This window comes from Colius striatus, chromosome 21, assembly GCF_028858725.1.
Source record: "Colius striatus isolate bColStr4 chromosome 21, bColStr4.1.hap1, whole genome shotgun sequence".
NCBI classification, from domain to species: Eukaryota; Metazoa; Chordata; class Aves; order Coliiformes; family Coliidae; genus Colius; species Colius striatus.
In genome coordinates this window covers 9,644,869-9,715,308 of record NC_084779.1, presented here as the reverse complement: position 1 = coordinate 9,715,308, position 70,440 = coordinate 9,644,869, and the positions used below count along the sequence as shown (strand labels likewise).

The 70,440-nt window shown below is 54.9% G+C and overlaps 1 protein-coding gene across 1 annotated transcript; it reads right to left on the bottom strand.

Annotated features, from left to right (window-relative positions):
* Window positions 1-24,037: 24,037 nt before the first annotated feature.
* AJAP1 (adherens junctions associated protein 1) lies at window positions 24,038-56,919 on the bottom strand. The gene is made up of 6 exons (XM_062013080.1): window positions 56,805-56,919; window positions 42,050-42,723; window positions 32,549-32,636; window positions 29,962-30,204; window positions 29,565-29,695; window positions 24,038-24,613 (listed from the first exon to the last, which is right to left on the bottom strand). The coding sequence occupies exons 1-5, from the start codon at window positions 56,831-56,833 to the stop codon at window positions 29,623-29,625; spliced, it is 1,107 nt and encodes a 368-aa protein (XP_061869064.1). The 5' UTR covers window positions 56,834-56,919; the 3' UTR covers window positions 24,038-24,613; window positions 29,565-29,622.
* Between the last annotated feature and the right edge of the window lie 13,521 nt (window positions 56,920-70,440).

The following is a 70,440-nucleotide window of genomic DNA, read 5'->3' as shown; positions in this document are numbered from 1 at the left end:
GGCTGCGAGTGCCTCCGGGAGCGTCTCCCGCACGGCTACGCAGAGCAAACACACATTAACGCTGCTTCTTCAGGCCTTTCATTCCACACGTCATTTTTTCTATATAAGTATAGGTTTACATGAGAGGTAATTATCATCCTTTCAAAGCTCTTAGCGCAGAGTAAAATGAGACGGGAGTATTACATTTGTAATATAATCATAAATAAAAAGGGTCGTAATAACCCCCAATTAGCACATTAAAATATGTTGAGGACTTGTCTTATCACTCCGGTGTAAGCAAGACCTCCAGGAGCACCGAACGCCGCCGAGGCTGCGCCGGCAGTCTCCCTGCCAGAGCCAAGTTATGCAATGCCCTCACAGCCAGCTATTAGCCAGTCAGACATGGTTTTTTCATGAGGATAAATTAATCATGGGCGATTCTGTTCCCTCTGCCAAAACATCTGGTGCCAGGCAGGGAGCAGAGGGGCCAGAGGTGCAGCCCAACATCTTCCTGCCCTGGCTGGCTCCTTGACGGGCTGCAGGGACAAGGCAAAGGAGCAGTGTGACACAGAGGGAGAAACAACCAGAAGCCCACCTTTGCTCATACAGTTGGGCTCTGAAACAAGCGGTAGATGAACAGGGTGTTCTCCCCGTGCTCTGTAGCAACAGGGGAGGCAGGGGCTGCCCTGCACCCCAGGGCAGTGCCCCACAGAACCGTGTCAGCCTCCACACAGGAGGCTGCAGCCTGTGGATTCCTGTCAGTACACAGGAGGCAAACAGAGGCCTTTCCCAAAGCCGTGATTGCAATGCCCCAGGGAGACTCATTTTCAAATGATCTTGTTAGACATTGTTAGGAATTGATATATTTGCATAGCATGAATGTTAAAACCGAGAAAGAACTCAAATGGCAATTAGAACCACGGCATTTTTTTCCCCCCTAATTAATCAGTCATAAAAGAGCAGCTCCAGGTGTTTTTCCCTGACTAAACATCAGCAGCAGTCTATCATTATTAATCTTGATGACCCAAGTGTCATCACCATATGTAGATTGCTTTTTGAGGTGATGGAAGGCTGGAAGCAATTCCGGACCCAAGGCAGAGGTGCAGCCGCCCGCTCGCCCAGGCTCTGTCCTGGGGCTGGCTCTGGGATGGCACAGGCTCAGGATGCAGCTGCCTTCTCCATTGCAAACCACTCAGATACTTCTTTCCCCTCCCATTTGTTCATTCTAGTTTTTTCCATCTCCTGTTCTAGTTCTGCAGAACAAGCCAGGGGAAGAGAGGGTGATTATTTACTCTTTTGACAGAGGTGCACTCTCTTCAGCAAATAGTTCCATCAATTTTCCCCCAGTTGCCCTTTGGGTTGTTGATGCTGCCAGGCTCTGGGGCTGGGGTGAGCACAGCTGCAGCCTGCAGATGGGACTGGCAATGGCAGGGACTTAAACACCATCATTTAGAGGCCGAGGCAGATGCTATGGCCCATTTGCGTGCACCAGCTACTCCTGGGACGTTGCACTCTGCACAACATCAGCAACAAAACCTGGAATTACTTTTCAGGAGACAGTGAGAAAGTGATGAGTCAAGCAAGTCCAGGCCCAGCACTGAGCCAGAGCAAGGCATTTGCTGAGAAACGTTTGCACCGATGTTCAGAGACAAGAAATACTGCACTCGAGTGACAGAGCAAAGGGAACAGCACAGCGACATAAACCGTGGGCAAGTGGGTTGGGCTGTGCTCACAGAGGAAACACTGGCTCATCTCAGCCTCGTGGCCACCCCAACCCCCTGCACCCAGGGCAGCTGCTCAGCAGCCCTTAACCCTTCTAGGGAACAATCAATCAGCTCCCCTGTGATTAATTACGCTGCAGTGGCCACATTTCTGTGCTCCCCTGGGATGGGGCAGAGGCTCAGCCCTCATCCCACCTGGGAATCATGCACACACAGGGGCAGCTCTAATGAGCAGCACCCAATTTATACACCCAGCTATAAAAGAGGATTAAAAAGCAAAAGCCCCCCCCCAAACTGAAGACACCTTCCCCAGGGAGAAGTGTGGACAGTGTTTAAAGCTGATAAGACAGAGAGCGAGAAGGGAGATGAAGAGAACTGTCCTTCGATTTAAAAGGTAGTGTTTCAGATATGCAGATTTTTAGCACACTTCTGAAATCCTCCGATAAAAATGCTGTTAAATATTAATTGTGTTGCTATTTATAAATGTATACATAATTAATAGGAATAATTAATGTAGCAGGGACTGGTTAAGAACTTTCCTCTAAATATTTGAATAGTGGAACATAATTATGTTTTGATGTGAAAATGTCAGAAACACACTGAAGTGTTTTCACATTATTGAAATCAGGGAAACTTGGGGGAAACACCATCTCTGGGAAATGGACCATTTCACCTTATTCCACTTAACTTCCAGAGTTTGTGTGCACTCTGCTGCTCCAGCGCAGCAGACGCCACAGTAAGCAATAGCTGTTGACACAACACATTGAATTGCATCATTATTTCAGACTACAATCATCATTATAACCCAGCTTGAGATTCCCTGAGCATCGCTGAGCTGTGACCACAGCCCCCCAGGCGTTTGCTGTGCAGGTGCCTGGAGAGCACGAGGCCTCAGCCCCAGCGAGGAGCAGCCTCCAGCCCCGAGGTGCTTTCAGCCTGGAGCCTGGGGAACGCTGCTGGGGAAGCACTGGTTAACAGCTCCAGCAGCTGCACAACTGTGGTGGTTGTACATCAAGTTTATTGTGCCTTCTCCCTTTGCTTTAGTTGCTGTTTCAAGGGCAGCAGCTGAAGATGGGGGAGTGCTGTTGGGGGAGGCAGTGGTCGGCATGGAGACCCTCAAACCCACCTCCCCACCACCCTCAGCCCTTCCTTCCCCTCTCACACCTTAGAGCTGAGGATGGGTGGACAGAGAAGGGCAGCACTGGGCACCGAGATCCATCACCCCAAGGACATCCTCTTATCCAAAGCCACAACCCAGGCAGCTCCCTCCATCACCCAGAGGCCACTGCTTAAACCAAACCACCTTTTCCTTTTCACCCCCTGCTCTTAAAAGACAGGGATAGCTGAGGCCATCCCTGGAGCACAAACAGCACCCTCCTGACAGGACATGGGCAGAGCTCAGCCACAGGCAGGGCAGTGGCCAGGGAGACCACACACATCCTGAGAAGCTCTTGCAGATATCTGAAATACTTTGCTGCTTTGCCTCCTTTTTGGTGAGATTTCATGGGAAACAGCTGCCAGGCTGTTTGCTTCTGGAATCTGTGACCTCTGGTGCATTCAAAGTGAAAACACCGTGGCAGGAATGCAGACACACACTCTAATTAATAATTAGACTGAGGAGAAACAAGAGAGATGAAGAGATGTGCTTTGTTTCATCTCTGGTCTCTGTTGAGACGCTGAGCATGGTTGCTTGGTGTCCCTCAGCAGCATTGTTGGGAACCCTGGGGCACACGCTGCAGCCTTTAGCACATCCCTGGGTGAGACAAGGGGCAGAGCTGGGCAAGGTGCCTGCACAGGCAGAGCAACTGCTGCAGCCCTGCGTGGTCAGGGTGGGAGGTTTTGGCACTCAAAGCAATGCAAATCACACCTTTTTCTTTCCATGAGAACACTGACTAAGTGCAGAAGCATGTTCTAAGGGCTTTGCTACCTTAAAAGTGAGATTTGCTCTAAGGGAACAACCTATCCCCGGTAAGTTAAATTTCCAAAGGGTGTTTTATAGCCACATGCTTTGTCCCAGAACGCTCCTGGTTGGTGCCACTGCTTATGTTTGCTGATGAATGTGATCATCTAGTGGCAGCTGTGCTGGAGGGTGAGCCCCATGGCAGGGCTGGTCCCAGCTCCAGGCCCTGGCACAGCGGGAAGGAAAGCTCACCCAGGAGCTGGATGCTGAGCTGCCTCTGCTTGCACAAAAAACATTGTCATCTCCTGCTGGGGAAACGGCACCTGTGAAAACTGGCTCCAGCTGCAGCTCAGAGAGTGGAAAACTGCCTCCACCGCAGCACCAGTTCCACACTGGTGGTCACAGCCTCAACTATGCACCTGTGCCCAGTCCCTGCCCACAACTGGAACCAGTGCACAGTGGGTTTGGGCAACCACCCAGCTCGGGCACAGTGATGCTGCTCAGAGCGCTCCACAGCAGCCAGCACCGCTCCTAAGGCTGAGCGCAAATCCAACAGCTCTCTGTACCTGACACTTCACATCAAAACAAAGCTGTGAGGATTAAACTGAGGAACCAGCTCCCTTTCAAAGAGGGGTCACTCCTGACGAGCCCCCCGGCACAGGACCCTCGCCATGCACCAGCCGCGTGTGCCGCGCTCATCCCGGCAGCCTTGCGGTTACACAACCTTATCAGCCCGGCACCGAGAGCAAGGTGCTGTAAAACACAAGAAATGTAGTGGAGCATGTGAAAGACATGCTTCAAAATCATCAATTTCACCCTAATGCGATCCCTATGCAGATGGCAGCGAGAGGCTGGGCCCACTCAGCCATCAGTCACCGTGACAAATGCAACTCCTCACAACTCCTGCACATTAAGGAGAGGTTTGCAGCGAGCTTGCCCCGGCTTGCTTGCTTTCTAAATGCATAACATGACTGATTATGTCTAAAACCAAATGCTTCAAAGGTCTTCTAACTTTCCCGACGACTCAGGGCACAGCTTCCCCGTGTTTTGAAGAGGAGAGTGTGTTTATTTACTGCACTTCAAGTGAAAGATGGTATCTCACAGCCAGTTCCCTAAAACAGCTCTTCTGTCCTAAGGCACTTGCTGAGGATTGCTTCTGCTCAGCTACTGCATTACCATATAAAAGGCAAAAAAAATGACCTTAAAATTCAGAAAGCTGTCTCTGGGGGGCTTTTCTTTGGTTCTCAGAAAGAAGTAACAGAGACAGACCACCCCCCCCAGGCCTGGGCAAAAAGAACCAGCTCCTCTGGCTGTCCTGCCACTACTGCCAAGAACCTTTGGCTCCATCGCTGCCGGAGCATCTCTGTGTCAGCAAGTCAAGACTCACCACTGGCAGCTCCACACCCACTCACAAAGCCCAAAGGCAGATTTTTTTTCCTCCCCATTTCATGGACTCTGAACTTCCCCCATCCCTGGACTCTGCACTGGATGTGGCTCTGGGATGCACTCACAGCACCAGCCAGGAGATGCAGCAATGTCTCACATGCTCCAGGCACTGGAGGATGTGCTGGTGCTCATACCCACCCACCCAAAGCCCATGGCAAGCACTGCTGGGCCCTTGCTGATGTGTCTCTCGGGGGGGGTCACAGCGTGAGCAGGAGGCACACGAGTGGCTGTCAGCAGCAATAACTCTGATCTCCCTCCTCTCTTCCTCCAAATGTTGCAGGTGATCAAAACCAAGTAATGAACAAGCAGTCAGCATTTGTGCTTGAGATGTGTTTAAAAAGGTTAAAGCAAAACAGATCAAAACATCCTTTATTCTACAGCCATTTCCCCAAAGTAACACGTTAGCCCTAAGGTAAAAATCAATGTTCAAAGCCTGTACCAATTTTCAGAAAGATAAATGCTGTGTTTAATACTCTGCAGCAATGATTGTTCAAGAAGCTGTCCTTGCTGTGTGAGACAGAACCAGCACTTCCCAATTAATGCCTCTGCATTGGTAATGCAGCCCATGACTGGTGCATGGTTTGAGGAAAGATACTTCAGCAGCACCTGTGAAGCCTCCAACAGCTCACTCACACCGATGGGTTGTGAGGACGCTGGCACCTCACCCCACAGCTCACACTCCAGGCTCGGAAACCCACATTTCCCAGGTCAGATACAGGAGGAGCAGGCTTGGGCTCCCCCAGCCCACACCAGCTGGTCCCTGAGGTTGCACCCAGCACTGCCCACCCCTCCCCAGCCCCTGCATCCCATTACGGAGCCCAGTCTGGGACCAGCACCGCGCCGGCTCTACCTGGGGGCACTGCTGAAGCCCAGTGTGTGCCAGTGCTGGTGACCTTCTCAAGTCTTGAAACCCAGGGGCAGCATGTAGCTTTGGCTTGTAAAGTAAAGAGCACGTTTGTTAGGAGCAGCCTTTCAGTGTTTGTGTGAGGTGACCCCAAGCCATGGAGCCTCGCAGCAGAGCTGCTGCCTGCTCCCGTCCAGGTACACAAACACTTAATTTGGGTGTAAACAGAAACATGCAGCTCATCCAAATCCAGGCAAGGAACAATTCTCTCAGCCTGCAAACACCCTGCCTAGTTAGCCAAGCGTTTCTGAGTTAAAAGGACTTCTTTCTCTCCTGATGGATCCCGGGTATGATAATTGTATTTGCTGTGATAAAAAGTTAAATTGCATTAAATTAATATTGATTCAAATTAAACCATTTATCTCCTTTCGCTTTTCAGCTCCAGAAACACAATTATTGCTTCAGCTATTACATACCACATAAATTTACAACAAACTGAAACTGCAGATTGTTTTCTGGCTTTGGTGTTCCCACCCCCCCAGCTCCCTCTCGCTTGCAGGGGAAAAGCAGAGCCTGAGCCAGCACCCCGAGGCTCAGCTGGGCTCAGCACAAGGTCCAGCCTCAGACATTTGCAGGTGGGATTCTGGTGGGTAAGGCAGGGAAAAAACACCTAACAGAGCCAGCTTCCATGCCTGGACTTGAGCCTGTTCCCTCTTGCTTTCCTCTTCCTTCCCGCTGCCTTCTCACAGCGATAATTGGAAAGCAGGGAAGGAGCTATAAATACCTACTTGAAATTAAAAGGAGCGTGTATAGTCTTGGCAGAGAGGGAGAATATCCTGAGGGTCCTGGTTCCTCTCCCCTACACCTATTCCCAAGTGTTTACTTTGAAATTGTTCATTCTTCTCCTCTGAGAGTGCAGGCAAAACAATATTTGACAGCCCGGGAAAAGCTCAGTTTCTATGGAGTTCTGTTTGCTTATGCCAGAGATGAAAATCAGGCTTGAGGGGAAGAAGACTCAAAGGGCTTGAAAGCCAGATGCTTCAAAATGAGCAAGTCTCTGGAGCTGGCCATGGGCAGAGATCTCTCCCCTCTGCCTCTCCTCTTAAAGCAGAGGGTGACAACTAAACTGCTTCTGGATCCTGTGAAGGGAGCTGAGTCGTGACGCCCACCCGAGTCTGCCCCCACACACCACACAGCACCACCAGGGCACTGCCTGGAGAACCTCCACACTCCTTGCTGCCCCTGTCTCCAGGACCAGATCAAAGCAGCAACCATCCAGTCAAAACCTTTTCTCCAGAGGGCTGCTACTGAGCAGCACTGGGGCATTGACTGCTGGCACTGGAGCTCTGAGGCATGTCCTGAAGCAGAGAGAGAACAATGCTTGTCTGGGTAGGAAACCCCACTTTTCCCAAATATGAGCTTGTTCCACGGTGATTCTCTCACTGCAGCTCGTCAGGCCCTGACCGACTGCCCAGCACTCAACAGGTTCATTTCTGTATCTCTGGTGGGTCTGGAGGCAGTGCAGAGTGATTGAAATCACCTGCAGCAGGCAGATTTGGGTCTAAACTGTTGTGTGAACTCATCACTTCAGACAAGTAGCTGGGGGCTGAGCTCTGCCCTGACTGCCTCAAACCCAGCCCCATGGGGAACATCACAGCAGAACGGGGGGCGACTGCCGACTTGGCCCCACAGCTCACTGCTGAAATCTCAGCCATCATCAAATATTCACAACCAGCAGAACTACAACTCCCACGGGACGAGGGCTTCGGTGGAAAAGCAAAGTTGGGCTTTGCTGCGACCTATGAATAATTGATGTGCAGTGCTGACTGAATGGTGAGGCTGGTGCCTCAGCACCTTTGGGGAAGCCAAGGGCCTCTCCTCATGCTCAGCACCAGAACACACCTCTGCTGCCACAGCTTAGACCCCCTGTATGAGGGGTGCACACAGCCCCTGCTCCCCACTTTGCTTGGCCACAAAGGGGCTGCAGACAAAGCACTGCCTGCACCAGCACCTGCTTCCAACTCTTGCTCCTGCCCTTCCCTACATCTGCTGCTCTGCCAGGAAAACGAACAGCAAGACCTCAGGAAAACCTCTGTGAAAGCCTTTCTGAGCCCAGGAGTGCTGTTAGCCAAATTTTCCTTTTTCATTTGAATCCATCACAAGCAGCTCCCTGTGCATCCCTCCCCCCGGGCCTCTCTGCTACTCTTCAGCCGAGCTCTGCTCCTGTCTATTCTCCGATGCCTTGTTGTCCTGAAAAGGGAACATGAATCGCTGCCAGCTCAAATTAGTGTCTTTCCACACACAGCCAGAGAAAATGTTGAAAGAGGAGAAGGAGTCAGGATCTTCAAATCTTTGGATTTTAACTTGAGCTAAATAGCATGCTACTGCCAAATTGTTGAGAAGGTGTCTGGCAATTCGGTCAGCTTCATCTCCTCTTACATGGGGACTGGGCTCTTCACAGAACAGCCATGGAGAAAGCCTGCTAGCAGCAGAAACACAGCACAAGCAAGCCTCTGAACAGAGAATAAACTTTAGATGCAAGGTAGAGAAGAAATAGTAGCTGCTGCAGCCCAGACAAAGGTCCTGAGCGTGGCTCTGTGGCAGAACCCGGTGCTGGCACAGGCAAAACCCCTCCTTGCCAGCAGGGCAGCTATAAAGCTGGAAACTGAACAAGCAGCAACAAAACAGCCCCAGAAGCACCTGAGGATCAATGAACTGCTACAACAGCCGTCCCAGCTCACTGGGAGTGCTGGGACACCTCATCTCAGTTTCCTTGGAAGCACAAAAGCTTTGGAGTGGGCTGAGCTGGATGAGCAAAACCTTCTATCAGGGGCATTGATTGTTTTTATCTGTTGTGCATTTGATTGCCCAGGCTGGGCAGCTAATTAGCACACAGGATATTCCTTTGCACTGGCACGAGGCTGCACACTGAGCCCAGGGAAGCCAGAGACAAACACAGCTTAATCCAGAGAGTTCTGACCAGTTCCTTTCGATTGCCTTCCTGCTCTGCCCTCAGACCCCAGGGAGGGGCAGGTGCCTTTTATTGACCAGATAGATGTGGCTGTAATCTCTCTGGAAGCACACATTAAAGGAATTTTAGAATCAGGATTATCTCTGTAAGTAGTCCTTAATGACTCCTTTGCAGCTGTTATAATGCTTATGTAAATATTGCCAGCAAATACTTAAGGCTCTATTAAAGAGAAACTTACTGTGCTGTCCATAAGGCACCAAATATCTCCACAAATCCAGCTGTGCAGGCTGGATCTGAAACACAGTCCCTGCCTCCCTGTTCTGCTGCATTTCAGAGATCCTCACATGGCTGCAAATCAAATGCATCCTCAGGAGAGGGGGCAAGTGCTTGAAGCAGACCGGGGCCCTTGTCTCCATCAACTTGGGAATCAAAATGTCCAAGTAGGAAGAGAAAAAAGGTAAATTAGAAAGACAAGAAAAAGTGATAGAATTAGATTCAAATAAATATTACAGGCTAGGAAGGAAATGTGTATGTGCAACCACTATCAGCTCTTTTGTTACAAAGCTGAGGGAGCATCAAAACAGTAACCCATCTTCCAGCGAGACCTGGAACCTGCCAGCAGCAGCTGTACACATGAGAAGAGGCTTTGGCATTTTTTCTGGACTCATGAAGAGAAAGTCAAATTAATTCAGATTAATCTTCACTTGAAAAGCCACCTCTCTGCAGGGCCTGAGCAGCAGATGATGGAGAACAGGAGCACTGTGAACTTCCAGAGTGCTCCCAGAGCATCTCCTACTGCCTGTGCATCACACTGCCAGGCAAACCCTGTGCCCTGCTGCCAGCCATGGGCTGGCCAGTGCCCCGTGGCAGCCAGATGCCAGCCAGCTCCTTGGTCTGCTCCCCAGCTCACATCCAGGGAGTTCCATCTAAACTGTGTCTGAAGGCACAGATATTTACACACAGTCCAGAGGCAGGAAGCTCACCATGCTGCCCTCCCCCCATACTGCTGACATCTGTCCTTGTGTATGATTATTGTGTCCAGTTCTGGGCTCCCCAGCTCAGGAGAGACAGGGAACTGATGGAGAGAGGCCAGTGCAGGGCTACCAAGAGGCTGGAGCATCTGTGTGAAGAGAAATGCTGCAGGACCTGGGGTTGGACGCGTTCCTGTGCCCCCTGTTTGAGGGGAACCTGCTTTAGCAGGGAGGTGGGCTGGATGAGGTCTGGAGGGCCCTTCCTACTCCAATTCTGTGATTATCAAAGATTGTTGATGAACTGGCCTCCTGATGCTCTGCAGCAGCTCTCTGCTCGCTGCAGCACGATGGTGCGATGCTGCACCCTGGCCTGTGGCGCCTCTGCCCCACAACCCCTGCTGCCCTCCACTGCTCCTCTCCTCATCTTACACAGAAGGTTAGAAGCTGCCTCCAAAGGGAAATTGTAAAGGACACACCGATCAGGCACATGCAGGCAATCAGCTCATCTTAAACAGCCAAGGGCTCTTATCTCAGCCCCTCATCCTAAACAGCTAACATCTCTTATCTGACCTCCTTCAATTTGCTTCTGTTTACAATTCAGTGTAAAATAAAACCTTTTATCTCCGTGAGGCAGCCCCTGTTAACAGTGATCCATTATGAACCAGGGGTGTGAGGGCTGGGAAAGAGCTCTGGACAGTGCAAGGGGCTCTGTGCCTGACCCTGATCCCTGCCCATAGGTGGAGGAGTGGCCACAGCCCCTGCAGAGACACAGTACCCCACCTCAGTGCTTGGCCACAGGAATCCCATCTTTTCCAGTCATCCTCTGAAAGAGCCTGACAATAACCCAAACAAGCAGCAGAACGAGATGAGCTTCTCTACAATTCTCCCTGACCACCTCAACTGTGAGGTCTGAGTCTGCCCTCACACATCTCCCCAACAGCAACGGGGTGTCCTCAACCCAGAGCCAAACTGGGTCCCTACAGAGAAGGGGCAACCAAAGAGCACAGCGAGCAGAGTGCTTTGCAAAATCACCACCACTGAAAGTTTACAAGCAAATACAGCATCAGGATCCTGGGAAGACTTAATGGAAAAGAATTAACTGTCCTAGATTAATGAAGTTCTTGAGCTCTAGGGCAACAACTGCTAATGGTGCTCCTATCTCAGCCGAAGAGGCAAAAAAGACTCTGTTTAACAGTCATTTCAAACAGATTTGAGGATCTTTCCCTTAAATCATGAAGTCAGATAAGGACTGCACATAATAACTTGTCAGATCACATAAATAAAACTGATTTCAAACACGTTAACTAGAAACACTTTTATTCCATTTGCAAGGCTGCAAGCTTGAGAGGAGACTTGAGCATCTGAACCACCAGCCATCCCAACCTTCAGCTGTGGTAACTGCTTCTGCAGATTAATGGCACCAAATCTGACAACCACACAGGCTTCAAAACACAACTGAGAACTGAATGGACACGAGTCTGTTTGGAGAGGGAGTTCCTGCAGGTCTGCTCAGAGAGAACAGCTTCCCAAGAGCTGTAAAGAGCTCGAGGGGAGACTGGAGGGGAAACCACATCAACAGCAGCCTGACCAGGCTGGAGGGGTTTTATTCCTTGCACACAGCCCTCAGACTCCCCACAGTGCCAGGATATTACTCCAAATGTGCTGTTACACTCCTTCACAATAGGTATTATCTTAAAGTTTCCCTCCTTGAATCCCTCTTCCCCCAAGGAAGAGCTCAGCAGCACCAGCACAGGGGCCTCAGCACCTCTGACTCACTGAGATGAGCTTCCCGGGGAGCAAATGCCTGTTTCTGAGACACTGACAAAGTCAAGGTGAGCATCAACACCCTCCCTGAACCTCTGCTCTCAGACTTCAACAGAGGGATGCCAGGGAGGAAGGGAGAACCTCATTAACATGACATGAATTAGCATCTCAGGGTCTGTAGATAAGAGCCAAGAGATCTGCACAACGACACCACCAAAGCCCTGTCTCCTGGCCTTGGACCCCTCTTAAATCACTGCTGCCAAGGCTACTGACCTGGCCCCACCTCTGGGGCCCATCAATCACGTTCAGTGTCACCACCAATGTCCCCAGATGACGCTCCATTTACCATCCCCAGGCAGGGATGCCTGAGCCCTGAACCCTGCTCCTGCTGGCGCTGGCTGAGGGGCCCCAAACCTGCAGCAGGAGGGAGTGTGGCTGCATCTGCCAGCAAAGCCATTGAGGGGGAACAGGGGGAGCTGGGGCTGTGCTGCAGACACGGCCCCTCCAGGAGCACACAGCAGTTCCCTTCTCTAGAACAAACAGAGGGAGAGACCACAGCCATCTCGAGTGTCCTGCCCTTTTCAGGGGTCTAGAAACTTTTTACCCAACTGTAAAGGCAGCTAACTAACATTGCCTAAACTCAAACTGAGAGCACAGCAAACACATCATCACAACTTTGTGCTGCACTGGTTCCTTCCACTGCTGAGGTACATTCCCACACCCAGGCCTGTGCTTTGATGGTGCCCATCCTGGGAAGTGCCAGGGCTGCGAGGAACGAGCTGTGCTCTGTCCTCCTCTCGCTGCTGGCACCCAGGGAAAGGAGCCCTAAGTGCTGTCAGCCACAGCCCAGGAGTGCCAGCTCTGCTGGCAGAGACCGAGCAGCAATTAGAATGAAGTGCATATTAAGCTTTTCCTTCCTCAGAATTAACCCTGGGAAATATTCTCCTGTGAGGAGCGAGCAGCTGCTAGAGTTCAACAGTCTGGAAAGCCACAAAGAAAAGAGACACAGCAGCAGGAAGAAGCTGCTGCTCCCAGCTTCCCCACAGGCAGCCTGTGCCCTTGCTGCTGGGACACTGGGCATTCACATCCCACCCATCACCCAGAAACAACTGCAGCTCAAACACTGCCAGAAAACACAACATTCCTCTTAATGACTCACCTGCTTCCATGCTGCATCAAGAACATCAAGTGGGTCTCATAGCAACTGCCAGATTAGCAACAGGCAAATCCCCCTGGGCCACCGTGTACCTGTTGGGATGAGCTGCCACCAGCACCCCCAGAGGCACTGAGCAGGGACTGAGCTCCAGGCAATGGTGACTCCTCACCTGTGTGTTAAATAACCTCCTCACAGCCTAATCAAGCCTGGGAGGGCCCTGCCCCACAGGCAGCTGCCTCCTGATGACCTCCCAGCCCAGCTGGGCAAAGGGCTGACTCACACCCAGCCCACACACACCTGGGGGGACTGAGGCTGCTGGGTCTCCCCAGCCCAGGGCAATGGGCTGCACCGGGAGAGGCTCCCAGGAAAAGCTTCTCATTCCAAAAGGAACATGTCATTGCTACTGGTGGTCCCTTTGTGGGGATGTTCTTGCTTCACTCGAGTCCTAGCAGCCACAGCAAAGCCCTTCTCGTCAGCACGTGTGACCCACAGCTGCCCGTCCCGCGTCACCAACGCTGCTTGGCAAAGGGCTGCAGAAACTGTCCCCCTTCAGGCCTCGCTGCTGCTGCTGCTTTGCCCGAGCATCTCCAGCCCCTTCTGCACCCCTGGCTCTCACCCTGCTGCCCGTAGCGCGGGTGGGTATGGCAGGAGCCGGTGAGCCCGGGCAGCCGCGTCCGTCACGCTGACGCTCCGGAGCTTTTGCTCACGGGGCAGCTGGACAGAGACAATCTCACACGGGAGCGTTTTACAGCTTTTCACAACAAATTACTTGAGAGTGCTTTACACCCTAGTGCTATTGTGCCATTATCTGTGCCTAATTTTCCATTCCAGTCCCTAACATTTCAATTTCCCCCTTCACTGATCTCCTGCTTTAATAGCTCTTCCAAACTTGGCTTAAGTCGAGCAGTGCCCATTTGGTACTGTTGCTGCCACGTCCTGCCCATGCCTCGTCTCCTTTCTTTCTCCTCCTGCTTTACCCTTTTCTCATCTTTTTGTCCTTGAAACCACAGGCCCTGCTTCCCTGCTCCCCTGGGAATCTCGGTGCTGGCTCTGTGGCTGCTGGGACGCTGCGTTTCCCACTCAGCCCCCTCGCAGGGAGCCTCAGCTGGACTCCGGGAAGGAATTTCATGGAGCTTGTGAACCTTCACTTTTCCTTTTCTTTCCTTTCTTTGCAGCCTTCAAACTGACACTGTAGCTCAAGCTGATGCTCTGCCTGTATAGCCCCAGCGTGACTTGAGGGCTGTTCTTGTCCAGAAAGCCGTTCCGAATCGATTCAGTGGGTTCACGCCGGGTGGGCTCCTGCATCCTTTGCACCTCCTGTCCCAACACTTTGTTTTTGCTCAGCCAGTGTGCTGAGAGCTTTCAGCTCCCTGATGCCAGAGAGGTCTCTTCCCAGCCCCCTGGGGAAAGGATGCTCCTCAGTGCCACTCAGCTGTCACCAGCTCTGTCCCTGCCAGCACGCCGTGTCCCTGCCGGGCTCTGCTCTCCCTGCTCCCTGGCTCCCAGCCCTGAGCAGGGACATGGGCTCAGGAGAGGGTTTTTGGGGTCTTGGCTGCTTTTTCCTTGCTAAGCCATAGAGTCCTGCTGCCCAAGGACAGGCAGCCTCAGTGGCTTTGGGAGTCAATTACTTTAAGCCAGGCAGTGCTAAAACCTGCCATTCCTGAGGGAAAAGGGTTTATTTGCATTTTCAATATTAACCCTGTCTCCTGTTTTTCAGCCACACACCCCACCTGACCTGCAAAGACATTGGTGGCTCACAGGTAGTGCCTCTGAGCCAGCTCCTGCCCAGGCAGCGTGTGATGTATGCAGGAAAGCCCCAGCGTCCCCATTTCTCTGCTCAGGAGGGACACAGTTCGAGGGCTCCTGCTGCTAAAAGCCAAGGAGAATAACAGTGCAAATATAGCAGCCCAAAGCACAAGCACAGCGATGGATGTCGCTGGCTGCAGGATGGTTCCCAGCTGAGTGGCTCTCTGGGCTGACAGAAAGCACATGGGTGAAGGCTTTTCTTCACCAGGGACTGTGATCATGGCTAATTGCTTCGATGTACAGGTTTATGGACTGTTACATGGATATTGCTCCTCTCATGGCTTCACAAAAGCATTTTATAAACGGTGCTGGCTGCGATCCACTGCTCTGTGCATGTACAGCTGCTGGTCTGGCTGTCAGCACGGAGTCTGGAGCAAGGAGAAGGAAAACAGAGTGAGAAACAGAGGGGGGAAAAACAAATGTCAAGCTGTGCTTTTTATAGACCAAGGGTAAAGTGCTGGCCAGCCTTTTAAGCAGAAGATGTGCTTGTAATTAGAAACCCACACCTGGAGGGGACAGCAGTGGGGGGTCCCTGCAGCACTGGCATCAGGACCCCTGGCCAGCCCCCTGCAGCACAGCCCAGGCACAGCCCAGGCACAGAGCCAGTGGGGTTGGAGAGAGGAGACTCGGAGCAAAGCACTGAGATGTCACAGAGTGGATCTCACCTTTCAGGCAGAAAGGGGAAGAGGGTTGGCTCCTGTTACCTTCCTGAATGGAGCAGTCCTGGGTTAGCAGAGAACTCTGAAATACTCAGTGGCAACCAGAGGCTGAATTAGCATTGCCTAACTGTGGCTGTCTCTGGGAAACTAAACCCCCAAGGCCACCCCTGGGCCCTGGATGTTCGTGTTGTCCACTGGAAATGTCCAACACCGCTCATCCAGCCAGTGAAACCTGGTGCTGCACCCTGAACACCCACAGGATGGAAGGGCAGGGTGAGTATCAGGCAAAGAAATCAACTGTGCCCTGATCTAAGCTGACTGAAATCAGTTGCTGCAGGGAGGAAGCACGGTCAGGCACGTCTGAGCCCTTTGATGGGTCAATAAATACCACACCTGAGAGGACACAGGGTGTCGTCCCCCACGGAGCTGGATGTGCTGGAGCAAAATCCCCTGCTGCCCTGAGCTCCCACTGTGGCTGTTGCCATCACACCTCCTGTGCTGGTCCTCTGTGGCAGAGAGGCGAGGAGCTGGCTCCCAGGACGCCCGCCGCCAGCTCCAGCCTCCCATCCCCTGCGCCAGCCACATCACTTATTCATGCCTGAGAATCTCCACGGGAAAGATAATAATAAACCTGGAGAATCTCCTTTCCTGTTCTGGCCTGACAAGGAACTAAGATAAATGTGAGTTTTCAGTTAACATCATGCTTGGAGGATGAACAGCAGCAGCGAGGGTTTCATTGTGGTAAGTTTATTAAAAACAGAGACGTGTCACTCCTGGCAGACACGAGCCGGTCCCGGAGTCTCGGGGCTCGGGCCGTATCAGCGTCAGCAAAGCTCAAGATTAGATCTAACACCAGCCTGGCATTTGAACCCTGTCACATCCCCACATGCTTCCCGAGCCTTCAAGAGAAGACAAGGTCCCCTCAGGGAGTGGGTCCCCAGCACGAGCTGTGGGCAGCTGCCATCCTCCCCATCCCAGTGCAGGAGACCCATGGGCTGAGCCCACCGCAGACAGACCCCGGCGTGGCTGCACTGGTGCTTCCCGTGCAGATCTCCTCCACTGCAGCTTCCTCAGGGCTCTTGCTTTCCAATGCCCTCTCGCCACCATAATTCATCTCTCTGTGCTGAGAGGCTTTGCTGCTTCAAACTGCTTATTAGCACAAATTGCCTGGCAGTAAGGAAACGCTCTCTCAGCGCTTGTCATTCCTGGGGCAGGCACGTCTGTGGCCGAGCGCTGGCTGTGGGTGCCACGGCCTCAGCCTGCTGCTGGGGGCTACCATGAGCCTGGGGTGACTGAGAGGAAATAAACCCTCTGGTTTGTGATGGAACTTTCTGATGAATCAAATAATTCTCATCTGAATAAAAGGTTTTTGTGCAGCACAAAGTCCTGAGACGTTTGGGCCGTGACACCGATGGGGAGCTGGACACACACCAGGGGCTGGTGCCCATCCAGGGAGGGATGAGCTGTCAGCCAAGCTCATCTGCCAGCGTCCTTTCCATCCTGCCACAGAGCCACTCTGCCTCCAGCCCCGTCCCCCATCCCCACGGGGAGCTAATGGCACTTACGAAGGGTGCGAGGCGTGGAGATCTTGGCCGTCAGATCCATCAGCTCAGATGATGTACTTAAAACTTTTAATAAGAAACAGCACTCAATGTCGCACATTTCCAGCGTTTATTGAACTGAGATGCCTTCCACTGCTTCAGTGCTGAGCCCTGAAGCCTGTCCTGGATGATTTAAGAATGATCCATCTGGAAAATGATGCAGACAATTTGTTACATCCAGCCAGAGAGCCATAGAAACCACAATAACAACCTCAAATGATTTCAGCGCTGGTAAATCATCCAGCACCAGCCAATCTTCCTCAAATCCACCACCGAGGCGGGCTCACCACACCACAGGCAGCTCCTCTTCCTCGGCCGATGCTCCTCCCGCAGCCCAGCCCGGCGCTGGGGCACGTGCACGTCCTGCAGGACACGGGGATGCCGGTTCCCCACGGTGAGGGACTTCTTTCCACCTTCCCCTTTGTCATCTCTCTCCTCACCCCCCAAAAACACCCCCATTCCTGCAAACAGGAAAACACACCTGGCTCCCAAGCCCGTCCTTGGTGTGCTCCCCCTCCTGCAGGCGTTGTTGCCTGTTGACAGTTACCACCTAGCCCTGGAAAAATCAGGGCTTCGTCTTTCAAAATAGCATGTTGATTGATGCTTAAAATATCCCCAGCAATTACTTTGCCCCGGTATAATTATAATAATTAAACTTGGATAATGCTTAGTCCTACTTTTTGAACAGAGCCGTGTGCTGTGGCACCAGTGTGCTCCTGTTTTGTTTCCAGCCTCGTTTTTCAAGCCTGAGGCAGCCCTGAGGGGATGCAGAGGCCAGAGCCTCCAGCGCTGAAAAGGGGATGGTGATGCAGCCAAGGCTCCTGGTTCTGTGCTGGGGGTGGTGGGTGCTGGAGGGGACGGGGATGGCTGTTTGGGCTGCGATGCAGAAAGCTGGGCTGAGCTGGGCAGCAGCTCCTGCAGCAACGATCTCAGGGAGCACGAGAAGTCACCAAGCAGCAGAGCAGCACTGAGCTGCTGCCCATTCCTGCACCCACCTGCCTGAGCCCTTCGCCTCCTCCGCATCCCCTCATCCCCTCTCCCACGCTGCAGGGCTCAGCACAACTCCTCTGCGCTCCCACCAGTGACACTCGCAGCAACTCAAGCTGGCGAGCGTGTTTCCAGCTGTGATAAATAGCAGGGAAAGGAATGAGATCCCAACACTGTATTTCATGCCCTGAAATCCCACTTGTATCTGGGAACGAACAGAGCTCCGTGGCTGATATATGCAGCTCTGGGGCCATTCGCATCCTGTTAGCTTGTACACACTGTCACGGTGATTTAAGCTGGCAATTTGGCCCTACAATGAAGAGCATCTTACTTTGTCCCTCCCCATGTTCCTATTTTGCTGTGGAACAGAGCTTTTGGGCAGGATTTGGCCAGGCTGGGTCCTCGTTGTGCTGTGCCATCGGGCTGGCCTGGCACGGAGAGCTGCCGCGGGCGCCGGTGCTGCGGCACAGCTGCTGCCACAGCTGGGAAGCGGCAGGAGGATGTGCAGAGCTCCGCCAGCCCGGGTCACCCCTCCTCAAAGCTGACATGGACAGTGCAAAAGGCTTTTCTCCCCCTTTCCAGGTCAGATGGTGTGTTGAAGAACGGCGGTGTCCCGGCGCAGGGGAGGGAGGGCTCTGGGAGCTCTGAGGTGGTTCCATGACGCCTGATACCTTATTGCAGAGTTGCTTATTCACAGCACCATTAGTGACGTTTAATTAACTCCCTAATTGTCCTATTACAGGGCTTCCCTCTTCCAAGCTCTTCATCCCAACAGGCACACACGGGTTCCCACTGAGCCTCGGGGGCCACTGCCCCAGTCTGGGGATCCAGCACCCTCCTGCCTCTGCCGTGGGGTCCAGGGGTGGGTGCACACCCAGGGATCCACGAGACCCCAGGCGATGTGAGAGACCCCCAGGGATGCGCAAGACCCTTCTCCTGGGGTGAAGGACGAGCCACTTCTCAACCACTCTCCTGAGAGATGCACAACTGGGGAGCCAGGGAGGTTTCTCCAGGGCAGCCCCTGGGGCTCCTCTTTGCTGAAGGATCAGCCCCCAAGCCCCCAGACGACCCCGTCCCCTGCGCAGGGGCCGCGTCTGCCGCGCAGACAAAGCCAGTCAGCACCCGGCTGCGCGGTTCTCATATCAGTTTTAATAGCAACATCAGAGTACTAAATATACACAGGGAAATCGGTATAGGGTGGCATTTACAGTGCTTCCAAATACACAGCTTCCAAGAACAGAGACAAATTAAAAACCACTCGGGAAAGAAAACAGTTGTGGGGCAGCACCCCATCACCATCAGCCCGGGCTGGCACCACGGGGGAGCCGCCGTGCCGAGACAACGCGGTGCCGGGGCGGCACGAGCCAGCGGCGCGGGGGGTTCCCAGGAACAGAAAGGAGTGCTCAGTGATGTCAAACTGGGTACAAAGTAAAAGCTGTCTCCATGTTAGAAAAAACAGGGTTTTTTGGCAAAATAAAGTGTGTAAACTTCGCTGTACATGGTCCTATCAAACAGAAAAATAAACCCCTCGGCACCTAAAATAGAAGAATCTGGGTCGGAAATCTGTGCCTTTAGTGTACATTTTGTCCTGTGGGTTTTTTTTGTGCAACATACACTTTTCCTCAAAGTAAATATCATCTCCACTCGTGACACTATTAAAAATGTACCTACAAACGCTGAGAGTAATCCTTAGAAATGGGTGAGAAGCGTTACAGGAGATCTGGAGACCAAACCCACGGGCTGGGGGACGCTGAGGGAGTTCCTGCTGGTTTCGAAGAGGTCGCGTACAGATGGGATACCTGGCTGGATGACAGTTCCAACCACGCTCATCCTGGCATGGGAGGGCTGACAGAGGATAGATACAGCTTGGTTCTAGTTCCTTTTTTTTTCACATTTTGGGTTTTTTTACAAAATATAGAATATGTGTAGAATATCTACTATTTCACTACCATTTTAGCCCAACAGCCTTCCCTCACATCGAGCTGCCAATGGAGAAGAGGCCACCTGGAACACGCTGCCTTTCCCCACACGGCCCCTCTGCCGCCACGGAAGACAGAGTGAAGGTAAACGATCAGATCTGGACAGACAGACGGGCAGCTGCCCACGACTCGGGTGCCTGGGGGTGTCCCAGGGCCGTGCTGCCCTTGGGACACTCCAGGGCTTGCAGTGCCAAACCTCCCACCCTGCCCGCTGTACTGGAGCTGCTGTGACACGGCAGCTCAGCTCTGGAGCCCCAAACCAGCTCAGTGTGAGCCCACCAGTGCTGGCCACGGTGAGCAGCCCTGCCAGCAGCCCTCGCCTCGAGTCTGCAGCTCCCTTGGGCACAGGGAAGGTCCCACCCAGCCCTGGGGAGGTCTGGGCTTGCTGAAAAGCCTGAGGAAGAGCCAACTTCTGCACTGCCAGGGGAGCAGAGCTGCCGCTGTGTCAGCAGCACAGCTTTGCTGGCTGCCTGCAGAGGCTGGTGGTAAGAAGGGCTCGTCCTAAGCCAGGACACAGCACAGGGACACACCACTGCAGGCCTGGGGGATGGGACAGCCTTTCAGCAGCCGTGATGCATTGCTCAGTAACTACCAAGGGGCTAAGAAATCCATAAAATGAACTGAAAAGCGACAAGAAGCGGCTGTCTGGAAGCTCACAGCAAAGCAAGGAGCGAAACTTTCCTTGTGTCAAGCTGCCAGATCCACAACGAAACAAAACACAGTCAAAAGCTCTGTTTTCCTCAGGAAAGGGCGCAGCGTTTTGCTCGGGGCTGCACCCGCCGCGCCGCTCCCCAGGACACGCTGCCCGGCCACCAAGCCCCAGCACACGCGTGCCTGCGGCTCCCCGGCACAGCACCGGGGCCAGGGGACTGCGCTGGGCACAGCGGGGATGCTCCCGAGGGCCGGCACTGCCACGCTGCTCACGGCTCACCCACCGCAGCGCCCGGGGCTGTGTTCCATGGTGGCACCTTTCTTGCCACTGGCACAACGCGACCGCGCTGGCAATGAGAGCAGAAAAACCCCTCGCTCTCCAAACGTAAGTGCCTTCTGTCTCCACACAGGAGCCAGGCCCTGCAGCTCGGGTGAGCAGCTCTGGCTGACTCAAAGTACCTGACGGCACAAACGTTGGCAAAACCTCCCCCGTTACTGCCGAAGGAGCTGTGGGTTGGCTCAAGCCAAGGGCACCCCAGCACAATCCTGCAGGCTGGGGATGGAGCGTGGTGTCTGGCAAAGGGCAATGTCCATCTACAGCCGTCATCTTGACCTCAGGGCAAGGTGCTGTGCCCTAAACGTGGCAAAGCTTGGGAGGGGCCACGTCAGCTTGCCTGACTCTTCCCTGGCGTAAAAAGATCAGCTCAACCAGTCTATTCCATGAAAATGTGACTTTATGTTTTCACTTCTTTCTTTTTTTCTGCCTCTCGTCAATAGCAGGGAATGAAACCAGCACAGCTCACTTCTCTTTGCTGTGAAAGCCACTGGGACCGTAGGATCCTGCCTCATACATCGCCACATTCGCAGCGCCGGCCCTTCCCTTCCCTTCTTCCTTCCCACTTTCCTTCCTCCTGGCAGTTGTCCCTCGTTGGTGTGCTTGGCATGCATAGGGATGGGAGGATTTCTCTGATAAAGTGCAAGTGCTGTTGGTCCTTATAAATAAGGGAAGATTGTGCATCTACTTTTGTTCCCTGGTTCACCACTCACCTCTCGGTGACCAGGCCGTGTCCTTCTGCAGACCACGTGCAAGTCCTGCCATCAGAAACCTGCTCCCGTTGCCTGGGGTCAAAGCTATTTGCCTTCATTCTCTCTCCCTCACACACACAAACACACACATGCTTCCTCCTCCTTGTCCCCAGCTCCATGGGGGATTTCCTGGGAGCCAGGTGCTGGGCTCGGGGCAGGATGCCTCAGCAATGGTGCTGCCAGCCCCCAGCTTCTCCTGACAACCCTCCTTCAGGCAGCAGCTTCTGTACATGCACAAGTACAGAACAATGCTCCAGACGCTGGGGATGAGGGGGCTGTGGATCGAGATTACACTGGAATACCCGCAAGAGCTACTGGGTGCAGCCAGCACAGACAAATAACTTGGAAGATCAGTGGGTGAAGCACAACAGATGCAGCTCCCGAGCTGGAGCAGATCGATGCCCGCAAAGTCAAATGAAGAAGGAGACTTCAAAACCTGTGCCAGCAAGGGTAACATGCCCTGGGCACTGCTGAGCCAAGCAAGGGATCGCTGCACCGCTGCAGCCCAAAGCCTCACAGCTCCCAGACGCCGACCCCACACAGGCAGAGCCCCGAGACCCCCAAGGACAAACACCCCCCACGTTTCTCAGGGAAGGCTCAAGCTTTGGGAGGTCACCCTGCAAGGGATCCCACCCAACACCCCGAAACGCCAGACCAAGTGCTGCCCAGGAGACACTGCCCTGCCCAGTGCCCAGATCCCATCACGGGAAGCTTTGCTCTTGGAAAAACAAACAACAAAAACCAGAGATCTCTGCTCCACTGCAGAAGCCTAACGGGACCCAGCCCTGTCAAATTCCCCCCAACACCAAAACCCAGGCAGGGGACACACATCTCTGCTGCTGCCCGTGTCCATCCGGCTCAGCGCTCACGAGAAACCACCTACACAGAGGGAATGGGTTTGGTCATGGACTAAAACCTGTCCAGGAGCAACAGGAACTCCCCTCCTCCTCTCTGGCTGCTGGTCAGCAGCGACCCTGGTGCAGAATGCACCCGAGGTGATGCTCGAGGCTCATTGGAGTCACAGGGAATGTTGCCAAAGCCTTCAGAGGTGTTTGGGTTAGGTCTGCAGGTAACTGTCAGGTCAGATGAGAAAGACAAGACTTCTCCCCGGCACAGCTTCAAAAAACTCAGCAGAAATAATCCAGAGTCTGCAATTCCATCAGGAAAGGACACGGAACTAAGAGGCTGCACACGTGGCCACAGGCAACACCAGCAGCTTCCACCTTGGTAATGCTTGTGCATTACAATAAAGAAATGGAGCTGAGCAATGAGGGGAGGAGTAGGAATGTCTATCTGGACAAGTCTAAAACAAAATGGCCAGTATTTACGAAGGGCAGTTTACAAAAAGAACTGGAGGACTTTGGTCTGAACTCTGCTGTCATTGCTGCCCAGGTACAGACTGGGCGGTCTGCAGGCCCAGGAGCCCTCTGCAAGCTTTGCCTGGGCATGCTCTGCGAGGGCAAACCCAGGCCTGGAGAAGGGCATGTGCTGAAGAGCAGAAGCAAACTGTGGTGAGACCCTGGGCAGGTTGGGACACCCCAGCCCACTGCCGCCTCTCCCAGCTGTGCCGCTTTGGAGGGGCACAACGTGGCACTGAACGGCCTGATGGCAGCACCTGACTCGTGGAAAGACTTGGACAGGGGGGCTTGTGAGTGGGCCAGCGTGGTGGTCAGCACCCACCAACAACACCCCCCTAGCAGCATCAGGATGGGCGACGGGACATGTCACCAGAGCAACAGCCCAAAGCAGAGCCAGCGGAGCGCCGTGACCTCGGCAGACCTGGGCTGAATTCCCTTGTTAACGCTGCTGAACCATCCCCGTGGCTCTGGGCAGCGGCTGCACCTCCTGCCATGGCAGATCCAGCCCAGACCAGGAGAGCAGGGCAAGAAAGAGGCTCCCAGAGCTCACTGGCCTCGGGCTGGCTCAGGAGGCAGTGGGCTCATTCCTCTCATTTCCCACCAAGCACTGACCAAGATTTGACCAACTTAGAAGCCATTTTCCAAAAAAAATACCCATTTCCCATTCCTGACATTTGTCTCTCTTGACAAGACTTTGAAAGCCCACACCTAAAACTTGTCCCTGGCCAACCCTGAGACATCACACCTAATGCAGCAGGGCAGACACAGGCTGTCCCGAGTCCCACCAACAGCCACGTGCCCCACGGGCAGGAACAGCCTTTGGGAGTTTGGCATCCTTGTAACCCCAGCTGCAGCCCCCTCCCACTCTCCTCTCGCCGCAGAACCACCTCCCCGAGCACCCCGCCGGCCCTTCGGAGCAGGAAGAAGCTCCGTCTGCTTTTTGGGAAGCCTCTTCCCCACGGGCAGCCCCGCTGGCACCACAGCCTGGGCTGCCAGGTCACCACGGCCGGAAAAGCATCTCCAACAACCACCAGAACTATAGAGATATATATGTATACATACATATATATGTTTATACATACACACACACACGTATCTATATGTATATATGTCTACCTATATACACATATAGGTTGGAAAGGCAAGCTGCCAAAGTAGAAAACCATCGTTTCACCTAGGTTGTGTTATGCATGTTAAAGAAAGGAGACTTTTAGCCCATGACATCGTCTTTAAAAATGAGTATTTAAGAGCTTCAAAAATTGCTACAGTACAAAAAGTGTCTGTGTGTGTATATATATATATATTTCCTCTCTACACATCTCGTATGTATGTATGTATGCGTATGGACCGGGATGAATGACCCCACCAGAAGAGACACCCCCACTCGTCCTCCACCACGTTTCCAGGCGTTACCGACACGGCTTCGGCTCCCTCGCGAAGTCTTTGCATCGGTACATGGCACATAATGGTATTATTGGCACAGGTTCAGAGTCACAGTCCCTCCAGGCCCCGCTGCTCCTCCCCTCTCACCGGTTCCTCTTCCTCCACGGGATCCTCCTCTCGCACCGTTTGTCTTCCTCTGAAAATTGCAGTTACCTACAGGCGTGTTCATCTTTATAAAAATATATTTGGCCCATAGAACGCTGCTCTTTGAGTCTCCTACTGGTAAACAGAAATGGTAGGTACAGGTCACCCATTTGTTTGAATATTTTTTACAGGTTCGCCAATGGAATCCTGTTAAAGGACGAGAAGAACAACAAAGATTAAACCGTGACAGGGAAACACATCGCCCAGAGGCCTCCCCTTCCTCCAGCTGTGGCCAGGCGGGGCTATGGAGCGCAGACACCCCCTCCCCAGCACCAAGCTGCCTTTGGGACAGGACCGCTGCTTAGAAGCTCCGCTCCAGCTCATTTGCAGCCTTCTGAGTGGGGGTGGGGGATGCTTTTGGCGAGCAGTGGGAGTGACTAAGAGGCTTCAGTGCGTCTTACTGCACACTTCCATCTCCTCATGATTTATTTCTGAGCATCCTTGCGTTCTGGAGCTTCTCACACTCAGGCTGAGAGCGGCGAGCGCTTTGGCAGATGAGATGATGATGATGATGAGCACTAACAAGATTTTCTCACGTTAAATGCCCTACAGAAATCAAGAGGGTATCGGTGAAGCATCCAAATGAGGGATCCTAAGGAAGTTCCTCTTGAGCTATTTATTTGCCATCTCTGCAAGATCTCTCCCTACGTGATCTCTAAACCTCTGTGTGAAGATAATTCCTCCCCTCACTTCACATGGAGCCACACAAGCCGTAGCCCATCCAGGAGTGCTCAGAGCCTGCCCAGAGCCTGCCCGTGACACTCTCCCGCCAGCCAATGACCTCTGACTAGCTGGGCATCAGCATTTTAAAACACAACATGCTTTTTGCTCAAGGCTTCCTCCTTCAGCCTCCTTTTTGAGCCAGATGCCCAATATAGACCATCTCCAAGAACAATGCTGAAGTCTTAATTAGCGAGACAGATTTTACAGAGTCCTTAATCTCCCGCACCGGGGCTGTGTTGGGACTGCTGCTGTTCCTCTGAAGACGAGCCTGGATTTCTTAGGATGACTCATTATCTGTTAATGTTAATACAGACCATTTGCTGTTGTTAGGCAGAACGGGGCCATCACAGCAGCTGCTGGCTGCGTTCACAGCACGGCATTACCATACAACACTGTACATTCCAAGTGCCTCGTGCCAAAGCCGGGGTCAGACCAAGGTGACCGTGCCAGGACGAGCTGCGGGTCTCCGCTCGCCACTCCCCAGCAGCGGTGCCCACCACTGGCACAGCTCTGGATGCAGGCTGTTTAATGTATGCACCACAGGCTGTACAATTGATATTGCATTCCAAATAGCCTCTTTTGTGCAAAGTAGGTCAGTGCTTGATCAACCTTACAGATTTTTGTATAATCTCATTCCATGGGGTTTTTCAGTCACAGAGAGTGGGATTAAGGGCAAGAAGAACGCAAAATCTCAAACTTAATTTCAGAAAGCCCCAAAGCCAGTAAGAAATCAAACCAAAGCAGCCCCAGGCTTGCCTTGGTACCCAGCCAAAGCCACTTGAGCCTCTGGCAGATTTCACCCTTTGGTCTGCACCACGGAGGCTGTTCCTGCCCCTTCCCCTGCACTGTGTCTCCTCTGTCACCTGCCAGCAGCAGGGCACAGATAGTTTTGTCTCTCGTAGCCCTGTGCAGGTGATCCCTCGCTGAGTTGCCTGGCACAAACTGGCACTGATGGCTTTGCTCTGCCCCTACCCCCACCTTGGGCCATGCTGCTGTGGCTGTGCAGGGGCTGCCTTGCAGAACTGCCCATGCTGGGAGGAAGAGCTGCAGGCTCCTGGTGCCATATCCATCTACCAACCTGTGCTCTGGCAGAGGCACCTGCGGGAAGCTCCGGCAGCTGCTCACCGTGGGCAGCACCGTGGCCCTCGGGGGCAGCACCGGCTCCCTTGCCATTGCTCCTGTTGGCATGGGATGAATCTGACCCCAGGAAAGAGCAGCAACATCTGCTCACTGTGTAACTGGATGAGCTTCACCAGCTTTCCTGACGCTGCCTCAGCCCTGCCTGCAGCTCTCTGTGCTGGGGACTGCTCTGCAGCGCCGGCCCTCACATCTGCTCGCTGCTCGGCCCAGCCCTCCCATGCCACCAGCACCCTCAAATGCCACACTGCCATTTAGGCAGCACGACGCCTGGGACTGGCACAGTGCTGATGGAGTGCAACATGTGAGGCAGACATTAAGCTCCAGCCAGCCTCCCCGTGCTCATCTGCCCTGCCATCCCTGGCCCTGGCCACGCCGTCCGTCTTGTGCCTCCAGCTCTGACCTGACATGCTTGGTAGTACTAATTTGCTTATTAGTCAGCTAAGAGCTGTGAAGTGCCATCAATTAAAACTTGTGGAGTGCTTTGAGCCTTTCCAAGCAGTGAGGTTTCCATCACAGAGGCCAGTGCAGCCTCTGACCTCTCCCGTGGTTGTGTGACTGCTGAACAGGGACAGCCCTTGACTCCTCCATGCCCCCTCTGTCCTCTGCACACACCAAGAGAAAGGGGAAAGCTGAGTGTAACCCCTCAAGCTGGGAAGCTCGGCATGCTCTAGAGCATCCTTCTTCCTCTGCATCAGTCGACATCAGCTGTCACCCTCAGGCTATGCTGCTGCTACCCTAAAAGCAAGGCAGGAAAACAGCCATCCCTCCAGACAGGGTGCAGCCCAAAGCAGCTGCATCTCCTTCTCCACCAACCTCCCCTCTAGGAATGAGAGCTGGAAAGGCATCCTCAGTCCCAACGCTCCTCCTGCACTTAGCAGCATCTGTCCAGTGACAGCACGAGGCCACCACCACGACAGGGGACAATCTACCAGGGAGATATCTCAGTACCACCAGCCACACCATCTGCTCTCGGAAGGTTTTGCCTTACACAACGACATGTGAGACTTGCAATATTCATTCTGTCTGCAGGACGTCCCAGCTGGCGCACACACGCTCAGGCAAAACGCCGCTGCGACACGTCCTTCGGCTGCAGCCTTCTGGGAACCCTTAACAAGTATTCACTGACCTTTCCTGAACTTCTAAAGCATCTGAGCTGACCCCATTTTGGGACAAGGGCAATTTCTCCTGTTACCTGTGCCGTGGTGACATTCTCTGCATCACTCCCCACATACAGCAGGAATCTGCAGCGGTCACCTTGGTTTTAATTGATGTCCCACTTAAGCACGAGTATTCCACAAACACCCTGGTGCCAGGACACGCAGTCACACGTGCAGGGAACAGGGTTTGGCTTAATCTGATTTTGTTAACATTAATGAAACCAAACATCAGCTTTCAGAACTGTACAAACAACTGAAACACTACCACAGAGCTAATGCCCCAGGTATGACTCAGACAGATGCTTCCAGAGCGCATCAATACGTGTTTTGTGGATCTCATGAAAACGGGTCAATGAGAATTTCAAGGGTTTAATAAGGCATAATGGAGCAGCTTTAGACTATTTAAAGAAACCTGTGGAGACGACCAGGGTGTGGTCTCTGGAACAGAATTTCACAGGACCTTGGAGCAGGAGCAGTGGGAATTGCACCAGGTTCCCATGGCTCATTCCCCTTTCCTCTCCTTCAGGTATGAGAGCTGCTGACGGTAACCAAGTGTAACTGCCTTGCCTTTGGTGGTGGTGGGTTTAAAAAAAAGCATTTTAAGCCAATGGACAGACCCCATAAACTACACAGCTCATGGTGGAAAAGGTACCGTGGACGATTGCTGGCTGACTTCTGAAGCCAGTGCCTGCACATGCTGCTGAGAAGCCTCTTAGAACCTCCCTGTCTGTCCTCCCACTGCCCCTGCTCACTAAGATCAGCTCACCCCCCAGGGACCTGCACACTTTGTCCCCCTGAGACAGCAGCCATGATAACACATAACATATGAACATGTGAACGTTAACAGATGGGGAGTGAAAGCCTTTTCATTCTGCCTGGTCAAGCCCCTCTGAGCAGGAGAGGTTCTCACAGGGCAGAGTCACGCCAGAGAGACCCTGTGGGCAAAGACGTTGGTGGGCAGAGAGCTGAACCCTTGCTTCTGGCTTTCTCCTCCCTGCTCGCCGCGGTGCAGGCAGGCACACGGCTCACCTGGGCTGCCCAGACGCAGCCAGCCCCCAGCACAGCCGAGACCATTAACTTTTTATTCCCTTCCATTCTAATCTAATTATATTCCTGTGTTCAATAGCTGAACATAATGTTAAACAGGCTATTCCGAGCAAGCTGCAGTCAAGGAAGGCTGGAAATTTCATTTACACTGAATATATGATTCATTACAGCAGGGACTTGGGACAGACCAATTAATTCACCTGAGCGCGCGGCTCGAACGGGCACCGCTGCCCCACCGTGAGCTGGCAGCCCTGAACCCTAATTGCTTTTCCTGCCACTGCTGCCAGTGGGGCCACCTTCAAGAGCAACACAAGGAGCTGAAAACAGCTCAAGCCCACTCAAGAAAAGCGAAAAAGAAATCCCCAAACAACGCACTGCTGAAGCCAGCACAACACTGTTGTATTCCTTTGGCACACAGGCTCGGCTTCACACAGACCTAGGAGGAGGAGGAGGACCCTGGCACCCTCACAACGGGAGCATGGAAGTGTTATGGGCAGCAAACATCATCACATGAGCTTTTGGGTACTGATGGAGCGTGCAGGTCAGACGTTTGACTCGAACGGGACGGGCTGCCCATCATGCAGTGAGAGGTCAATTACAGATCAGGCAGCTCGGAAATCACCGACATTTGCTGAGGTTTGACAAGTGGGCTGCAACCACGAGACTGGGCTCAAATTCAAGGCTGCCCCAGCCATCCTTTGCTCTCAAGTCCATATTCATCCCAGTCCCTGTCTTTTAGCTCGGGCCCGTCTGTAATTCACCTCCTTGGAAACGCCATTTTGGAACCCAACATCGCAGCCATGGCGGGACGTTTGTCCAGCCACCGTGGACAAAAGAAGCACGAGCAGGAGGATGGCACCAGGCTGGGAAGCGAGTGGGAGCACGAGCAGGAGGATGGCACCAGGCTGGGAAGCGAGTGGGAGCACGAGCAGGAGGATGGCACCAGGCTGGGAAGTGATTGGGAGCATGAGCAGGAGGATGGCACCAGGCTGGGAAGCGAGGGATGGGCACGGGAGGACCGCGGTACGTACCAGGAAACAGCCCGATGGTGTCTGCCCTGCCCCCAGAAGTCAAACAGGCCTCGGCCAGTCAGCAGGAGATTTCAAACCATTTCTCAGACACAAAGGCCACGGGAATAAGATGTCGGTCAGAAGAAGAGGGTCTGCAGCGAGCAGAAAAAGGCGCTTGCACGTGCCGGCACGGAACACACAAGGAGCAAGCCGAGGTGGCCTGCGCTCCTTCAGAGGGAAAAGCAGTGAACCCCTGAAGCGATGCTTTCAGTGGGCGTATGGGCCCTGCCCGGGCTGAGCTGTGGGGCGGCTGAGCTGTGGGGAGGCAGCTCCAACACGTGCCCCCAGGGCATCTCTCCCCGGCAGGGCTGTGGCACGGCGCTCCCCACCCGCCGGGACACCGCGGCGGCCGCCTCACCTGTTTCCATTGAAGGTTGTTTTATAATCCCCGGGCGAGCGCAACGCCTCCTCCGCGTAGACAGAGACGGGGCTCCGGACGCACTCGTGGGAGCACTGCAGCGTCTCGTTGTAGGCGGTGAAGATGTCGAGGGCGCTGGGCACGCGCGCGGGGGCGAAGTCCGTCAGGTTCTGGCAGCTCTCCTCTTGCTGGTCCAGCTTGCGCTGGTGGCTGTTGCGCCGCGGGCGCCCGCTCTGCGCGCAGCTGGGGGAGACCAGAGGGGACACGGCGTGGGAAGGCGTCTTACCAGCTGCTAATCACACCCCCCCCAGCGTCAGACCAGCGCTCAGGCACTTTGGGGAGATCAGCCACAATCCCAAGTCGTTGGTGGGGGTTTTTTTTCCTGCTTTTAAGCATCACATTTGAATTGTAGATCCACGCTTTTTACCATCAGAGGAATTACCTAACAAGTCACACGTTTACACCTGCAGGAAATGAAAGCCTTTATCTAAGTGGAAAGATGTAGGTGAGAGCAATGAAGTGGAACCCTTTCCATTTGAGAGGCACCAAAAGGTTTTAACTTATTGGGATAAATGAGCTCAGAAACTGCTCCAGCGTGGCAGCCATGCTCTGCCTTGGCTGAGGGATGGCTGGTGGGGCAGCCCTGCTCCCTCAAGGCTCTGCAGGCTCCCATGGGATCTCCTGACCCTGCCACACACGTTTGGTACGTGTGAAACAAGGAGAACACCAGCTAGCAGGAACCCACCCTCCATCAGGCTGGCCCTATTTAAGGGTGTAGATGTTGATTTAATGAAGATGTCACACTATTTCTGAACAGGACTGACAGTGCCTATCATAACGCTGGTGTTTTGGAATATGGGAGCTCTGAGGGCAGCAGAAGTTCTGGCTGCTGGGGGATGGGGAGCTGTGGGGCCACCCTGGGAGCAGCAGCATCTGCTGGCAGCGGGACACAGCCTGCTCTGCACTGATGGGACCGAAAGAGACAGCCCCTAAAGCACTCGTCCATCAGCTGTACCGTGGCACCCGGCAGCTCTCCCATAGCTCAGCTGCAGGAGGAGTAACGTTTGGGGCTGGCAGTGTGTGTGACCCTGCATGTGGCCAGCATGTGGCTGGCTCTGACTTGCACAAGGAGCACTGGAGGAAGCCTAAAGATGTGTGAAAAGCCAAAGCAGACTTTGGCCAATGTTAGAGCCGAGCAAGCTCACTGGCATGCTGCTGGGACACCTCTGAGAGCTGACTGTGCTCGCCTGGAGGTATCCTCCAGTGACTTCCCAATTCCACTTACTGTAAACAATTTCTATTCTACACTGATGGCTGTATTTATTTGTTTTCCCATTTTTGCCTTCAGCATTGAGCTACTCGAGCTGCTCTGCCAAGCCTTGGCCGGCCGGATCAATGGCAGGTTCTGCTTATGACCACTATTAGAGAAAAATCCCAGGAGTGTTTTATAAAGTATTTTCCACGCTCTCTCACTGAAATACTGCTCCAACCAGGGAAGTTTAGTAAGGTAAATCCTGTCTGAGACACAAAATTGAGCAGTCAGCTGCACTCCTGATGCCTTCCCACAGGCCTGCTCCCAGCAAAGCAAACTTGTCTGCACGGCAAGTAACACAGTGCTCTTGGCCAGCTGCAACCCTTCCTTACAGCTCTGCCCAGACTACCATGCCTCCTGCAAATGGGTTTTCCTCTAACCCTGGGGAGCGAGCAGGCTGCTTCATCAAGCCTGACTTCCTCCTGGGTGCAGGAATTGATTTGCTGCAGCACCTGGGGAGAGCTCAGGTGGGCAGAAAGGGCAGGAGGTGGCCCGAGGAGAGACTCGGCGGTGCTGAGCCTGGCAGCACAGCAGCTCTCCCACCAGCCCAGAGCTGGAGTCCTATCACCACAGTGGCAATGCTGACCTCAAAGTAGGCCAGTTTCCCTGGGAAAATAGGTGAAGTCACAAGCGCCTGAAGCACAAAGCTAACCTATTTTGCCATCCGCCCAGCCATGCTGAGAGAACAAACGGGAGCAGACGAAGCTGGAGGAGCACACGGGCAGCTGGGGGAGGGGGCAGCTCCACACCGGTGGCACTCCAGGGGCAGAAGCTGCCCATCAGTCCCTGGGGTGTAAGGAAGGTCAGGAGACGCAGCCACTGCTTCCTGAGCTGGGCTGGTGATTCCAGGAGCAGCAGCAAAGCCGCTTAAGCGAGGTGGCAGGGGAGATGCCACCCAGTGAGGACAGGTCCTGGCACACATGCGGGGACACCCGCTGCGGCCCAGCGCACGGCTCTGACCTCAGCACGTGGCATCACGTTGCAGCAGCCACACACACGTGTCCCACCTGGGACTTGGCCACCCAAGCCCAGCCACGTGCCGGTCCCCAAAGCCACCCGCCGCACGGTGACAGCAGGGGAGCCCCACGGGTCATCCCACAGCCTTCAGCCTCCTCTGCAAATCTCGGTGTTAAAAAATCCCCCTTTTCTCCCACGGTGCCTTTCTGAAGCCATCCTGGTGGATGCTGCCAGCTCGCAGCTGGAGAGGCACCTCTGTCCCCTCCCTGTCCCCATCCTCCCCGCCCCCAAGCCACGCACACCCAGGAGGGACCTTACCAGTTTTTTAAGACAAGAGTTGTTATCAGAGCGGCTATGACCATGATGAGGGACACGGTAATAGTGATTATCTGATGAACTGCCAGACCTGCAGAGAGAAGAAACAAGAGAGAGTGGGGTGAGGAGCCTCCGGGGACCCCAGGCAGAGCCCCTGCCACGCACAGCGCTGCCCGCAGCTCCTCCCCAGCGCAGGACCACGCACAGCCCCCGGCAGCAGCAGCACAATCCTCTCTCCTGCCTTACATAAAATAATCTTGAAGCCAGGCTTCTCATTTCCTATCCTCTCAAGTATGTTCCTTGTCAGCCTGAATTAGGCACGAAGAAAGGAAGAGATGTGAAGACGTATCCCCTCCGGGACGGAAAGGGAAACTTGAGCACAGCCTTGCAGTGGGTGCAGGATTAACCAGAGATGATAATTACTGCACTAACTGCTGCTCACTTAGAAGGTCGGATGGGCTCATTTTCCCCTTATTCACCTTACACAGGGTATAATTTTGGCTCGTGTATCATTCCTAATGAGCAGTTTGGAAACAAAAGCATCTCAATGTACAGTATGTTTGTGATTTTTTGCTGCTTTACAGTTGCAATTTCGTAATGAAATGATTTTCCTGGCTGCAGCCCAAGGATGTGCTATTTTTCACAAACAGATGTTGCAGCTCCTGATGGATGAGACTTTTAATAAATAAGTGTTAGTATGACAGGAAAACAAGCAGTTATATATAAATATAACTATACTAGCTATATATATATATGTGTGTGTGTATGCATCTGTGCAATACATGTGTAGTGCTCTCAGCTCACGCAGGTGCATGTGGCAAGGAAATCCTTCCATGTGCCCACGGGAATGCTGCCCAGGGCTCTCCCACACTCCCAAGCAGCACATTTAGAGATTTAGGGCTCCCCTGCTTTCGGCACAGTGCACCCCGCTCTCATGGCAGGCTTGTGCAAGACTCTGAGCAGCAGCCCAGGCTGCAGGCTGGATAATTAGGCCAGGCGAGATTTATCAGTGGTATTTTAAACCACGGATCACACTTGCTGCTCTGCTGCCTCCTCTCAAAGGACAAAAGTTTTGACTCCCTTGAAATTTTGTTCTCTCATCTCCCCCTGCTCATCCCTGCACCCTGGGGCTTTTGCATTCCCTGCCCACGCTGCTGACAACGTTCATCAAGGGAGAAAAGCTGCTCGAGCTCAGCCTGACTCCCAGGGCAAAGTTGCCACCTCCCAGGACACACCAGCAGCATTCCATGCCTCCACAGCCCACGCACCTCCAAAGAAGCCCTAATCCCCCAGAAAAACGATGGAAATTGCTTCTGGCCTGGGAAAGAGCAGGAGAAAAGCTCTGCAAGGCTGCAGCGAGCCTTGAGGACATCAGAGGGGAAATGGAAACCACTCAGCATGGGCATTGGATGAGATATATTCACCTTTTGAAGGCTGCTTCCACCACTCAGCACAGTGACCTCCCAGCTGGCAGGTGCATCACAGCTTGAGGGGCTATGCCAGCTTTCACCAGCCTTGCTGTACCCCAGCACTGCATCTCCCCACCTCAGCAGCCTTGCTCAACATCTACCACCAACTTGCCCTCGTCCCTTTGCCCCTACTTGGGGTGGGGGGGGAGTCAGTGGGTAGACCTGGCTACCCTGCACCTATTTTTGTAGGGCTGCCTTGCCCCTGTTTTGGAGGGGTTGGCACTGCTGTGCTGCCCAGGCTGCAGGCCCCAGGCTTTGCAGCAGGCTGCCTTGGGAGGAAGGCACAGATCCCACTCTGGGTGCAGAAACCTGCAACATCCCAGATTTTCAGTGACGAGCCATCCAGCAGCGACACCTCTTTCGGACTTTGCTGCCAGGATGCGTCCTGGGCGTAAATCAAACGCTCAGAAATGGGAGCCCTGACAGTTCAATAGAATAAAAACCAAGGTGACCTTCGGTGGAGTCTGATTCACCAAAAGACACCCCGTGCCAAGCACTGGGGTAGCACTGGCTCACGGGGAAGGCTGCACTCCCAGTGCCAGCAGCAGCCAGCAACCAACACCAGGCTGCCAGGCAGGGACTGGTGTTAAAGGGAGGGATGGGCTGCTCCTTGCCCTGGAGAACACAAAGCTCTGGTGGTCTGAGCTGAAGCCTTCACTTCCAAAATAAAAGCAGCAGGGCTTCTGGAAGGAAGCATACCCAGCATCTTCTAGCATTTACTCCCCCTTGCCAACAGAAATGCTAGCGGGGAGAGATGGAGAAAGGAGCAGAGATCCTGACTGGTTTTAAGGATATGATGTGGTCTAGGGCTGGAGGCAGTGGCAGGTTATCAGTTGCACCATGGATGCATCACTGACCAAGGAATGTCCAAAGACCCAGGAAATGGCCTTGCAGAGCCATTTGAACCAACACCTGCAGGGCTGCCCGGGTGGGCAGGATCACTCAAGGGACCCCCGAGCCCGGAGCTGGGCTGGCAGTCACCTTCCCCAGGGCCGGGGAGATCAGCTGCCCCCCACCAGCGGCTGGGAGCCACAGCCAAATCACTTGCTCCTCAGCTGCTCTGCCTCCAGCTTCATTTCCTGAGGGAATTCACAGGGAAAAACACCACCAGGCTCCCCACCTCCCACCAGCACCCCACCAGCTGAAGACTTCTGGCCCCACACTGTGTGTCCCTGGAGGACAGTCGCGACGGGAGCCGTGTCCCGACAGAGCCGCAGCGGCAGCTCCCGGCTCATGTGCTGGGTTCAGCGGTGACGCCCACCCCGGCAGCCGCCCGGCTGCATCCTTGGAGCAGCTCCCAGTGGGACACCGCCGAAAAAGATAAAAGGAAAGGCTCTAAAAATAAAGTACAACCAGCCCAGTGCCCGATTCCTTTGAAAACAGAAGCGGCGTTGGAAATGAGACCTTCTGCAAAGACGGGAGCCGAGGCAGAGGCAGCGGGGCCACGGGAGAACCTAACGATGCAATTAATCCTTGTACTTACATAATGGGAGACACACAGGCAGAACAGATTGCAGGTGGCTGAGCACTGGGAAGGATGGCAGCTCTTCAGGGCAGGACACATGGATTTTAAGAAAGGCTGGATAATTTTAGACTCCATCACATACATAACTCGCCATATGTAGTGGCATAGCAGAAAGTTCCGTGTATCGTGTATTAATTCTGCACCAAAGCCCGAGGGGATTGCAAGAGGATGGGAGATGTTTTTGCCAACAGCATTAACCATGGCAGGGATGGAAAGAAAGGGACCTGAGGGGTGACTGGGATGATTTTTCTGGAAAGCCCTGTGGCAGTTCGTGCTGCCATATGGAGTAATAGGTCTTCATTCTTACTTTGCAGAAGTATCAGATCCTTCCTTCCAGGCCTTCAAAGAAATTTATAGACCCATACAGAGGAAAATCGAACCGAAATTTTCCATCTGCAAGAAGAGGAGTTAATGGATGGGGCATCCTGGGAGAGGGGAGCACCCATCAGGGACATGCACCAGCCGCGGGGTTGAGGCGAGATGAAAGAGAGACGGTTGCGAAGAGCAAAGCATTATTTCAACCACAGCCCTAGGAGCCCAGTCTTTCTGGAGGAGAGGGACCTGGAGGATAAAATCAATAGCTCATAAAGCAAAATTACCCTCCTCCTCCAGCACAGGAGCCTGCTGGCAGTGCGTAACTCACGGTGACATCCTGCACCCCCAAAACACGGGCTGCAGGGAGGAACCTGGAGGCAGGAATTAGAGCCGCTCGGTTTTGTTTGCCCATCTCCATGGCAAACACTTCAAACGGCAAAGCCCCGATCCCAGCAAGTTACGGAGCCCAGCAGCCTCCTAATTACACATTAACAACCAAGGAAGAAGGGAGCTGCGGGGAGGCAGCGGCGCGGGCTCGGGCAGGGTCACCCCGCGAGCTGCTGCCCTGCCACAGCACCTGCAAACGCCTCATCCCAGCGAGGGGATGGAGAGAGCTTCCCTCTTACAAGGCTTTTACCAGGCAATTTGATGCAGTGACCATTTAACTCGAGGGTAATTACAGGAGAAGTATTTAATGGAATTGGAAGTGTGTCCAAACCCCTGTGCTTCTGCTAGTGCAGCAGAATTTAATGTGTCGCCTGCCAGGAGGGAAAGCTCTTCAAAGGCGCTCTTTGAACCCTTGGAAATGCTGAAATATTGCTGGGTTTTTCCACTCTCACATCATCCGAGCGCACTCTGCTCTCGCTGGGGACTTCTTGTCCCCTCCAGCCGTAGGAGACTCAGCCCCAGCATCCCAGCAGGCAGCAGCCAAGCACCAACCCACAAAATGCACCTTCAAACTCCCCAAGTCCAGGGAAGCTCCTTCTCAAAGCAGGCAAATGCCAGGGCTCCTTTTTTTTCCCAAATGTTGTTTTTAAAGACCATATATTTGCCACCGAGATGAAAGTGGCCTTCCTGGCCACCTTTTGAAGCATCTCCCGGACAGCTCTGCATCAACAGAATTAATTCCATGAGAAAATCCATTTGAGACTAATGTCTTGCTACTGCAGAAGTGTGCAACGGCAGCGAACAGGAGATATAAGCTCTTAATTAAAAACAAAGAGAACCTCTGTCCCCCAAGGCCTTTCTTTCGACAGCTCTGCTTAGGAAGGCTGCATTTTTCATTTTCCCAATAAAAACAGCAACGAGCCACAACTCTTTGAAGACCCTTGTCAAGGCCTCCAAGTTGCATAAAATTAAAGAGAGAACCAGCTCAGTTTCATTCCACAGAGCGTGATCTTGAGTTACTGTCAGTGGTGGGACAACAACAGATGCCCAGGATAACTGCTGTCCTGGCCAGGAGGGCTGCCATGAGGTCCCTTCCCACAGGCACGACACACGGATTGCTTCCTTGCTCCTTTCCCCCCGCTCTGCCTCAGCCTTGCCACAACTCCCGTCTGAGCTGACACGAGAAAGAGGGGAAATCTCAATCAGGCAGGGAGCAGGGAGGGCCCGTGTCCTGTCCAGCGCTGTGGCAGTGAGCCAGAGAGGCAAGTCCTTGGTTGCAGCAGGACTTCATCCACATGCACAGTCAGGCCCTAACGCCTCTCCCTCTGGCTCCTCAGTCAAAGCATCACGTCTGGCCAGGCTGAGACCACCCCAGCAGGCTCCCAGTAACAAGCATGAAAAGGAAACCGGCTCCTGGGAGCGGCTGAGGTGCTTATAGAGAGGGAAAACGATGAGAATGCAGATGGAACCGGTGCCACAGCAACTGTTCCCAGCCAAAATAACCTTCCAAGCGATTTCCACGGTGAGCATCACAGCCCACACCGAAGCCACGGCCCCCGCCCTGCGCAGCACCGCGTCGGCAGCCGGTCACGCCGCGTCTCCCAGCCTGGCAGGCACGTCAGTACCTGCTGCCTGGAACAGCCCTGCCACTGAAGGAGTCCTGTCAGGCAGCTCAGCAACTGTCCCTGGCGCTGGGCCTGGCTCCCTGCCGGTATCCGAGCAGCCAAAACGCGGCTGATGCAGCCTGGAAGGGGGAATGACCAGGCTGTGGGGCTCCACAGAGCCTCCCCAGGCTGCAGCAGCTGGGCATCGGGTCCCATGAGATGAAGTGGTGACCACTGGAGAGGATCTGCTCTGCTCAGATCCAGTCAGTGGGGCATGTGAGCCTGGCTGCTGCCCAGCTGCCTGCTCTGGGCATCATCCCCAGCCACTCTGAGACGGGGGACAGCGGTGCTGGCAGCTGCCCAAGGACGGGCTCTCTCTGAAGCGGGGTCTTCTCACTGGGCTCGGCAGCCCATCCCCATCCCTGCCACGAGCCTCCTCCCTCTGTTCTCACCCGCCCCGATGCCTCTGCCTCCTCCCGAGCATCACGGGAAACCGGCTGGACTCGAGAGGCATGACAGCTTCCCCAGTCATCAGAAAAGGCATCTCATCCCCAAAAGCCTCGTCCAGCTGATAAAACTGCTTTCAGGCTGAAAAATCCAATCAGGAGCGTTGTGTGGCCGCTCTGCAGCAATCACAGCCAGAAACAGCCTTCCCCAGGGGGCACCAGTCACGCTGTGCCGAAACAGGAACCCTACTGCCAATTAATAGCTTGCAAGGAAAATCATTTACAAAGAACACCAGGGTTAGATACAGGGGCAGAGATACGGCAGGAGTCTCCTTGGAAAACCCTGTTCTGGTACCAAGCTGGTTCATCCACCGCTTGATCCACTGTGCTGGGAAATAGCCATGGGTCCCCTCCTCTTCACACCTCCCTTGCCTTCAAAGCAGAGTTTGGGCAGGCAAAGCCCCTTGGTTTTCCACCTGGTAAATCAGAGCAATCAGCTCTGAAACCCAGCCTGGGGAGCATTACTCATCCTGAAGTGAAAATGCAGCTCTTCAGCACAAAAAAAAACCCCCACCAAGGTTCTTGGAAACCTCCTGATAGTTTGGGTTGGGCTGATGAAAGGAGGAGAATATCCTGCTGCTGCTGCTGCTGCCAAGAACGAAGATCCTAGAGGCTTATGCTAAAGACGCTGGGACTTATCTTCTCAGGTGTTACAGCAAATATCACCGAGCAATAAACACTTCTGAGAGCAGCAGAGTTTCTCGCTCGTTTAGACACAGGCGGGCGGAAGGCGCAGAGGCACTCACGGCATCTGCTCATCCCGCCGAGATCCAGTTCCTGGCTCGGCTCACGGCCACGCTCGTTTCTTGCCTCAGCCGTCCTCCTCCATCCTTCAGGCTGCTGCGAGGTCCTTCGGGATGCTGCGGGAAGGGCGGCCGGCGGGTGCTGCCCAGGAGAGGCCGTCCAGCCCCTCGCCTCCCCACGCCTCTGCACGGCAGATCAAAGAGCCAGCACCATCCCATCCGCCCAGGGTCTGTTAAACACATTTTATCTTTAATTAATTCCTTTGAAGCTTTTTGCAGCCGCTATCTCCTCGCATACAGCACCCTCTCTCCTGCACCCTCCTTCTGAAGGCTGGGTCACCTCCCGGGGGGGAAGCAAATGTCTCTTTATTATTATTTACTACTAATTCTTTCTTTATTATTCCTGATTCCAGCCCTGTCCCTGCCCGGGGAGGGGTGCCCCTGCACCCCAGCTCCCCCACGAGCACGCTGCTCACAGAGCTCGCTGCCAGACACGCTGTGCACCGGCGATCAAATCACCATTAAGAGCAGCAGACGGCACATGAAGTCTTCTGCCTTATAAAGCACTTAAAGGTTTAATTAAAGACGGCTTTATTCTAATAATACTGAAAGGAGGGCCTCAGACAACCCAGCGAGCGCAATTCATGCCTTCCTTCTGACAGGCTCTGATTCATCCCTCTTACTCCTTCTTTCTGGGCCGAGCTACGCAGTGCAGGAGGACACTCTGCCTTGGCAGAAGAGCCCAGCACACACGGAGCACGGCAGCCCCGGCCAAAGCTCCTCACAGCCCTCGCTCCTGCAGCACGCTGCAAGGGGAAGCATTCCTCTCTCTTCCAGACTCCAACGTAAAACGATTCTGACAGACCCCGAAAAGGGAAGCGCCTTTCTGAAAACCACAAGCATAAACCCTGCCTGGGTGAGCAGGTTGTATCCCCATCTGACTGCCATCGCACGCTGCCGGGCAATGAGCAGCAAAGGTGGCACCGGGACAGACACACCAGGGCAGTGGGGACCTCAACTCGCTCTCCTCCGGACCCCTAACTCGCCTCTCCTTCCCTTCCAGACCCTGCACCTCACATCTGCTTTCCCTCCTACCTGTAAGTCGAGCATTTGCTATTCCAAGGGATTTTTTTTAAGCTTGTTTTTGCTGCTAATGAGTCACAGAGACACCGTTTCTGGCTTTTTTCCCCCTCTTGCTTATTTCCTCAGCAAGGAGGAGCAGAGCAAGAGGAAGAGACAACTGAGCAGCACTGCTTGAACTCCTCATCCAAGGGAGCGCTGCTGCCTTTGCAAGGACCCCCATGGACCCCCAGCATCACCAGGCTCCAGCAGCAAGTCCCTTTCCAGCAAGGTGCAGAGGGAAGCAAGGGTCAGGCACAGGAGGGGCATGGCCTGGAATCACTATCACTGCAGCCCCCAACCCGACCGGGGTCCCCTCAGCTGGGGGAGCCCTGGCATGGGCTCTGCTGGCTCCCAGACTGGCCTCAGTGACTTCAGGACCACCCTGACCCCCAGAGAGAGCCGAAGGACCGTGAGCAGTGAGAGCAGCCTCCCTCCCTCCCTGCCCACCTCAGGCGCCTGTTGCCTTTCAGGACGCGGCTCTGCAGTGCTTGCTGAGGCAAATAAAAAGTACAGACGAGCTACCTCATCCCAATTTGTCGCCATATGTTTTTCCCAGCAGAGAACAAACGCTTCCAGCCGCGAAAGCTTATATAACAGAGAGGAGCAGAGCTTGCGAACGCACGGCCAGCGACGGCACGGCCGCTGCTTCGAGGCGTTGGGCGCTGGCTCCCGAAACGCTGGTCCCGAGGCACAGCTGGGGCTCGGGGCTCCCCGCCAGGAGCTGCCCGGCGCTCTGCCGCCTGCCCAGCCCCACGCTGGCAGGAAACACGGCCGCGGAGCTCGGGCGCTTTTCAATTTAGGGTGGACAGGCTGAGATCAAACAGGTCCTTTAGCCCCGGGAAGGAGTTTATCTCGTTCACCACTCGGCGAAACGAAGTTAATTAGCAACAACTCCGATCATGGAAAAGGCCCCTAATGAGAGCTAAGAGGCAGCAGATTAAAGCAGCCGGCCCCGTGGGAGGCTGCCAGGGACGCGGGGCTGCGGCTCTGTGCTGATCTGCCAGCCTGGGAGGGCAGCAGAGACTGGGCACCCCTGGGCAGCACCGTGGGCTCATCCTCACCTAAACGAAGCACCTGACTCCAACTAGCTGCCGAGCGCCAGCACGTGCCAGGAGCCGTCCTCCCATGTGCTGCACGTGGAGTGGGCAACGAGCCGCAGCCAGCAGCGAGCCCGTCAGATCCCGAGCAGCCGACGTCACCGGGGCCGGCCTGGCCAGATCCGGCTGCAGATCTCACCCTGCACAGCGGGGAGCTCGTGCCAGCAGCCGCTACCGACGCTCCCTTGCTAATTTATCCAGCTGATCCCAGCGCTTTCTGAAAAGCCGTGTAGGTTGGGAGCTTTTTCACTGCTATAAATAACTCCTTTAAGTCAGGAACAACGTTATGGTTGCCTTGTCTCTTTCTGCCAAGCGGGGCAGGCGGGATGAATTAATTGGGATTAAGATTAGGCCATAAAATTCTTTCTCGATTCGACTAGAAAATCACTGTGGGCTGAAAGCACTCGATGCACAGTGAATAAATGCTGTAAGCTATGGAACGGTACCCCACAGTTTAATGCTGGCAATAACAAACATGATTTGATAGAAACGGGAAGGTGCTTTCCCATCCATGTCCAGGCAGCGGTCGGCGCTGGGGGGAGGCAGCGCCGCGCCAAGGGCCGATAGATGCAGCTAATGGCAAACACACGGCAAGCCGCTGGAACACGCCTCGATCACACACTCATTTCTGTCCTGGGCAGCGCTACCACCAGAGACACTCATACCACAGTGACCCCAACACCGCCAGACCCGCCGAGCCCTCCTGATTCCCCCGTGCCACGTCGGCAGTCCCTACCTGTGCTGTCTCCCAGCCCTCGGGGCGGGCGAGTGTCCTTGCCACTGCTGCTGTGGCCGGCGGCCGGCTCGGCGGTGCTGCTGCGGCCGGGGCTGCTGCGGGGCACGTCCCCACCGGCTGCAGGAGCTGCGGTGCTGGGGGGTGCCCGGGGTGGTGTGGTGGCGGCAGCAGTGGTGGTGGTGGCGGCGGTGGTGGTGGTGGTTGCGGCAGTGGTGGTGGTGGTGGCGGCGGCGGTGGCGAAGGCGCCGGGCAGCGTGCTGCTCTCCAGGGAGTCCTCTCCATCCGTGGGGCCCCAGACGATGACCTCGGGCAGCACCGTGGGCCGCCCGTCCCGTGGGGCGAAGCCGCGGCCGCGCAGGTGCCGCCGGCCCCGTCGGGATCGGAGTCGTGGCGGGGGGTGGCCGGCGGGCAGCGGGGCGGCCGGGGGCCGGCGGGAGCGGGGTCTCTGCAGGAGGGGCGCGGGGGCGCAGGTCCAGGGGGGGCTGGGGCGCCGCAGCTCCTCCCCGCTCCCCGTGCCCCACAGCGATCCACGGGACAGTCTGTGCCGCAGCGCGGGGCGCGGCGAGAGCCTTCCCCCGGCGCCGCTGGTTGGGGGCTGGCAGCTGGCAAGGTCCATGGCTAGGTGGAACATGGCTATTAAAATCCAAGCATGGCTTCCGAGCGGGCAACCTGACCTGTGGACAGACAGCGACCGTGTTAGGAAGGCAGCGCAGGGACCCGGCACTCCATCCCGGCACGGCACGCCCCGGCTCCCGGGAGAGCAGAGCCGTCCTCCTCCCGCCACAGCCCAGCCAGCAGAACCCAAAACGGCACCGCAGGGCACCCTGCACCCTGTCCCCAACCTCCTCCCGCCACGAAACCCACCCCTGCTAACAGGGCAGATCAAGGATCCCCATCTGAAACAGCAACTTTGACACTTTTTGGTCAATCTGTGAAGGCTCTGAGGATGGGTTTTACCACAAAATGCCCTGAGGAAGCCACCAGCACCTGTGGTGGCCAAACACAGTGGAAGGTGAGCAGCAAGAACCTGCACTCCAGGGTCTCTATGTTGCAAGGGTACGGGGGAGCCCAGCCCCTGCTGCCCGGCTTTCCCAGCCAAGGTAGGAGCATGCCCACGAGGGACAGTGGTGTTAATCCCCAGGTGAGTGAAGTGGAAGAGTCTGTGACTGCTGCATTTGCCCATGTCACCCGCTGCCCACACCACACCAGGCACATCCCCACCCACGGAGCACAGCACCCAGCGCCGAATGCCACCCCGAGCACGGGTGCTTCCTCAGCCAAGCCCCTGACCTGACAGGGAAGGTCAAGCAGCCCCTTTCGCTGCTCTCCCCCTCACACAACAGCTGGAAATCACCCTGAGCTGTCAGCAGGCTCAGCATTTAAACCCGTGTTTGGATGAGACACGTCACCATCACGTCACGTCGTGCCAAAGCCCTGTCCCCTCCTCAGCAGCACCGTACCACGCGAGGCTCTGCCCCACACGTCTCCTCCTGAGCTGCCACCCCACACGAAGCAGTGTCCCACTGTAACAAAATACAGCCTGATACACAAATTCCTCTTTGGGCTGGGTTTTTGTTTTAACCAGAAAAAAAAATCAAACAACATTAGGCCAAAGCCCAGAAATCCTTCCTCCCTTTTATTCAGCTTTTACACAAGAAAGACTTTTGTCGAACTCAGCAGGAGTTAATGAGAGCTTTATATGGCTAAATAGCTAATCCTCCGCAGCGCTGCGCCCCGTAAAGTCCTTGGTAGCACTACAAAATGTGCATCTGGTTGACAGAAGCATTTGTACACTCCCTCCACCCGTGAGCAAATGAAGCTAAAGGAGCTGACCTGGATACTCTCAGGCACAGCCTTTGTCTGCTCAGAGCATCTCGGGTTTTTTTCCCCTAATTGGGTATTTTTTCAAAGCACAACAGCGTTTATTTTGGGGAGGAATAAGGCGACGCAGGGAACGAGCACAGAAGGAGAAAGGGAAGAGCCAGAAACAGGCAACAGACACCAAAATAGTTCAGGCTGGGGGAGGAAGGATTTCAAGGCTTCAGAAAATCCAACCTCCCAAACCGTTTTGGTGGGGCTGATTTTTCAGAGGCCAGTAGAGCACGATGAGCATCCCCCACGTGCCGTGCACTGGCACTACCAGCAGCAACACCCCGTCCCCACCGCTGAGGAGCCGGGAGCTCAGGCTCCCAGCGAGAGCTTTAAACACACATTCACCTTCGCACTGCTCACAGTCACAACAGCAGCAGGTCAGGCTCGATCTCAGCCTCTGTCACACTCTCTAATGGCATCTGAAACGTCTCCTTGTTTGAAGGAGAGGTGTTAGGCACCTTCCCAGCACTATGCTCACCCCAGCTACCAGTCCTCATGCCTAAACCCCTTCCCTGCCCTCCACGAGCCTGGGGCATGTTTATTGAGGTGAGGGAAGAGGCACCTTCCCCGAGCTTGGTGCTCCCTCCATCCCCACTGCTGTGTGGCAGCTTCTGAAAGACAAAACACCAGCCCGTGGTGCTGGGGGTTGGCAGCTCACAGGACAAACACAGATTTTATTCCCCCCTTCCCATTTCCTCCTGCTTGCTCGTGACATTCTTGAGCTGCAGCAAGGCAGCCCCGAGCTCGTGGGGGTCCGTTCCCACACAGGACACGCCTGAGCAGCACCCGCAGCATCAGGACACGAGGGAAAACACAACACACAACCCCTAGTTCCACGTGTGCCAGGCCAGAAACCTGTGCCTGAGCGTGGCCAGGCAGCACCATGACACTCAAATGCAGGGGCAAACCTCAGTGAAGGGGAGGGACACGGTGGGGGTCACCCAGCCGCAGCTCAGCCCCACGACAGCACCAGTCACCCTCCTGCCTGCGTCCCTGGGGCTGCCACCCGGGAGCTGCCTGGCACACCCCAGGAGGTGGCTTTTGGGACAGGAGCCGCAGGTCTGGGCACCTCGGAGGAATTCTGCGTGGCATGCAATCTTTTGAGGGCTTTGCAACAACAGATAAGAGCAAGTGTCCTTCAGAATAAATAGCAGCGTGTAGGAGTTGCTGTTGTCTAGGCAACGCAGCCGATGCTCGGCGCGGCAGCGGGGATGCGGCAGCGCGTGGCAGGGCCGGTGGCAGCCCCGGGCCCCGCTGTGGGACCACCCTCCCCTCCTCTGCCACCCATCCTGCTCCCCCAGCCCCGTGCCAGCACCCTGCCAAAGCACGCGGTGAGACATATCCCAAGGGCAGCCCAGAGAGCAGAGACAGGTCCTGCCCAGAGGTCTTGCCACCAAAAGAAATGGGCTCCCACGGAAGGGGAGGTTCTGTGGTAGGGAAGGGAATGAATCAGGCGTCTGTGCACATGGCACCCATCTGCCGTGGTGCAGAGGCATGGACTCAGCCCGTGGAGGGATGCACCAGGCAGGGCTGCGACTACGCTGCTCACTGAACCCTCTGGAAACTGGGGTTTTGGTTATTCATGACTGCCCCCAGAAACAGACAGGCTGCTTTATCTATTGCAAAGAGGGAACATGGGCAACACCCAAGCGTTTCCCACCTTGGAGGCGAATGGCAACGTTATCCCAGAATACTTCTCAAACTCAGGGAAAAATTCAGCAACACTCTGAGACGAGCAGTGGAGATATTTGAGAAGATGAAATCCCATCTCTGCTTTCCTCACCCAACCCCTTTGCTCCTGTGGGTTAATGGACAGAGAGGTGGCCGTGTCCTCCCACAGTAAGGGAAGTGCCACTTTGGGATGCTCCCAGGGACACTGGCTGCTGCCACCTCTATGCCTGTGGTGCTGACCCCCATGTGCAGGATGGGAAAGCAGGAACAGGCAGCATGGCTGATTCACAAGAGGATGTGCATGGAGCAGGAGAGAAAGGCTCTGTCCTGGTACCCTTGGAGGATGGTGGCATCCCTGGACAACCCCTAATGCCACGGACAGGACACGGGCTGCAAAACCAGGTGACCGCTGTGGCCCAGAAATGCCTGAGTTGGGGTGACCTGTCCAAGCAATTCACTGGGCTCATGGCCACCGAGAGGCTCTGAAACTGCAAAACCCAGTCTGCCAGTGGCTCCTGAGCGAAGGCTCCAGAGCCCTTCACGCATAACCCATTTCCCCAAGGCCTCAAAGGGCTCACTGGAGCGCAAAGCCACAGCAGCACGGTCAGAAGAGCCTATTTATGTCCCTTTCACAAGGTACTCATCCGCTCTCCAACACAGGTCCCTTTCTCCCCTGACTGTGGAGACACTTCACGGGCAGCATTAAATGCAGAATAGGCTGATTTTTAATGCAGAATTATACAAATGGAGCCGTTCTTCCATTTCACGCCTCCTGTTAGGTAATCTATTGGTATTGCACAGGGAATCAAGGTTATGTCCTTGTTGGGATGATTTATGAACTCTGAGCATTTCATATCTCCAAACACCGGGCGAGACAGAGACGAAAATATTCCCGTGAATGCCCAGAGCGTGAGCGAGAGCTGCAGCCAGAGGGATGGGCAACACTCACAGACCCAGCAAGACATGGCAGGGAAGTGGGCTCTAGGAAAAGCACCCCTGGCAGCCAGGCCACGTGTCTTCCACAAGCACAACACGCTGCAAGAGTATTTGCAGGAACTCGCTGGCTGGAAGAAGAAGGGGGCCTCTGCACCTTGGCCACTTTCATGCTGGAGAAGAGGAAGAGGGGAAAGTTCTGGTGGTGGCAGCAGATACTTGGCCCACAATTGTATGTCCTCACCGTGGTGGGGACTGCAACCCCGAAACAGGACCAGCAGGACACGAGATGGATCAGCCCATCCCACTGCATCTGGGCACCGGCACGGAACCGAGCGCATCGCCCGCGCCAGCGCCCCGCTCCCACGCAACGCTTTGCTCCAGGACAAGCTGCTCTGAGCCCTTCCCAGCAGGAACTGGGACCTCGCTCCTCGCTGGGGGTCTGCAGCCACAGCTTCTTCCAAGGTAATTATAAATTTGCAAAAATATGTCTGCCAAGCTCTTTAAAGCCAGGACTGGGAATTAAGGCACAAAAGCTGACAGACAGTAGCACCCAGGTAAATTAAATGTGCCACATCACTACCTATCTATATTACAGAGCTGAGCTTCAGGATTACCTACTAATAAAAGTGATATTTAAAACAAGTCCTAAGTTCCTCTGCTCTCCTCCTTCTCCCCACAAGTAATTAAATCCAGACTGCTTCCCACAGCAGAGAGGATGGGATTTATCAGGGAGGGAAATCAGCAGAGGGTGAAATAAGCTGAATCCTCACCACCACGCTTTCATGGCCAGGCAGTCAGTGCCCCTTTCTCTGGAAAAAGGGGGCAGAAAGAGGTGTGCTGGGGCTGGGGAGCAGCGGGGACTCCCCAGGACAGAAACGCTGTGGCAGAGGCGGCCGCACCGATCCCTGCCTGCACCTGGAGGAGAGAGGGGCAGGAGGGCGGCTGTGGCAGAGGGGAGCCGCTCGCTCTTCTGCCTCTGTCTTGAGCTCACCCAGCTGCAAATAAACAATTTTAACATGTGAATAGCCGCGAGTGCGGAAGGCATAATTAATACCCAGCGGTACCGCCAATGTGCTGATGCGGTAGGCACAGACCCTGCCAAGGCTGTCAGAGAGCAGATCTGGCGCAGCGGTGCCGCCGCCCCGGCTGCTCTCGCCATCGCGTCCCGTCCTTCGCTGGAGGAAGGGCAAAGCCCCAGCTGCAACAGCCTGGGGCTGGAGCCCACTGGCACAGGAGCCCTCGGCACATCCCGCGCCATGAGAAGTGGCGTGGCCTCACGGAGCAGCATGGGGAAGAGATGAAAACCGGAGGAAAAGGAGAGAACAGACGCACATGGCATTGCTGTAAGGACAAAAGGTTTGCTCCACACGCCAAGCCCACCATTAACCCTGGGTTTCAAGCTCGGTTTCCATTTTCAAAGGGTTTAGAGGATGCTGACAGGGCTTTGGGGTGCTCAGCGCCTGGCAGCCCGCCTGAAGACGAGCACAAGAGTTCAGCTAATGCAGAGAGCTGGCAAACATTGCCCAAGACTGCCAAGCTCGTCCCACTTGCTCCAAAAACGGGCACATCTGCTGCAGAGTGTTTTCCCCGGTCTTGCGGGATTATTTTGGGTAGGACATGAAAAGTGCCGAGGGCAAGAAGCCCAGAAGCCAGCGTGCACCTTCCAGCAGAGAAACGTCCTCGGCAAATCCCTGTGCAGAAGCGGCGCTCGGCGATTCACCCGCTGCTGCTCCACGGCAGAAGGAGCTCCACACATGGTCTGGCTCCCCTAGGAAGACCCAGCGGGCTGCAGTTTCCTCTGCCAGAACGCCGCGAGGCAGAGCCCAAGTCGCTGCCATAGGGGACTGTGGTCACGCTGCCTCCTGCCCCAGCCGGGCATCCAACTGCCCCCAGCACTTGCCAGGAGGGCTGGCTCGGCTGTGGGCTCGGCCCCTGCAGCCTGGGGTACCGCTCCAGCATCCCCCCCGCCGCTGCTCAGCAAACACTGTGCGCATTTAGCGTGGCTGGGACGGACACTGGGGCGTTTCATCCAACCGTCGGAAATCACACTCGCCTTTTGTCCCGTCCGGATAAAGGGGGTTTGTAAGCGCTGGTTTCCAGCCCAAAACTGCACCTGTCACCGATGGATCCCATTCATCCCCCCCGAATCCTGCACCAGTGACAGGGACCCTGCAGCAGGAGCTTCATTTCAGAGACAACTTGCTGGGAAGTTTCTCTCTGATTTCTAAAACCACCGAAAATCTTGCTGAAGAGTCACAGCCTCAAGCTCTATTCTTGGTGATACTAATGAAACAAGCCCATAAGCATAAGGAAACTGTGGGGATTTACCCCTTACTTTAGCTTACATCCAAATCTCCTCGTATATTCCACCACCTTGCACCACAGAATCACTTCCCAATCCTCATCGACTCACCCCTACCGGGAAGGTCCCAGGCACGTGGCTGCCCTCTCCCATCACCACCCCAAGAGCACAGAACTCCTCCCTTTCTACCAAACACAGGTATGAACCGGTGCTACCAAAGCGAGTGCGACATCTGTACTAAAGAGCACTAAACCTCGGAGCTCACCCCTGACACGGTACAGAATAACGCCACGCGTGAGGCCACACGGTCCCCTGGGAAGTGCGACCAGCTCAGCTCTTAACTCCAGCACTACGCTCTCCTGCCCTTGATTCGCACTGGAATAACTAAGATCCAAACCTGCCTTTCTCCCAGGAAGTCCCTGGCAGCCCGAGGATGCTCAGACTGTCCTGAAACCTCCGTGGCCAGACACGGGAGGGAGTGCAGGGGGAGTGTGAAGAGTTTCAAAAGCTCTGGTAACTCTTACAGAGATGGAGAACGTGAGAGAAATAAAGCCTCTGCAAGCAGGCAGAGACAGATGGCTTTTATGGAGCAAGAAACACAATGGAGAAAAAACCCAGAAGCAGCAGTCTTTGAAGGTGGGAAGCATCAATAGGAAAGCCTGGAGAAACCAAAGGCACATGAGCTAGGGCACACTGGAGAGGAGGGGAGGGCAGCTTAGGGCATTGCACAGCCCAGCTGGGGCCCTGACGTGGCACGGGGAGCTCCCAGACCCCCAGTGAGTGCCACAGCCAGGCCACCCCGCTGCTGGCCGAGGCTCAGGGCTTGACACGCTTCAGGAGGAATGAGAACAACCCAAAGATGGAGAAAAAGCCAAACAAAAAGAGCCAGAGAAGGCAGGGGAAATGAAATCCAGGGCAAAGGTTCTTGATCCTTTCATACAGAGGTTGCAATCCCCTTTTAGCACCGAACAATCCCTTTTCCACAGAGAAGAGCAGTCGTCTCTGCCACGGCCACCTCACCATGCACACAGCACCCGGGCAGCTCCTGTCGGGTGAAGGTGATGGTGAGTCACCAGAGGCCCTCTGAGTGCCGAGAAAACACTGTGCTGTTTGTGGGCACACACCCTCCGCAGCCTAACTGCCAGTGAGTCAGATATCGCTGTGCTTTGCATCTCATTAGAAACAAAAAAGTCCCCTTTGCATGAGAGATTAAACTTTTGGGAGCGTTATCTCCAGCAGAGTCAGAGGCCTCGGTCAGGCAGCGGCAGGAGCCCTCCCGCGTCCCTCGGTGCTTTTTGCAACCTTCTGCAGCTCCTGTGGAACCTCAGAGCCTGGCAGCCGTGCCCAGCGCCGGGTCTGTGCGATGGCAGCCTCGCACCACGCAGGGCTGGACTTCCAGAGGGGCCAAAGGGAAAAACGTGGAATCATACTCCTTCCGAGAAACATCCCCAAGGAACTGCCATAAGAAATGTTCCCGTCCTCATCCATCACAATCAGCAAAGCTGATTCTGCCAGAGAATCTGTCACTTTGATGGGAACCCAGAACAGATCCTGAATACTTCATGTCTGAGGATGTTAAAGGAGCAGAGAGCCTCTTACGATGGCACGAAACAAGATGACGACCAATCCACCTTCATCCTTCTGGAGAAAACTTCATTAAAAACTCCAAGAAAGGCAATTACTTGTATGAAACAAGTTTGTTCTTCTCAGAAGGTCTTTCCACAGTAGCGCTTGCCAGCACCTGCAACGGCAACACTTGCCCTGTGTAACGCCCAGTGCCGCTGAGCTTCGGCTTCTGCCGGGGAGACGCAGAGCCTGCCGGCGCTCCGGTGGGAAGCACGGCCACGTGGCCTCGCTCCTGGCATTAATCACCCACGTTTCGGTGGGTTCTTAAGTGGATGTCCTAATCCATGTCAATTAACCGATGCTTCATTACTCGAATCCTGCAGCCGGAGATGCTATCGCAGGCAGCGGGGCCGGGGTCAGGCGCGGGACGCCGGCAATTAGAGCAGCGTGCGGCGGGGACGGCTCAGCGGGCAGGCAAATCCCAGGGGGGGCAACCCGGGCTCCCCCTCGACCTTGACACATCTTCAACCTCAATGACACGCAGTCAAGTGGCAACATCAATTAGCGCCGTTGGCTGTTAAGAGAGCCTCAGAGAGCCTCACGTGCTGCCTGCTGAGCAAGGAGCCCTCAGTCCTCCCACACCCAGCCACAGAAGCGTTCCGCAGCTACGGAGCCAACGCTGTGCAGCCACATTTCCTATCGACAGGGCCATAAACCACTGCAGGAGTCGTCACTGCAGGGAGACTCTCGTAAATGTCCTGGGATGCTGCAGAAAGGGAGGCGCAAAGTCCCTTACAGATGAGAGCAACTCAACCCCTGCAAGGCCATAACTGAACACCAAAGCACCTTCCTGCCTGGAGCAGTGCAGTCCCTTGCACAGCACTGCTGTTGTGCTGGAGTTCCAGGCACACGGTCACCCCCTCACCACAGGTCCCAGCACCAGCACGTCCCCATCCCCTCACTACTCATGCATTAGGACACACACGCTCCAGCAAGCTCCAGCCTTTCCACCTCAAGGGTTTAAACTTATATCTCTTGCAGGAAGCAGGTCACTGCTCCCAGCCTGCGTGTTGTTCTTGAAGCAGTGTTTACTCAGCCTTCACTTGGAAGGCAGCACTGTGAAGGCAGAGGAGAGCTCCACTGCTCCCACCTCACAGCAGCCAAGCCTGGCCCCACAGACAGCTCTGCCCATGGCTAAGAGCAGGTTCTCAGCCACAGCTCTGCATCTCCTCACTGCCATCTTTGTTGGGAATCAGCAAGTGTCTGTCATTACCCAGCCAGAGCTTCAGTCCAGGCAAAGCTTTTGCTCCCCATGGCACCGTGCAGGACGGGGACTGCACCCGCAGCATCACTCACCCGGGATGCACGGGCACAACAGCCGTGGCACCAGCGGGATGCAACCATGCTCCCAGAAAAGCAGAGCTGCTGAGAAACACCTTCAGAGGCAACTCAAACAAAACCCATCGCGTGTCAAAGTACATCTCCTGCCTACACATCACTTCCAAGTCACAATGAGGCATTTGCAGATCCCAGCTGAAAACGAACACTTTATGAATGATGAGCTCTACTTTGGGTTTTTTTTAACAACATACATTTCATTTCTCCAGGACAGCCAGCAAATGTGGAGAGCTGGAGGAAGATTTTGCTGCTGAATTTTGGTGGGATGCTGGCCCAAGGGCGGTCAGTGGTCTCAGACAGAAAAGCAGAGCCAGGCTCAAAGGCCTCGCCGGGGACGTACAACCCATGGCTCTGCCATGAAGGGCCTCCAGTGAGTCCCCAGTGAGCTATTCAGCTTCCTGCCCCTACAAGCACTCACTGACCCCATCCCTGCTTACTTCCATGCAACTGCTCACCCATCTCCAGCCAAGCCACACTTCTTTCCCTTTTACCACTGTTTCTTGTACCAGAAAGGCTGAATCCCTCAGCATTGATGACAGGACACATCTCCTTGCACCTGGGGCTACCACTGCAGGCCTCCACCTCACCTCAGGAGCATCACACCCAGCAGCCCCAGCCCGGCACTGCCACCCACACCATGAGCACCGTGGGCCCTTCGCCTCCAGCTTGGGCAACCCGCACGAGAAGCAGCAGGGAGACACGAAGCCTGGCCAGAAACGGCCCTGGGTCCCCACTGCATCCCCCTGCAAAGGCACCAAACGTCACACTGAGATTCCGGAGGCTTTGGCACAGCTTCTGCTCGCAGAGCGCTGAGGCCAGAGAAGGGAACTGATAAACCCAGAAAGCAGCAGCAATTCAGTGGCAGACAAAACCTTATTTCACAAGGAATCCTCATAAAACCAAATTAATGTTGAAGGATGAAGGCAGATAAACCTCCCACAGTTAAGTTCAGGCCACAGAGACTCAGTTTCAATCTCCCAGCAGTTCTGATTTAATCAATGCATTTCAAAGTGAAATTAGATGAAGTACATCTCCATCACAGAAAATTATGTAAGCTATCAAAGTCTGTAGGTGCAGGTCCCAGTAAGAAGAGCCACAGGAAACATTCACATCTACTCAAATTCCATCTTTAAGGAAGCAGTTCAGGTCCAGAATTTTACGTTACTCCAGTGAAAAAGTTCCCTCTGACGAAAGCCACGTACCCAAGGTGAAGAAGGGCCAAGAACCAGGCTTGGGAGCATCTCCCAGAAAACCTGTGGTGGCCACTGGGCTTGGCTGGGGAAGGCTCTCCCAGCAGCACCATCCAGCCTGGGGAGGGAGGGAGGGAGGGAGGGAGGGAGGGAGGGAGGAAAGAAGGAATGAAGGAGAAGCCTTTGGTTTTAAGTGAGGGAATGACAGTGCAGATGAGGCCGCTCCATCCTCCTCGCTGATCCCGCCCAACACACTCAGCTCCCGGGAGTCATCCACCAGAAGAGTTTCAGTCTCAAACCCAAACTCCGTTGGGCTTGAATTGCTGTAACCCATCTCACCATCACCAGCCCTCAAGGAGGATAAGGGCACCGCACCCCGGAGCGGAGCCGCTCCCGCTCCTCCTGCTCAGCACACCGATTCCAGTCATCTCCCAGCCCTCCTCCTATTAGCTGTACTTAAAGGCTGAAGCGTGCATACATTTCCATAATGAACCTCAGACCTGTCGGGAGCCATATGGATTATTCTCACCCCACGGTGCACTCGCTGCAGCCCTGTACACACACAGGTACAAATGTAAATAAGCCGCCCCGGCAGAGCTGGCAGAGCAGACCTGGGGGAGGAGAGGTAGGAACAGGGTTACTGGGCCACCTGGAGAGCTGGGCTCTACCTCGCTGTGGTTCCCCGTGCCAGACTGGGCTTTGAAGGAAAGCAATCGGCAGCTCCTCCTTTCCAGCAGGTGAAATCCAAGGTGCAGTGCCCTGAGGTCGGGAGCAGAGGGAGGGCAGGACGCCAGGGGAGCCGGGAGCGTGCGGGGAGCACGGCCGCGGCTCTCGGCATGGCTCTGCCGGAGATGCCGCGGCGGCAACAACGGCAACGGTGTTATTACAACAATTATTCATGCTCTGGGGGAGAGGCTGCTAAAGACCAGCGCCGCTCCCTTCGCCTCATCTGCAAAATTGCTGCCAGTGAGGAGGTACGAGCGGCTGCATAAAAGCGCAGTTTATTCGAGCATTATTGTGGCTGTTAAGTATCATAGCCGGTGACACTGGATGAATTCCTGTGGCAATCAATTCACCCGAGAGCAACCAGCTCAGCCCCTGTGTGGATGCGGGATGAGTAAGGACTCCTCAGTGGAGGCCATTAACTCCCACTGCTTACTGCTCTCATTACTTTCCAGACTGCAAGCCTTGCATCTTTGACGAGCGGCTGAATCTACATTTGACAGCATGAACTTGATGAGTGAAATTCATGGAAAATGTTTGCTTTGGCAGTAACTACAGGGCCCATAAAGTTTCCTCGGTGCCAGTGTGCAGGGATGTGTGCTTTTAATGAGTTGTTTTATACAATCGGGAAGAAATTGCAAACAGCGATTTTAGTCATACTGCAAATCACTCTGGAGATAAATGCTCTAAAGAAAAAATCGTGGCATATTGTTTAAAATATTATACTCACAGCTATGGAAGGGAAGTCCTCAGCCCGAGCTAGAAGCCAGGCAGGCAGCATGCTGCAGAAAGCTGTCGTGCCCTTCCAGGCAGGCGCAGGCACTGACGCAGATGTGTGCACACACATATGTTGGTGCACATTCAGGAGGCAGCAGAGTAGCTGCCATCCCCCCAAATAACAGACCCTCAGCCTGCCATGCCCACGGCAGTGCCCGCTGCTAAGAAGGGTAGAGCAGTCCTGGAGCATCCCTGAGCCCTGGCAGGGCTTCAAGGGGCACCGCTGCACACCCATCCCTGCTCCTCGCAGCGCTCGGAACCGGGGAGCAGCGAGCTCCCCTTCACAACAGCAAGGGCAGAGCAACTCTGAGCCATGCCAGTTTGCAGGTCTTGCTCTCCTCAGCTGAAGAACTTGTTCTTCAGCCGCCCCAAGGTCAGGCAGCAGCCGTTGCTCCGGGGCAAAAGGAATCTGACTTGAAAGGAGCAATAAGGTACCAGCTCCCCACGGCGGAGGCAGCTCCAGGCAAAGGCTGCGCGGGGTGAATCGGGCACTGGAAAGGTCTGTTCCTTCTCTCGGAGCTATTTTTCTATCAGTCTTCAAGAAAATGAGGGGAAATGACATGGGAAATGTCAGAAATAAAGCCAGAAGCAATTAGAGTTAGAGAGAAGAGAGAGCAGCCGCCAAGGTTAGCAGGAAAGTTATCTCTTATTAAAAATAAAACACGGAGGGACTGGGAGCTGATGAGGTGGTGCAGAGCACTGCCTGGTGCTGAGCATCCAGGATGCACAGCAAAGACACGCGCAGGCGAAGCGGGGAGAGAAGCGACCGGAAGGCTCCTGTTTCCATTGCTAAACTCTTCACAAAAATAAAAAAGCAGAGGGCGTCCTCTGTTTCCAAGATTACAGCCTTCTGCCGGCTCCAGCCTCGGGAAACGGCCCTCCAGCTCCACACGGCTTTTCATCTGCCACAGGATAAATCCAAGCGCGAGGCACCCTGAAAAACACCTCGGGTGCTTCCCCGAGGAGCGACTCCTAAGGTCACTCCATCCCCGGGGACTCTGTCCTTTCCACCACACAGCAGCACATCCTCAGCAGACGGCTCTGGAGGTGGCGTGAAGGTGCCGTCGTGCCCGGTGCATCAGCCGGGTACAGGGGCCGGGACCGGGGGCATCGGGAGCTCGTTTGCCACGTGCCTCCAGAATATGGTGCACGGCACACACGGGCGTAAGAACAGAAGCCTATGGCCTCCCCCAGCTCAGACAAAACCTCAGTTCAAGTGTCACCCTCCAGGACTCCCTCCAGAGCTCAGGCAGAGGGACGGAGCCTCCAGTGACTCCCAAGGGTGACGGACAAAGGCTTCTCACATCACCCCCAGCCCGCCCGCGGCTCCTGCGCTGCTCGGGGTGCCTGGGCCATCTCCCCATCACATCCCCGCAGCAGCAGCTGTGTTCTGCCAGAGCACAGGGAGGGCAGCGGGCTGACGGGCAGCCCCGGTGCTGCATGCGGTAGGGCTGGCCGTGGGGCCACATCCATCTCTTCACCCCACAGTCCCGCTCCCCGGGGAGCAGCCCTGGGCTCAGTGCGAGCTGTGTGCCTGCTCGGGACCCCTCGCCTGCAGACCCCTCACCTGGGGACCCCTCTACGGCAGCTCGACCCTCTGCACAGCCGGTGAACACATCCCCCCGTCCCACTGGGCAGGGGGGAGGCTGGGGGCAGGCGGTGGGGTTTGACCCCCACCCCACACGAACCGCTCACCGGCTCAAACCCGGGACTTTGGGGGTCGTAAAAGCTGGGCTGGGGGGTGCAGGAGAGGAACGGATCGCGGACTTTTCCTTAGGACCTCACTTGCTCAACACGCTGCTGCTCTGAACGTGTTCCAGCGAGCCCGAGAGCCGGAGCTCCGGGGCGGGCAGGGCCGCGGGACTCCGCTCTCCACACACGGCACCGCGGGAATAACAAGATTTCGGCTCAGATGACTTCGCAGCGGTAATGAAAGCGCGTTACATAACACTTTGCCTCCCTCTCCTCTCCTCCGCTTTGCCATTCTCGATTACTCTCCCCCGCGCGTCCCCCCCGCCGCCCCCTTCCCTTTCTCCGGCCGGGGCTGCAGGTGGAGGCTGGGGGGGGGGGGGCGCCTCCCGCCAGCGCGCGGGGCAGAGCCGGCGAGGGGGGCTCGGAGCGCGGCTCCCCCGGGGCAGGGCGGCCGAGACGGGCAGGGGGAGACGGACGGAGGGACCCGCCATGTCGCCCGGAGCGAGGACCGGCCGCGTCTCCCCGAGCGCTGGAGCCGCCGGGCTGCGCCGCCCGCTCCCCTAAGTTCGGCGCCCAGCGTTCCGCTCCCCGAGCGCGGCTCCGCGCGGCCGCCGCGCCCCGGCCCTACCTGCTTCCCGGGAGCCGTCGCATCCACATCGTCTCGTCTCCCGGCCCGGCCCGGCCCGGCCCGGCGGGGCTCACCGCCTCAGCTCTCCATCCGGGCGGGCCGCCCCGCGCCCGCGGCAGCGCTCAGCGGCGGGGCAGGCGGCGGCGGCGGGGCGGGCATGCCCGGGGCCCGGCGGCGGGCGGCGGTCGGAGCTCCGGCTGCCCCGGCCCCTCAGCGCCGGCGGGGCAGCTGCGCGCCCGCGGAGGCTGCGCGCCCCATGCGCGGCGGGGGCGGCCGGGGCCGCTGCGGGCTCGGCGGGGCTCGGCTCGGTGCGGCTCGGCGCGCCCGCGCCTGTGCGCGCACCCGCGGGGCGGGGGCGGGGGGCCGCGGCTCGGCGAAGTTGCGCGGGGAGGAGGCGGGGGCGGAGCGCGGCCCCTCCGCTCCGCGGCCGGGCGGGGGCGGGCCCGGGCGCTGGAGCCCCCCGGGAGGCGGCGGGCACGGTGTCCCCCTGGCCCCGCCGGCGCCTCCGGACGCCCCTTCTGCCGCCAGCCCGGCGGGTCGCAGCCCCTTCGCCGCCCGCCCTCGCCCTGCGCTGCCCGGACCGTGCTCCGGCGCCCGTAGCCGCTCCGCGCCGTCACTGCGCCCGCTCGCCGGCCCCGAGGAGCCGCTGCCTGCAGCACCGCACCTTCCCGCGCCGAGCCCCGGGGTGAGGGTGCGCGTTCCCCCCGCGCCCTGCGAGCCCCGGCTGCGCTGCCCGCGGGAGCAGGCTCCGCCAGCCGGCCGTGCCCGCAGCCGCAGGCTGCCCGGGGCAGCGGTGCCCGCCGCGTCCTGCTCCCCACCCAACAAACCGAGAGTTCCCACTCCTGCTCCCGCACATCTGTTCGGCGGGAGAAACGTCGAGCACGCCAGAGAGCAGATCGGCGGCTTCTGGGCAGCCGGCTCCTCTCAGGCTGCCGACCCAGGCAGGCTGGCAGCCCCAGCCCCCCATCTCCTTCAGCTGGAAGTTGTTGCTGTCTAGCTCTGCGCTCGTTTAAAGACGCTAGAGGTGTGGGGAAAGGCTTGGGTTCTTCTAAGAGGTGTTTCATCAGAGCCTGGTATGTTTTCTCTCCTTCCAGGGGGGCTGCCAGTAAGAAGCTGCATTATCCCTACGACTGGCTTATGAAAAGTGTTGCTTTTGAAAAGACAAGCCTCTGGATGGTTTCTGTTCATTCACTGCAATAAAAGAAGTTTTTGTGTGAATTTGGGGCCAAGTGAGGAGCGAGATTGGGGTTTGCAGAGGCAGAACTACCAGGGTGGTCCCTGCGGGGACAGACCTCCGCTGGGCCAGCAAAGGGGACATTCCCACAGCCCACCTCACTTTGTTCCCAACAATCACACCAGAAAGTGAGGCTTGAGTAGAAACAAGTCTCTCTCTGCTGCCTTTCTGAGTCACCAGCTTTCTTTTCTGCCTCCACACAAACTTACTGTGGAAACAGAAGGAGCCTCGTTCAGGGCCGTGCCGTGCAAGGTCAGCGTTGTCCCTCTGACGCCTGGCAGGTCCCAGTTCCTTACGTGTGCTCCTGAAAGGATCCGCTCCTGCTGCCACTAGAAGTGCTGTAGTTCAGCATCCAAATCCCTACGTTATTTGGAGCTGGATTCCTGATCGGGAGGAACTGATTTGGGGGAGGATGAAATGTCAGGGGTTGGCCTGAAGAACAGCTTTTCCTGTGAGTTCTCAGCTGCTGGGAGACAGACCTCTCTTAGCCTAGCCCAAGCAGGACCAGGGCTACAAAACTGTACTAAATAAGGTACTAAATGATTTTTATTTGCTAAGCATGCTGCCAACCTGCCGGGGCAGCCTGGGCATGGTTTGGTCAGAGCTACTGATGAAACCCTGACCTGCAGGCCAGGCAGTGCACGGCCGGTGATGCTGCAAGGTCAATGCCAGCCCCCTCTTCATCTCCCCATAATGAGGCCAGTTACAGACTGGACTTCAGCTCTGCCTGCTCAGAGTTCTCGTCCCTCCATAGCTTGGAGGGAAGAAGCCACGAGACCTCGGGACGTTCATGGCTCGCAAACCCATGGTTTTATGCGTGATGTTCACAGCTGCACATCACAACTGCAGCAAAAGCAGCTATCAAAGCACAACACTCACCTGGGCACAGTCTGTCTGGAGGCTGTGTCTGTAGCAACTTGAAAGAGGAAGCTCGGTGCTGCTGCAAGCCCAGTGACTTTATCGTCCATTAAACCCTGCGAAATAACACGGACGATCTTTAGAGAGAAGGGAAGAGCTTGTGGTTGTCAGGCTCATAAGAGCCTGTTCTGGAGCCTGAGAGATGCTGGAACACAAGTAGAAGATGATCAATTGAAGCTTAAATAAACTCAAATGAGCCAACATTAATGAGGGCCATCTTAACACATCCCCACTTAAGGTGGAGAGCTGGTGGGGGGATTGCATGCTGGGGGACCCGTCCTGGGGGGCAAACCACAGGCAGGGGGCTCAGAGGGGCTGAGAAAGCGGCTGGAATCCAGCAGGAAACCTTCCCTGTGTCTATTTGGCTGCATCTGTCTGTTACACTGCTAGACATTTGAGTAGGGCAGGTGAATCCAATAGTGAAAGGCCCTGTGCTCTTGCCATCAGCTCTTGCCATGAGCTGCTTCTAGAGCTTCTGACCCCTGCCTTGCCTTGAAATATCACCGGCTGGAAGCTCTCAGAATATTTTTGAGCCACGAAAAAAAAAGAGATATCAAAGGAGAGTTGAAGCTTTCAGCAGCACCAAAGCAAGTGTGCACATAAAGCTTTTATATATAGGCCATTATCTGGGTTCAGGGATGGTTTGAGATGCTCAGAGTGTGAAACTCACAGGGGAGGGAGATCCCTGGCCAGAGTTTGGGTGTCTGAGCTGCATCCTCACTGCTCTCCAGAGCCCTGCCTGCTGCCTGCCCGCGCCGGGCCACACGTGCGGCCCTCGCTTCCATGCCGCCTTAAAATAGCCAGCACGGCATTTTTAGTGGCATGTTGAATGGCAGCTTGATGCCAACTGGCAATCTTGGCCCCCTTTGTCTGGCTCATTTGCTGCGCAGCGCTGCCAGGGCCGCGGAGCACGGGGCGGGCGACGGAGCAGCCCGCTGTGGGAGCAGGAACTGCGAATTATCCCACCATTGAAGTAGGAGGGAAGGAAGTCATTAGCGAATTCATTTGTCTAACTTGTTCTTCTCGGAATCATCTCTCCAAGAGAGTAAAGTTCCTGACGCTGGTGCAAAGCTGCAGGCACTGCCTGGCAGCGGCTGCCGTGCTGCGGGTTACAGCTGCTCACACAGACCCACAGCAGGGACAAAAGTGGGGTTTTCCCTGTGGCCTGAGCTGCAGTGCCCAGGTTTGCCCTAACAGTGTGGCCAGCCCCCTCCCCACGAGCTGTAAGCGCTCGTGGGCAGCCCAAGGGTGCTGCGGAGCGCGGCGGGCGAGCGTCGCCAGCTGCGCTGCTCTTCACCCATCAGCTCCTTGAAGCAAAATCTGTTAATTTGCCTCTGAGTGGAAAGAAAGACGCTGCCCCAGCTACACTTGCCAAGGAGGAGTGAAAATCATCTCTTCAATAGAAATAGGTTGTCATTACCCATTTTCCTTTCATATGGAAAAAGCAGAAGTGTTACTTGGAGCCTGTGCAGAAGAGAGGAGTATAATGCAATTTCTGCCTCCTTGCAACACTGTACTTCAGTTTTTCAGACCAGTGCTGACAGGGAATAGGATTCTGGAAAGCACCTCACAGGTTTTTTTCCTCTGAGATGCTCTCAGGGGACTCTGAGGCTTGTATTCATTTAAGAAAGCATCCCCTGTGTTCTCAAACTCCTCTAACGGCCCTGACAGGAGTGTGTGGCAAGGCACAGCTCCAGGTCATCAGACAGCTGGAAGGAAAAAGTCACGAGGAGGGGGCTGAGAAGGTGTGAGAGAGCTGGGCAGCATTTCATGGGGCTCATCTACCTGCTGCCCATTCTCCAAGCCAAAAAGAGCCGTTGCGAGCCCGCACAGCCCCACAGAGCCTCCCTGCAGCAGGGGCTGCCTGTCTGGGATGTTAACCAGCTTTTCAGCCACAGCTCCCTTTTCCAGGGAGACACGCTATTTATCCACTTCTGTCCCCAAAGTCCTTCCCCGAGGAGAGCAGGCAGAGCACCTTGCCTGTGCTGATGGACACTGGCCCTGCCACAGAGCCCACCTCACACACCTAGCTCCGTGCCCCCCCCGCTGTGTGTGTCCAGCGCTCAGACCCAGCACACAAGGCAGAGCAGTCGCTACCCAGAAGCTGCTGCCCTGTACAGTATTTGTCTGACTAGGCTGCTCTCATGCAATTTCTTCTTTTTTTAATCTAAACATTGCTAATCAGCTTCTTCAAGCTCCAACATATGTCCTATAAATATCCCTTGTGGAAGCAAAATCTGTCTCATATGTGCATGCAAGACAAAAGAAAAAATTAGAAAGCATGAAGCCCTGACTTAGCAGCCCAGTGGCATAATTAAACTAAAGCCTGAGAGATCAATGAAAGCAGGAAAAATTGCCTACCTTCTCCATGCCCCTAATGCAGCCCCAGAGCACGGCAAAGCCCTGGTAACTTAATCCCCAACAGCCACAGAGCTTGCCTGGGCTCAGGTGCTGGTTGTTGTTGCCTGTAGGTCTCGTACAGCCCACCCAAAGGGCTTCTGCCAGCTGCTTGGCTGAGGACTGGGCAGAGGATGATGTGGGGACAAAGCTGGAGAGCCCTTCATTGCTGCAGCTAAGCTGGGTGCTTTGTCTTCTTCTCAATATTTAGCAGTGGCCTTAAGGTGCTCTTATAATTCTTGTTTCAAGGGCTTGCTTTGGGAATTTACGGTAAAGCCTGGGGTAGGGTGAGATGTCATGAGTCTAAATGGGATAGGGATGGGCTCTTGGGGCAAGATACCTCCAGGCACAAGTACCCTGAATGCAGCAGCAGTACCATGTAGGTGTTACTCCTCTGGCTCTGCCTCCATTCCAGTATGGCTGATAGGAATGAGCTCAGATCAATCATCTTTCCCAGCTTGCATCCCCCCGCCTCCTGGCCTGCTGCAGAGCCCAGATGCTGAAGCAGCACCCTGAGGACAGATGAGTATCTGAGCAGCTTAATTGCCTTCAGCACAGGCATCAGAACCCACCTGCTCACCCCACACTTTGTGCTCAGATGCCTTTTGTTTTGGTGGAGACACAGTCAGCTCACGGCCGGTTTCACCTCCGGCACGCCGAGCCCTCAGCCCTGAGCCATGCAGCCAATGCTCTGGAGCTGGCAGGGGCTGGAGAGCCCCAGGGATCAGGCAGGCAGGGGCTGAAGAGCCCGAAATCACCAGATGGGGTCAAAAGCAACCACCTGAGAAACAGCATTTGCAGGAGACTGGAAACTGTGCTTTTAACAGCTCAAGAGGTAACCTGCTGTTGTTAACTCTGCTGAGAAATCCTTGGCATCGTTAGGAAGGTGACACTGACTTCAGCATTGCCATGGTTTCCCCAGGTTTTACATCGAGCTGCTGCAAGGTGAAGCAAGGTGTCTCTCCTTGCTGCGGTGGCTGCTGGCTGGGAGGCGTTCACAGCCCGGAGACGTGGAACTCGAGCAGAGGTCTCCTCTGCCTTGCAAAGGACAGGTGCTGTTACAAGGGGCAATGCTTTGCACCATTCCTCACAGGGAAGGAAAAGCTGATCCAGGCCTGGTTTGCTAAACAGGGTGAGGGAAATAAATCCAAGAGAACTGCAGCAAGACGGGTGTTCCTTGTGAGCCCCTGTAGGAGTGAGGGCTCAGGCTGTGGCAGGAGTCTGAGGGCTCAGGGCAGAGGCAAAGCCAGCTCTGGTTTCACTAACTTGCAGGACCCAGTGGCCACACAGCAACTAACACAGAGCAGCTGCTGAGTTAGAACTGTGGCCCTCACCAGAAAGAGGTGTCAGGAGCCAACCTGGTGCCTGGCAAAGCCTGACTGGACGGGCTGCCAGCCGGGATTCCCCGGCCAGGTCCCTCCATGGCGCTCAAGCCTGCCTGCAGCAGCTGCTCCCTGGGATGCTTCTCCATGCTGAATTGTGGGTTTCCCACCTCAGTGACAGCGTGTAGTACGTGTAGGTCCAGCCCTACAGCTCCCTGTGTACAAAGGCTTCCCTAAGAGCAAGGGCCTGATGCTCAGCCTGGATGATTTGCAGCTCTGGAGCCACATGCTCGTGTCTCACACACCCTGGGCTGATGAACTTTTCCATCTCTTCGCGGCTGGGAGGTGGTACAGAGGATAATGGAATTAGAAGAGCTGGGTTTCATAAACGCTATGTGCTGCTTAAACCCTACCAGCACCTCTAGCAGGGCTGCTATAGATTGCCTTTGCTTTGGCTATATTTGTCTCATAAATCTCAGTGATGTTGACAATTGGGCACGGTTTAATTTTGCAAATCTGAGGAATGATCAGGCCAATTTAGTTCACATTTAAAGCATTTGTGTTCACGCGCTGGAAAGCCTTTTTTCTTCCTTACTCCTTGCCTAAGGCCCTTATTATCTGCTGGTGCTATTTATCAATGCACAGCAGGTATATTACAGTAAGGTCTCTTTCGTAAAGTGATACGAAATAATCATTCCTGTTCCTCATCTGCTCAGCAAGAAAAGTGTGCCCAGCTCTCAGGCATGTCAGCGTTCCGAGACGCAGCGTTTTTATATTACTGCGGGAGGAGTGATTTAACTCAACAAGCTTCTCTCATCAATGGCAATAGTTTTATAAGCTGACAGGAGCCGTGTGTGAATTAGCACAGTGTTCCCCTCCAGCTCGGTCGCTGCACGCCCTGCCCAGGCTGCGGGGGATGCTGAGGGACTCCCACCAGCAACGGGGTTCGCCTGCGCTCCCCCAGCTCCCGGCTTGTGCAGGGGGCTGAGAAACCCCTCCCCAGGCAGGAGATGCTGGGAGGCACTGAGTTTGGGGCAGAGAACTGCCATTTTTGCTCCTGAAGCACATGAAATGAGGAGCAGCCTTCAATAAGAAAAAACCCTCTTCCTCCTTCAGGCACACGTAACAGCTCCTTATCCCCTCTTCTGAGCACAGACGTGTCCATGATTAGGGAGGGAGTGTGCAGATCTATTATGCCATTTAACTGCCACAACTGCACAGGTTTGTGCCAGGTCTGCGGGACGCTGCTGGGCTGCAGCAGCCACTGAAGCTGAGTGGGGCCCTTCTTCCCCTGGCCTATAATTAAATGCTCGGTGAAGTGCCTGGAGACGTCTGCATGCCTGAAAAGCACTACAGAAAGTACAGTCAGGGAGCACATTCCCCAACAGAAGGAAGATCAGATGGACCTGGGAGCTGGAGAGGAGCAGGTCCTGTGAGCCCAGCAAACACTGACCTACGTGTCCCAGGGTGTTTGGTTCCTGCAGCAAGCCCAAGCTCCAGGGCCCCTCCACGCTGCCTCTGCCCTCAGAGCAATGGCCTCTGCAGAGCAAAGGGGATGATTTAACGGCTGCCTTTCCTTGAGCAAAGGGAATGTGGGTTTTGTTTGGCTTTCTCCTCCCCCAGGGTCTGAGGTTTAATATTACCTTCCCATTAATTTATATGAGAACATTTCCAAATAGTAAACTGCCAATAAATTAGTAATGCTGATCTATAAAAGGGAAAAAAAATGGTGTGTTGTGAGTTTATAGCCCTGTGGAAAAGACATTAAAGAGAAGCCTCCTTAGCACAGAGCACTCTGGGGAGCACGGAGGGGCTGAATGGGCTGTATGCAGCAGAACAGGGCTCACCCGCAGCTGCAAGGGCACTCAGCCTCCTTCACCCCTGCCTGGCATAAAACCTGATGTAAGATGCTCTGTCTCATCACAGACAAGCCCTTATTGCTTACCAAACTCTTACAGGAGCTGGTGAGCAGGCACTGGGTGATGTGAGTCTGCAGGACTCCCGTCCTCAAATTAAACTCGCAAACCCTGCAGCTCCTTCCCTGCAACTGGGCTACAGGGATGAGTTTCTCTCTGTGTGTACAAGCTTTCTCTCTAACAGCCACTTTAAATATAAGTGGAGCTGATTGATAATTTTCCCACTGAAGAAACCTGAAATGAAATAAATAGGATTTGGGACCTGGGGCAGCGATGCTCCTCTGCTGTTCTGTCGCTGCACGGCACTACGTGCTTCCAGAGAGGCTCCTTCCAGCAGAAACAGCCACTGGCTGCAGGGAAGATATTGAGGCAGACTGGTGGTGAAACACGTCGAGGGAACACCTCTGGGTGGGTTTTGCTGCCCAGCCAAGTCCCCTCTTACCCAGCAGCCATTTCCCACAGCTGCCAGGACAAAAGCAGAGCTACCCCTTAGGCTTCATCCCTTCATCTCTAGTTTTGTATCTCATGGTCTTTACCACCACGGAGGCAATGGGGGACAGGCAAGCCCCCAGTTTGGGTGCAGGCAGGCTGGGATCTCTGGGCACGGGTGGGCTGGGATGCTCAGGCAGGTGCCTCTGCACCATGGGATAACTATGATCCTGCACGATCCCTTCCCCAGCCGAGAGGCAAACGTGGATGTTAGCCAGCCTGGAGATACATGGAAGGAACTTTGATCTCTGCAGCCAAGGCCCCTCACAGCACAGAAGAAAAGCAAGTGCTTTCTGACTGCTTTTCAAACACGCTCCCTCCCCCCCAGTATCGCTCTGTCAAAGCCAGACAGGGGAAAAAGCACAGAAAGATTCCCAACGACCAAACCAAAGGTGATGAAAAATGAATGAGAAGACAATACAGCCTGAAGAGAACAAACAATCTGGAGCAAATAGTTTATTTCAAGATGCTAACAAATTTGCTCCACAGGCCTGTAGAAAAGTCAGGCACCATCCAGCCAGCCTTTGCCTTATTTATAGAATAATTACGATGATTTATTAGCTGTGACCAGAAATATATTTATGGCATAGAAGTTTTCAGCCATATTTCAAGTAATTCACCTCCTCACACAACTCCCTGTCGCTGTCATCCCAGCTCTGCTTTTTCTTCCCCTTGAAACCTGCTTGCACGACAATTTATGGCTTTGTTTGTGGGAAAAGCGGGTGTCTTGCTCCAGAGAACAAAAGCAAAATGAGCGCTCAAGGGTAAAGCCCCGTCCCTCGCAGCCCTCGGGCAGCTGCTGGGCCGCTGAAGTCTGTCCCTGCCCTCTGCCACGGCACACCGGCCCCATCCTCATGTAAAAGGACGTGGCTTTGTCCCCAAACCCCGGCCAAAAGCTGCTCTGTGCCGAGCACCACGAGGCATCGGGCAGAGGATGTCCTGGCAGCATCATATATCACCCCCCGAGCCTCCTGGTCTCCTTCCCCCTGTGCCCACCAGCATCCCAGCATGGTTGGAAGGGGACAGCCAGCACCCCGTCTTCCTCAGAGCCTGTCTCCCTGTCCCCAAAATCAGCCAGGAAAAAAGCATCATGTTCTCCTGCCAGCCTCTTCATATATCCCTGTCCTCTCCCGACTCCTGCTGCTTGATATATCTCGCTGTTTTCAGCACAGAGAGGAAGAAAACACTCTCAGAAGAATGTCAAATGCACCAAGTTTGGGAGAAACACCTAAATATTCATCCCCTGCTCCAACCAAGGCACTAAACACTTGTTTTCTGCTGCTGTTTTGCAGGCACAAGGTGAGGAGCCACAGGGCAGGGCTGGGGGATCCCCCCCCCGGCATCAGAGGGGTACCCGCTCGCATCTGGAGCCCGTGGCGCCCAAAGGAGAAGCTGCTGGGTGCCAGGGCTGTGCAGGGGCCCTGGGGGGCTGCATCCTGTGTGTGTGCTTTGCACAAGGGCTTGTGCACAGACAGAGCTGCGAGGCTGCAGACAGAAAGACACACAGGGGAGAAGCTGCAGGGTTTGGGTGCCAGCCACGGAGGGGAGCTGAGATGCCCACCTCTGGTGGTACCTGCTTCAGATGTCTCTGCCACCTTCTGCTGCTTCCAGCCCGAGCTGCAGAGTTTTATTTCAGCACTTCACTCTCCCTTTGTCTTTTTTTTCTCTCACAATAAAAGTAAGCTGTTATTTCCAATTTGTTTCATGCTGCACTCATTCATCCCCCCAGTACCCATGGGGCTGGCAAGACACAGTCTGTGCCAGCACTTGAATACTGAGGGGGGGAAAAAAATGGTCTTAAAGTTTGGAGGTCTTTAGGAGTGAATGAAGTTTGATGCTGGTGGAAATGTGAGCTGCTGCAGTCGAGGACCTGCTGCAGACCAATTGATTCTCATCAACTCTTATTTGCTCTCGCCTGCACAGTCTTAGGACTGGCTTATTGCACAAATATCCACTCCTGCTGCCTGGCTTCTCTGAGCTTTTCTCCTGTCTAGGGCCTGCCATAAGCTGCCTAGGAAGCTTTAATTCTCTGCTTTGAAAAGGTGATTGCATTTCACCGGCCAAAACACTGGATTTTATTACAAAGCTGGGATCACAAACTTCATGAAAGGGGACTAACCCTCCCCCTCCTGCTGCTGCTCTGCCACAAACGTCAGCTCTTCCTCTGGAGACAAGTAGTTTGGGCAAAGGGCAGGTCAGAGGCAATTAGCTCCTGTTAATTGGCTGCTCAGCACCACCCCTGCCCTTCGAGTCCCTGGTGCAGGAAGCTGCTTCCAAGAGCTTTTACTTTGCACCCTGTTAGAGTAACACACCCAGGACCAGATGCAGAGGCTGACACTAATAGGATTAATGACCAGAGAGCAGAAACAGCTCCATTGCGGTTTGGGAATTAGATGTATCTGGGAGCAGCCAGGATATAATTTGGTTCATTTGTTAGAATAACATATATAAAAAGAAGACTAAAGCAAGCCCATTCTCATGGCCTGGGAAGACAAATAAGAAGGATGTTCCTTGTCCCTGGTGGCATTTGTTTTCATTAAGTGGGTGGAAGAGACCTGATGGCAGCACAGAGCTTGATTGTTGAGTAACCTTGTTGATTCTCAAACAGTCAGAAGCTCTCAGACCAGAACTAGCAAGCCAGCTCAATTAAAACCCAACCTAAATCTTCAACTTCCACATCCCTCTGCTTCTCACCCGTGTTGATGAGTCTCTAAACATCAGCTCCCCACCTGAAGCCCCCTGGCTAAGGACACGTCAGCATCACTCAGGAAATGCCATCACCAGCCAGGGTGCTCCTGGAAGCCCTCTGCCTGGCTGGAGAACCAGAGATAAACGTTTACTTCCTCTGGCTTATTTAATTCTCTGAGCTTTGTGTCACGTTTGCTCCCAAGGTGCCAGAATTAAAGGGGTTTGTGCCCTAAAGTGGCTCAGAATTTGTAACTTGTGGTCTCATGTTCTGCAGGAGCCTTTCCTTGATGTGCCTCTTTCTGTCTCTATCTGGTTTCCCCAGAAGCAAGACCTCACCAGCCTGTTCCCTGAGTTAAACTCCTTTTCCAGCCCTAATCCACCTAGAAATCGATGCTGTGCAGGAGCCTGCCCTGCAAAGGGAGCTGTTGGATGCTACCACGTGAATTCTTGGGAGCTCTTTCTGATCCACCCTCCCCTCGTGCCTGGCCCCAGCAGCCTGGAGGACCCGGGGCTGGGCCAGCTCTGGAGCCCTGTGCCCTCCTTTCCAACTCAACCTCTCTTCTCCCTCTGTCAGCTTTGCTAACACTTGTCAGCTCAGATTCCCAATCTTCTCGGCAACATGGTCATCAGGGGCAGTGTAATGACTTTTAGAGGCAGGCTGAACAACGCCTGGCCCCTTCGCCTCCTAGTTAGAAACCCTCTTCTCTAACGCTTTCAAGGTCACAGCTCCTCTCCCCAGGTCTAATTATGACTCTAGGCTTATGTGCTCTTTGACTAGTCCGGCTTATCCACCCGTGCTTGCTTTGCCACAGCTCCTAATCGGTACCAAAAGCAGCTCCTCATCATTCCCACCATCCCTACGTGCACAGCTCGTGCCTGGAGAGAGGAGGCTCCTGGCAGGATGGAACCTGGACAGGAGGCAGGGAGCAGCTTTTCTTGGCTGTGCTGAGAGGATGCTGCACGGTGAGGGGGGTGAGTGACCCCAAGGGACTCGCACACAGGGCACGGGGAGCTGTGAGCACAGGCAGCCTGGCTGGGCATGAGTCCCACTGCCCGATCCTCCCTCTGCATCTCCAGGACACATCCCCTTTTCACTCTGCAAGGAAATCACTGACACATTCCCCTTCCCCCCATTTCTTTGGCTCTGGGCTGCAGTGCAGGTCCCCAGCACGCTGTTAATGCCACTGTTCCTTCTGCCTTGGCCCTCATGGGACCCATCCCCTTCATCCCAGACACCAGCAGGTCCTAAGAGCAGCTCTGTGCTGCTCCAGAGCCCCGTCCCTGCCCACAGCAGCTCTGGGTTACACACAGCAGAGAGAAAAGGTGCCTGAGCCACGCTTCTGCCATCTCCTCTCTCTGATGCTGCGATTTTTTTGATAAGCTCCTTGTTTCCCAGGCACACAGTACAAAACTATTTCTCTTGCACAGAGCAGACAAGATGTTGAAATGTTTTTTCCTGTGATAACTGAGAGTGGAAGAAATCCTGCTTGCAATTCTTGTCAAGTCGAGGGATCTCTTTGTAGTTCAGTGAATCATTTCATCCCCAATGTTAATTTAAAAGCAAACAAACAGAGCTGAATGCATTTGATAGTAGAATTATTTCCAGTACGTTTCAGGTTCTGTTGCGCTGTGTTGTAAAATGCCGCCGCACGGGGCCTGTGGGGAGGAGCTGGGGGGGCTGGTGGCTCAGCTGAGGGTGGCCCTGGCCCTCCTGCACCCCATCACACCCCACTGCGCCCCATCGTGCCCAGCCTGGGTCTGCAGGACAGCGGAATCCTGTGCTGGGAGAGCAGAACGTGCTGCTGCTGCCAGGGAGCATCCCTGGAGCATCCCCCAGTCTGTGGGTGCAGAGGGAAAAGCTGGTCACTGACACAGCTCCAACAGCAAACCCAGAGTTAAAAACCTCCTCCTGAGAAAGGGGAGCTGCAAAACATCAGCCTTGTTCCACCTCAAAAGAGCAAGAATGAATCAGAAAAGGGCAAAGTGCGTGAAAAGGCTGAATTGTAATAAAAATGGTGTTTAAATGTGCCACTGAGAATTAATCACTTTCCCCTTCACAGCTTCCCCTTTGTGGGCTGTTCCTGGGAATTTGTGGAAGGAAACATGAATGAGGAATGAGTTTTATTTTGTGTGTAAACTACATGGGGGGTGTAATTGCCCTGGTTTATAGGCACCACACTCAGCTGGGCAGACAAGAGCCATTAACCCCACTGGCACACTGCGAGGGGAGCGGGGGGTCAGCTGGGACATGCAGCCCTGCACCCCCCTGCCCAGGGGCTCTTACTGGAGGGGAGTAGACCTGAGGGCACTTTTGGCTCTGCTCCAGGCTGGCAGTCCCAGCAGCTCTCTGTGGGGGTGATGCACACTTTCCCTCTCATTTTGGTGTTGTGAGGTTGGGGTGAGAAGTGCTGTGGTGCTGGGGGAGCAGGAGGCAGCCACATCCCAAGCCCAGCACCACAGGGATCAGGCTGCCCTCTGGGCTCGACAGATGCCTGAGATAGGGAGCACTTATCCCCTTGGAGGCAAGGGCTGGAGATAATGCTTCCCAGCGAGAGGCAAAGCACTCCATCTGCTCACCTCGTTGGGAAGGAGACGGGGAGGCAACTCACCGGCTGCCTGGAGGAGCAGCGGGCATGGAGGGGCCCGCTGAGCTGAGCCAGATCCCAGCCAGC

Excerpts from the sequence above, each read along its gene's own strand:
- AJAP1 (XM_062013080.1), bottom strand. The coding sequence starts at position 56,833 with ATGTGGATGCGACGGCTCCCGGGAAGCAG. Across the intron at positions 32,637-42,049 it reads AGGGCTGGGAGACAGCACAG|GTCTGGCAGTTCATCAGATA; the intron begins GTAGGGACTGCC and ends TTCTCTCTGCAG. Across the intron at positions 30,205-32,548 it reads ACTCTTGTCTTAAAAAACTG|CTGCGCGCAGAGCGGGCGCC; the intron begins GTAAGGTCCCTC and ends GGTCTCCCCCAG.